Below are 72089 nucleotides of genomic sequence, written 5' to 3'. Positions count from 1 at the left end.
GTTATTTAACGTGTTGGAGAGGAGGTAACGGACAATTTAAGGTTACTTAAAAAGCGGATAAAACTGGACCAGCAGCCGAGCGTACACGTTTTTTTTTTCTCCAGACAATTAGTAGCTTGATACCGAGCTAAATGTGTGAGTAAATAAAACGAGTAGCCTAATTAAAATATGAGTCGCTGTTTTTTCTGATAAAATGACGTGGGGTCACAATGCAGGCACCACAGAGAGACAGGGAGAGAGACAGGCATGCTGAAAGCAGTGGCCAGACAGGGACATGCTCTGGACATTAGGGCTTTGACTTCGAACTTCGTGATTCGAATATAATTCGAATATCAAAAAAATAAATCAAAATTCGAACGAATATTAGGCAGCCCTTAATATTCGAACCTTTTATGGGCAGGCCAAGAGGGAGAGACGTCGGAGAACCCGATGCAGTCTATTCATAATATTGTAACGACCACGGAAGAGGCAGTGAATGAAGTATTGATTAGACAGGGATTTATTAGAAACATAATAAACCGTTGGAACACGCAAGAGGCGTTCTACGCATAGCTGTAGAAGACCGTTCTAGGCGTTCTACGCATAGCTGTAGACCGTCAAGTAGTAGACATAGACACTGAACATAAATAGTATGTACTAAGTATTCGGATTCAGCCCAGGTATTACTGAAGGCATTTAATGGTCAAAATATTATTAATAAATATTCGAATATATTCGAATATTAATATTAATAAACAAACGAAATTCTAATATGATTTTTGGGCAAAATTCAAAGCCCTACTGGACATGCAGGTGATAAGGTGAGAATTTTGAATGTGAGACTAGACAGCCTTACAACATTGTTTATAAACTGGGCCTACATGTCAGCAATACATAAAAGTAGCCTACTTCTAATACAAGCAGAGTATATAGACCAAAATGATCACGAAGGTCAGCCACTGTTCTTCTGATAACATAATGACATGTGGTCACAATGCAGGCAGCACAGACAGACAGGGAGGCAGAGAGGCAGGCTGAAAGCAGTGGCCAGACAGGGGTATGCTCTGGACATGCAGATGATCAGGTGAGGAATGAATGTGAAATATAATGCAATTTAGTATTGCACAAAGACAGTCATTTTAAGTATGAAGCTAAGTAAGGCATTACAGGTACCTGCATCTTGTGTATGATAAGTGAAAATATACAGGTAATTCCAACGCTACACGTTATATTTCAGGAGACTGACAGGGAAAGAGAGACAGAGCCAGGCAGAGGAGGCAGTGGTTTAGATCAGCATAAGGAGGAGCTTGGTACCTGCCCACACCAGCCCAATACCCGCTTTATCGAAACTCAGTCCCTGAAAAATAAAACGCTCAAATTTCAGGACAGTTGGTTTAGGCAGTACAAATGGCTTCACTACAGTCCCTCACTGAAAGGTGTGCTTTGTTTTTATTGTTCCAAATATTTTGGAGAACAGAAATCCGCTTTAGCCAGTAAGGCTGATGGTGCTTTTATCAACACTGGTTTCAGTAATTGGAAAAAAGCTCTCCAAAGGTTCTCTGAACATGAAGACAGCGATTGCCATTCAGCAGCGGTGACAACATATTTGCACCAAAAACAGCCTGTCAGTACTCAACTTTCCTCTCAGTTGCAAAAGCAGCAGCAGGTGGCCAGGAATAGTTTCTTGAAGATTGTGGGGGGGGTGATGTGCTTGGCCAGACAGGGCAATGCTTTAAGGGGGCATGACAACAAAGAGGGCAACTTCCACCAGTTAATTAAGTACAAGGCAGAGGGTGATGAAGAACTTTCAAGCTGGCTTCAGCGGCACAACAATTTCACCAGCCCCAAAATTCAGAATGAGGTCCTTCAAATTGTCAGCAACACAATTGTACGCGAAATAACACAGGAAATCCACTCATTGCCAGTGGTTCAGTTTTCCCTTATAATTGATGGGACACAGGATGCAGCAGGAGTTGAGCAAGAGTCCTTCTGTCTGCGCTTTGTTGACAAAAACTTGCAGCCCAGAGAGGAATTCATAGGCCTGTATCAGGTCACATCCACAACTGGAGAAAACATAGCTAGTGTAGCTAAAGATGTTTTGATTCGCCTAAATCTCCCACTTTCACAGCTACGAGGTCAAACCTACGATGGGGCAGCCAATATGTCTGGCAGGATGCAAGGTGTGCAGGCTCATATCAAGAAAGAGCAGCCTCTTGCAGTATATGTTCATTGTGGGCCACACTGTGTCAATTTGATCACCCAAGCTGCCTGTGTATCCGCCCCCGTTATAAGAGATGCAATGCAGTTAGTGCATGAGTTGGGCGTTTTATTCAATCAGTCTGGGAAGTTCAAGGCTATCTTCACAGCTGTAGCAAAGTCAGATCGAACAGCTACGCATACATCTTTGAAGCCTCTCTGCCCCACCAGATGGACAGTCCGAACGCCAGCCATGCGCTCTGTCCTCTCACAATATGAATCTGTGCTCACAGCCACAGAAGAGATGTCTCAATCCACCACGATGGAAATGTCTGCAAGAGCCAGTGGCCTTCACAAAAGCTTTTTGAGGGGCAATACCATTCTCGGCATCATTCTGGCAGAAGATGTCATGGCTGTCATGGAGGAGCTGAACATTTCTCTGCAGCAGAGAAGCCAAACTACATCAGGGATGCTGGCTGCTGTAGACCATGTGAAAAGAGGCCTCCAGGCCAAAAGATCTGAAGTGCACTTTGACTGGCTGTACTCCAGAGGTTCTCAGATTGTCACATCTCTTAATCTGCAGCCAATCAAGATGCCTCATGTGCGGCAGCCTCCGAAGCGCTTCACTGGTCCAGCCACATCACATTCTCACTCCACTGCCCAAGCGTACTACAGAATGCAGTACTACAATACCTTGGACACTGCTGTGGTGCAATGCAATGAGCGCTTCAGCCAGGACGGGCTTCAAAGACTGCAAAAATTAGAGGATGTACTCATCTCTGGGAACATTGATGCAGTTGTGGATGAATACCCAGAGTTGGATGCCATGGCTTTAGAAGTGCAGCTGAAAATGTTCCAGGCCAACTACACTTGTACAACTTCCTCAGAGGTAGCAGACACTTTCCGGGAAATGGTGCCAGAGGTGCGACATCTTTTCAAGCAAGTCGAGATCCTTTTGAGACTGCTGATGGTTGTTCCTGCCTCCTCAGCAGAGGCAGAGCGAAGTTTCAGCGCCTTGAGACGGCTGAAGACATGGCTGAGAACCATGATGACGCAGACCCGGCTGAACAACGTTGCCATTTGCCATGTTCATCAGGAAAAGTTGGATGCTTTGGACAGGAAACAGATCTGTCAGAGCTTAGTTGAGCTTAATAATGAACGCCTCCAGGTTTTTGGGTCATTTATTTAGTTAATACTTTTCCATCTCAGTCCTATGCTGCCTTTCCTTTGGCTGTAGCACTTTTACACCTACATAGACATCCCATGTTCATTTCTCTTCTGTGTTCCAGTCAATGTAAATAATTTTCAGTGTAAATAATCAGACTTGCTTTTTATAGTAAAAATCAAGATTTTAAGTTTCATGCTTTGTGCAAGTCCCTGGAATTAAAAGTCCTCAGCAAATTTTTTTGTTAAAGTCTGTACATCACAAAAGTACATCAGTAGTTGTCCTAATTAAAATAACATTAAAAAAACATGCTTTGGGTTTGTGGTATTTTTCCATTGGAAGCTATCCTTTTTGCTACAGTACTACTGGAAGAGCATAATTGTAATTGGTAGGTGTGTTTAAGGTCAGTAAGCAAGAAACCAAAACAAAGTGTGTGTGTGTATGTGTGTGTGTGTGTGTGTGGGGGGGGTGGGGGCGGGGCAGACATTACATGATTACACTATTCCTTTAGATGTGAATTCAAATGGTCAATGTAGTCCTCGAAACTATGTTCTAAATGTCCACATTTTCATATATAAATATAGAATTGTAGGCAATGCACTTAACAAATAATAATAAAAAATTGGACCCCCCCAATGTCTAAACCATGGTTACGCCCTTGCTAATAGGTCTGTAGCGTCAGTGGGTCCCACCCCCTAGAGGGGGGTGGGACTAGTGGTTGTAGTCGTACGAGAATCATCCCCTCTTACACTTCCTATTTTCTTGTACGCAAAAATCGTCATATTGCGTCATAAAAAACAGGAAGTGTTGGAGATCGATACGGATCTCTCCAGTCTCTCCAGAAAATAAGGAAATGATGCTAGACCATTCAAAAATATGCGGGGGGTTCTAAAAATACAAAGCTTATGTGAAATGGGTGAAGTTGCCCTTTAAAGAGAAACTATTGTTTACTGTTCTTCCCGGTTTTGAACCCTGCCTGTTTTGGACTAAGCCTTCTGCCTATCGGTTTTGGATCTCTTGCCTGTACCTGGCCGCCAGTATCTGTCTGCCTGCCTGCCTGTTTACGAACCCTGCCTGTACCTGGATTCTGATTTGCCCGCTGGACTGTATGGAAATAAACCCTTTTTTGATCTGCTAATGATTCCCGTTCTGTGTCGTGACAGTACGATCTGACCAAGATGGAATCAGCAGATCTGGATCAGGTGAAAGCTGTGCTGGAGAGGCAAGGAGCGCTTCTCGGTCAACATCAAGCCCAGCTTCAGACAGTTGAAGATTCTCTGGGGGCCATCGCGACCAGCATCACAGACTTGGCGGCCCAGCTGCAGCAGGTCCAATTGGCCCTGGTGCGGCCACCCCAGCCTCAACTGGCGACACCGCCCGACCCCCCCGTTCCACCTGGTAACCTGTTCCGAGAGCCCCGTCTGCCAGCTCCTGCACTTTATGCCGGGGAACCTGGAACCTGCAGATCGTTCCTTTCACAATGTTCGCTGGTGTTCCAGCTGCAGCCCGCCACCTTTCCGTCGGATCAGTCCCGGGTTGCTTATGTCATTACCCTCTTGGCGGGCCGTGCAAGAGAGTGGGGAACTGCGGTTTGGGACTCCAACTCCCCAGTCTGTCTCAGCTATCAGTCATTCATAGATGAGATGAAGAAGGTCTTTGATCGCTCGGTGCACGGGAGAGAGGCCGCCCGAGTGATGTTGCAGATCCGTCAAGGCAAGAGGTCTGCTTCTGACTATGCAATAGACTTCCGCACCCTCGCCGCCACCAGTGGATGGAATTCAGATGCCCAGTATGATGCCTTCCTCTATGGACTCTCTGAGGCCATCAAGGATGAGGTCGCCACCCGTGAGCTGCCTTCCACCTTTGATGACCTCGTTGAGCTTGCCATCCGAGTGGACAAACGCCTGAAGCAGCGCGCCGGGGAGCGAGAGTTCCGCCCTCCTCCGAGGTCACCCGCCTCGGAGGCCCCTCTCCCGTTCCTGCCTGCGCCAGCTTACCCCAGCCTACCAGAGCCCATGCAAGTGGACCGTACCCATCTGTCCCCAGCCGAGAGACAGAGAAGAAGGGACACCAATTCGTGCATATATTGTGGTAAACCGGGTCATTACTCCGCCCAATGCCCGGCAAAAGGCAACGCTCACCCGTAGAAGGGGGATTACTGGTGAGCGTCACCCCTCTTCATTCCTCTGCTACCACCCGTACCCTTGTCCCTGCCATGCTCGTTACAGGAGCTCATTCCCACCTCGTGTCTGCACTTATTGACTCGGGAGCGGATGGCAACTTCATGGACACCTCCCTGGTCTCTGAGCTACACCTCGTCCCAGCCCAGCTGAAGTCCCCTCTGGAGGCAAGAGCACTAACCGGAGCAAGGTTCTCCCAGATAACCCATGTCACGCCCCCGGTGAGTCTACTCATTTCTGGCAATCATCAAGAGGACCTAGTGTTCCATATGTTAGACTCACCAACTGCTCCCATCGTCCTCGGCCGGCCCTGGCTGGTAAAGCACAATCCACACATTGATTGGGCTAATAACACCATCCTTGGCTGGGGCACATTCTGTCTGAATAACTGCCTTAAGAGTGCCCTTACCCCCCCGCCTGCAGTCTCACCAGCCACAGATGATTCCATGGATCTGTCTGAAGTACCACTTGAGTACCTGGATCTCAAGGCTGTGTTCAGTAAAGCCCGTGCAACCTCCCTGCCACCGCACCGACCCTATGACCTGGCCATCGAGCTTCTACCTAGTACGTCACCTCCTAGGGGCCGTCTCTATTCCTTGTCTTCTCCCGAGACCGCAGCTATGAACAAATACATCTGTGAATCACTAGCTGCCGGTATTATCCGCCCCTCTTCCTCACCTGCTGGTGCCGGGTTTTTCTTCGTAGGGAAGAAGGACGGCACCCTGCGTCCTTGTATAGACTATAGGGGCCTAAACAACATCACTGTGAAGAACCGCTACCCTCTGCCTTTGATGTCCTCAGCTTTTGAGTTGTTGCGGGGGGCCAAGATTTTCACCAAGTTGGATCTCCGCAGTGCTTACCATCTGGTCCGAGTAAGGGAGGGGGATGAATGGAAGACTGCATTTAATACTCCTTCAGGTCACTATGAGTATTTAGTCATGCCTTTTGGTCTCACCAACTGCCCAGCTGTGTTCCAGGGTATGATTAATGATGTCCTGAGGGATATGCTTAACAAGTTTGTTTTTGTTTACATAGATGACATTTTGATTTTTTCTCCGTCGGTTTCCCAGCACTCCCAACATGTCCGTAGTGTCCTGCAGCGCCTTTTGGAGAACCAACTGTTCGTTAAAGCGGAGAAATGTGAATTTCACAAAGAGACTGTTTCCTTCCTGGGGTATGTCATCACAGCTGGAGGGGTCCAGATGGATGGCCCGAAGGTAAAAGCAGTCACCGACTGGGAACGTCCAACATCTAGGCGGGAACTACAAAGATTCCTGGGATTTGCTAACTTCTACCGGCGGTTCATCCGCAACTACGGTTCTCTGGCTGCTCCCCTAACCGCTCTAACCTCCTCCAGGGTGAAGTTCACTTGGTCGCCAGCTGCCGAGGCGGCGTTCAACGACCTGAAGAGTCGTTTCACATCGGCCCCGATCTTGAGCCAACCCGACCCTGACCGTCAGTTTATCGTTGAGGTGGATGCCTCAGATGTTGGGGTGGGGGCCATTCTTTCTCAGAAGTCTGGGGCAGATCAGAAGGTCCACCCCTGTGCATTCTACTCCCACAAACTCACTCCCACTGAGCGCAATTATGACATTGGCGACAGAGAGCTGTTGGCAGTAAAATTGGCCCTAGAGGAGTGGCGTCATTGGCTGGAGGGAGCTAAGGAGCCATTTTTAGTTTGGACGGATCATAAGAATCTGGAGTATCTACGTTCGGCTAAACGCTTAAATCCCAGGCAATCTCGTTGGTCTCTGTTTTTCACCCGTTTTGACTTTTGTCTGTCCTTCCGACCAGGATCCAAGAATGGTAAACCGGATGCCCTGTCTCGTCAGTTCCCAGATTCGGATCCTGCTCCTGCACCTAGCACCGTCCTGTCCCAACAGTGCCTCATAGGAGCTGCTAGATGGGATATTGAGACCATTGTCCGCACAGCCCTGTCTGGTGAGTCCGGCCCCAGCACTTGCCCTCCTAACTGTCTTTTCGTACCACAATCCGTCCGCTCCCAGGTCCTGCAATGGGGTCACTCATCCAAGCTGGCCTGTCATCCGGGTGTCAGACGTACCACTGCGTTAATCAAGCAACGCTTCTGGTGGCCTGCTATGGAGCGGTGTGTGCGTGAGTTTGTGGAAGCCTGTTCTGTATGTGCCCAGAATAAACCATCAAACCTTCCACCTGCTGGCTTTCTACAACCCCTACCAGTACCCAGGAGACCCTGGTCCCACATTGCCCTGGACTTTGTCACTGGTTTGCCACCTTCTCACGGTAACACTACAATCCTCACTGTCGTTGATCGCTTTTCCAAATCTGTGCACTTGGTCCCCTTACCCAAGTTACCCTCTGCCAAGGAGACAGCGGACTTACTCGTGCAGCATGTCTTCAGGCTACACGGGCTCCCAGTGGATGTGGTCTCAGACAGAGGTCCCCAGTTCACCTCTAATTTTTGGCGTGCTTTTTGCAACCTTCTCGGTGCGAAGGTCAGTCTGTCCTCAGGCTTTCATCCCCAGTCAAATGGCCAGTCGGAGCGAGCCAACCAGCAGATGGAGACAGCGTTGCGGTGCCTGACGTCACAGGACCCTACAGCCTGGAGTCTTCAGCTGCCATGGGTGGAGTACTCCATGAACTCCTTGCCATCTGCGTCTACTGGTCTGTCTCCGTTCCAGTGCTGCCTCGGCTACCAGCCTCCATTGTTCCCGACCCAGAAGGAGGAGGTTGGGGTTCCCTCAGCACAGACATTCATCCGACGCTGTCGCAGAACGTGGAGGCGGACCCGGGCCGCCATTCTTCGCTCACAGACCAGAATGAAGAGTCAGGCTGACCGTCGCCACATCAAAGCTCCCCACTACACCCAGGGGCAGCGGGTGTGGCTTTCCACGCGTGACCTTCCTCTGAAGGTGACTTCCCCAAAATTGAATCCACGCTTCATCGGCCCCTACGCCATCTCCCAGGTGGTCAACCCCTCTGCGGTTCGCTTGAACCTCCCTCCTGCCCTCCGCCGCATCCACCCCACCTTCCATGTGTCCCGTGTCAAGCCCTTCCGGTGTTGCCGTCCGGGTTCCAACTCCGGCCCCAAACCCCCACCACCCCCCAGACTCGTTGATGGGTCTGAGGTTTACACAGTTCGCCGCCTGCTCGACGTCCACCGTCGGGGTCGGGGCCACCAGTACCTGGTGGACTGGGAGGGCTACGGCCCCGAGGAGAGGAGCTGGGTCCCTGCCCGGAACATTGTTGACCCCTCGCTCATCAAGGACTTTCACCGTCAGCATCCCGCTCCTACCTCGGTCAATGCCAGGAGGCATTGGTAGAGGAGGGGGTACTGTCAGGATCCTCGCATGGACTGTTGTTTTTGTCTCCCCCTACCTGTTGGAGTGTGATAGTTCGGGGCTTTGTTTATGTTTGGAGCCATGTGTTGGTCATGTGTCCGGGGTGACACCCATGTCCTTATTTGGGCGACTTCCTGTCTTCCTGTTCCTGTTTGTGCCCTCCATTTTCTCTGTCCACCTGTCCCTCATCTTGCGTTGATTGGTGGAGTATTTAAACGCTGCCCTTTCTGCTCACTTTGTCAGATCGTCACGTTAGGTACTGTTTGCTACCCGACTGCCACGTGAGTGCGACTAGCGTGAAGCTCTTAAAGAGAAACTATTGTTTACTGTTCTTCCCGGTTTTGAACCCTGCCTGTTTTGGACTAAGCCTTCTGCCTATCGGTTTTGGATCTCTTGCCTGTACCTGGCCGCCAGTATCTGTCTGCCTGCCTGCCTGTTTACGAACCCTGCCTGTACCTGGATTCTGATTTGCCCGCTGGACTGTATGGAAATAAACCCTTTTTTGATCTGCTAATGATTCCCGTTCTGTGTCGTGACAGATTTATAAAGCAAAGATTGCGTACAGGTGTGCGTACGCAGTGTTTTATAAATCTGAATATTTTTTGGCGCACGCAAAACTTGGCTTCTGGGCGTACGCACATTTTTAGTAACGATCCTACGCACAGTTTTATAAATGAGACCCCTGGAACTTTGTGTTTCTCTTGCTGGAATTACAAACTTATGTACAACAGTTAGATGTTCAAACATATTTTCCTTAATTCTATTTCTAATTACTCTAATGGAAGTCCCTTTTGGGACCCTCGAATGTTAAGTGAAGGCATGGGTCGACCCTTAAGCATTTCATGCGGGGTTAGATGTGTCGTTCTGTTAGTTTTCATGCGATAACTCATTAGTGTCAGTCGTAGTGCATTAGTCCTTTAATTTAGTACTCTAATTTAATTTTGTTAATCTTTGTCTTAAGCGTCCCATTCCTCTCTCCACCATACCTTGTGGTTGAGGATTGGGGCGTAATCTAGTCTTTATTTGACATGCAAATGTTGAATCACATGTTTGAGTGTTCTCTGAATAAACGTTTTGTCTGAGCTTATTTCTGACGGAATTCCAAACCTTGTCTTGACTTCTCCAGTCAGAAACTTGATTACTGTAGTTGCACTTTGGTCTTTTGATGCGACTGCTTCTACCCATCTGTTGAACACCGTATTTCACACTCATTTAGCTGGATGTCAATCATTGTTTGCAAGTATGGTAAAGAAAAACCTTGTTTTCTAATTATTAGTATTATTTTTTTAATTCTCCTCAATACCTCCCCCCTTGCGCAATGGTCAAAACCATGCGCATTAAATGATAAGCAAATCTAAGAACGCCGTTGGTGCAACCAACGTCGAAACGTCTAACTTCAACCATCAGCAAATTAAAGCCAATCTTTTGGGAAGGGAAATCGAACCAGTGTCCAAAACCAAAGCCCAATATGGGTGGGTTTACCATCATCCGCCTGAAACCACGCTGTTCCAAAGTCATGCACTAATCCGAAAAACGTACATGTGTTAGTGGGCTTCTATACCACAAAGGTAAAATAAAATAAAACGCGACATGCCCCGTTCCAAGACCACCTCTGCTGCAAGAGCTGACATATCTGACTCCTGTTCCTCCTCCACCCTACACCCCACCCGGCACTTCCCATGATTGTTGCAGCTCGTCACTTCATGATCAAGTGAGCCAGTGCCCACAGCGACTCTGCCAAGTAATCGTGACTGTGCCTGCCTTAGGTCGTCCCGGGTGTCAAGGTGGGATCTTACCCGTCGTTGGCTAACCAGCCTTCCATACTGGCTCGCTGCAGGATGCCGTACCTGGAAGATACAATCAATCCCCACCTATATGGTGGTATAGATCGCAAAGTGGAGGGATGGAGACAGAGTCTTCAGCCCCAACTGCCCTATGCAGACAAGTGTGTGCGTAATGAATACGCCTCAGGGAAACTATAAAACAAAAAGTCATTTATCAGAGTTAAAATTATTAAAGTGTTGCAGCAGCAGTAGTGGCATTTGAAAGGTAAACCCACTACTTCCGAATCCAAATTGACAACATAGCATGTAGGATCCCTTCCCAGCAGATGTAGCGCTAATCCACCTGTCATCCTTGACCAAAGAGATTTACCCCATATTTTAATAGGTGTTGTCCTACTTGTACAGTTTATCAATATTACGTTTTATTTTTTTATTATTATTCTCATCTTTATCATATCCATATTTATTCAATTATTCTTTCCTGTGTGAAAATAATATTAATCACTTAGTTAATAGCAACACCTTCTTTAGTCCAATTGCATTAGATTAGCATCACTGTTGTCCTAAAGTATCAACGTTATTGTCCTTATAACCTCCTCATGAACTTCGATGTTCATCATCATGAATGATAACTGTTGTCCTAGGAAGACAAAAAACAAAACTAAAACTAAAACAAATTAGCCATAATGTGAATATTCACTGTGTGTCTCCCTGTGACTCTCTCCCTCCTTCAGGAGAACACGCTCTCTCTCCCTCCTCAGTACGGGGTGCTGTTTGGTGCAAGACAACAGATAAGGGTGGAATGTGGCTTCTCTCTCTCTCTGCGTGTCTCCCTCCCACGTTGGGTGCGGCCATAACGCCTTGAGAGCGCGCGTGCTCCTGGGGCTGGGTGTGGGAGAAACCAGTGGTAGTTCCTTTTCTCGGCCAGCAGAAGGGTTGTTCAGGTGAAACCTATGGACAGAGACTACAGAGAACTTCAAACATGGCAGACGGGGAACTACAAATTTATCAAAGCCTGAAAACTCAACAGAGCTCTACCTGTATTCCTTGGATATGTGGTATTTTATGGCGTATGGCCACCACACGCTTTCATTTGAACACACTCTCTATTTCCTTTCTCTGTACTGTGTGTTAGTGTGTCTCTCTGTACTGCCTTAATGGTGTAGGTCGACAAATGGGGGTGAAATGTGTTCGCTCTCTTATTCTTCCTCACTCCCCTTAGGGTCAAGCAGCACCTAGGACTGTTAAAAGATAAGCCTGGAATGCAACATCCTGAACTCCCCATCATTGAACAAGGCCTAATAACTATCTCTCACACACAAAAAGATCCTTCTGTCCCTTCATTCACAAATAACTTTTCACTTTATTATAAATAACTTAATACTGCTCCCCCTTTCCAAATTTCTATAGACACAAAACTACGAAGCTGACCACCGAAATTGGTACAGGCCTTGTCAGGCCGAACCAAAACACCCTCACAGGTTCTAACTTCCATACAATTCTAGGGAGGGGAACTACAACATGAGGTGGAGTAGAGGACTTCAAATATGGTGGACGGGGACCTCAAATGGGAGGACTACACATATGGGAAAGGGGATTACACTCTGGGCCTGAAAACTATACAGAGTCCCTTCTCGTGGTCCTGAAACAACCGTTCATTGTTAGAAAAACACGCACTCTATCGCTACCTCCAACTGTCTAGAGGGAAAATGGTCCCTCTCGATCGTCCTCCGACTTTAGCTCTCCTTGCTATCTCTCTCGTTCCCTCTCACACAAACGCACATTCACACTGACTTCACACACGGCTCCTCTCATTCTGTCTCTCTCTCTCACGCGCATACACACACTGTCTCTCTGGTCGTGAAGGTGGGGGTGAGAGGTCTCTGCTATCCCTAGTCTGCGTCAGTTCAGGTGTCTGTCCGTCAGTCCCCGCATATGCAATGAATATATGGCCAAGAAATCGTTGTGCTTCTTCGGGCACCTCAGATTCACTTATCAAGGGCGGCGAGCCTTAGGCCTCGAGGGTGTTCTTTCACCACGCAACGAGCCTAGTTTATGTTATTCTCATTTACCTTTTTCCTCTGGGTGCCACTCATGCCCCAGGCATACCGTTTCCTCTGCAAAGGGACTCTAACCCTGATAAAGGACTCTAACCTTCTTACCACATAGAATTATTTAATACACAAACAAAGAAGGGGACTCTAACCCTCTTAAAGGCATATTGTACGATTTTCAGTGATATGCACTTTTTAATATGTTGTTGAAATTGGTTTTTACATCCTGACAGCAATAAATAACTTATGGGCAATGAAAAAGAAGCGAAAAAAAAACGAATTCTGTATCTGCTATAAACCTGTTAAAATGCTTACCAATCGGAGCCATTGTACCCGAATATAAAGAACCAATCACAAGCCTGCGCGTTCTCTCCTCTCTGTGTACGAGCCTGAGCCGGCCTGAGCGCGTTCACGGAGGGCAAAGAAAGCGTTGTTGTCATAGTAGTTCATGACAGTGGACTAGACCTAGTGAGCCTACAACGTTAACACGATGGAAGAAAAAAAACAGAAGTTACCACTGCCACCGTTACTTGCCCCGGTTCATCCTTTTAAAAAGGCAAGAAAAAGAAAGACAGAAAATGAAAAGGCAGCAACAAAAAAAAAGTAAGAGAATGCTCGAGGAAAAACGAGAATAAATATTGGATTCGCTTTTCAGCGATGGCGACAGCTGAGGGAGTTGAATGGCCTGAAAAGTGACGCAATGGTTGCCGTTGAAGTAAGCCGTAAGCAGCATTAGCGCTCGTGCACGGCTCTGTGTCGAGGGGTTGGGGCAGTCGTGAAGGGTGGGGGAGGAGTTAAACGGAACTCCGAAGAGAAGCTAATTTCAAATCATGCTAGCTCTCTCACATCGTACAGTATAGCTTTAAGACACCGGTGGGGACCCTAACCCTCTTTAAGACGCCGGTGGGGACTCTAACCCTCTTAAGACACCGGTGGGGACCCTAACCCTCTTTAAAACGCCGGTGGGGACCCTAACCCTCTTTAAAACGCCGGTGGGGACCCTAGCCCTCTTTAAAACGCCGGTGCGGACCCTAACCCTCTTTAAGACGCCGGTGGGGACTCTAACCCTCTTAAGACGCCGGTGGGGACCCTAACCCTCTTTTAAAACGCCGGTGGGGACCCTAACCCTCTTTAAAACGCCTTTGGGGACCCTAACCCTCTTTAAGACGTCGGTGGGGACCCTAACCCTCATTAAAACGCCGGTGGGGACCCTAACCCTCTTTAAAACGCCGGTGGGGACCCTAACCCTCTTTAAGACGCCGGTGGGGACTCTAACCTTCTTAAGACGCCGTTGGGGACCCTAACCCTCTTTTAAAACGCCGGTGGGGACCCTAACCCTCTTTAAAACGCCTGTGGGGACCCTAACCCTCTTTAAGACGCCGGTGGGGACCCTAACCCTCTTTAAAACGCCGGTGGGGACCCTAACCCTCTTTAAGACGCCGGTGGGGACTCTAACCCTCTTAAGACGCCGGTGGGGACCCTAACCCTCTTTAAGACACCGGTGGGGACCCTAACCCTCTTTAAAACGGCGGTGGGGACCCTAACCCTCTTTAAGACGCCGGTGGGGACTCTAACCCTCTTAAGACGCCGGTGGGGACCCTAACCCTCCTTTAAAACGCCGGTGGGGACCCTAACCCTCTTTAAAACGCCGGTGGGGACCCTAACCCTCTTTAAGACGCCGGTGGGGACTCTAACCCTCTTAAGACGCCGGTGGGGACCCTAACCCTCTTTAAAACGCCGGTGGGGACCCTAACCCTCTTTAAGATGCCGGTGGGGACTCTAACCCTCTTAAGACGCCGGTGGGGACCCTAACCCTCTTTAAAACGACGGTGGGGACCCTAGCCCTCTTTAAAACGCCTGTGGGGACCCCAACCCTCTTTAAAACGCCGGTGGGGACCCTAACCCTCTTTAAAACGCCGGTGGGGACCCTAACCCTCTTTAAAACACAGGTGTATTTATTACACATCCATTACTTGGCCATCGGTAGTCTTGTATCACTATGCCCGATTCTTATAGGCCCTATGGTCTCGTGGGTATTCCTTCACCATGCAACGAGCCGATATTCGATGTGTCACGCGTTCAGGGTCAATCGGGTTTATGGGGAAATGCTGGGATACAGTCCTATTCGTCCCCACGAGATATCCCGTAGCGAACCGCTCTCACAGTCTCACCTCCTAATGTGGTTCCTATATAACTATGCAGAGTTTGGATTTTATCAACAGGTTCTGCCTACCTTTTGTTGGGCGCGCGCGAGGTGAGACTGCAGGAATCGGTCCGGTGCTCCGGGGTCCCGAGGTCGTGCCGCTCTCCGTCTCTCGTTTCCCTGTTGCGGTTCAATTCAACGAAAGATCACGTCGGTGTCACCAAATTGAGGGGAAAAACGGTCTGTCTAGTTACTGGACCAGATGAAATGAGACGGAGAGGTAATAAAGTCTGTCGGCACGAGGACCTTGGATTTATTAAGTATAGTGGCAACGGTTATACAGAGTCATAAAGCGTGAGAGATCGAATATGTCTAAGTCCCTAATCAGCGCTGATGGTTCGTCCAGAGCTTCGCCTCTGTGGAAGGTCTGCTTCAGAAGAAGATGAAGAGCCCCTGGGCCCTATTTTAACGGTCTGAAACGCAAGTGGGAAGCGCAAAGCGCAAGTAGCTTTGTGGGCGGTTCTACGGCGCTATCGCTATTTTGCAGGCGGATAAATGACGCTTGCGCCGCGGCGCAAGTGTCAAAAGGGTTGGTCTGAAGCAGCCTAATTACCCGTAGGTGTGGTTTGGGCGTAACGTGCAACAAACCAATGAGAGTGCCAGCTCCCATCCCCTATAAGAGCCATGAGCGCATTTGAATCGGACGAGTTGTTTTTTTGACAGCGCGTCTGCAGTCTCCGATGAGACAGATGCACATGAATTTGCAAATGGCTTAGTTTATTGCCAAATAATATGGCCTAATTCACACATGGAATAAGGGGTTTTCTTCCACAACTTCAGAAATACTGAGTCCTCAAATAAATTTCGGCAAAGAAAACGTATGATAGGCTATAACATAGGCCTATGATATGCGGTAACTGTGGTTCTATTTAATGATATACGCAATACATTATAAACATTGTTTCTTATCAGTATTGTATGCTATCCTAATATGCATGTGTCCCCGCGGTAATAGACATTGCCATTGATTGTATTATGCGTTACGTGTTTAGTTTGCCCAAGTGAAGGAGTTCAAGTACCTCGGGGTCTTGTTCGCGAGTGAGGGAACTATGGAGCGTGAGATTGGCCGGAGAATCGGAGTAGCGGGGGCGGTATTGCGTTCGCTTTACCGCACCGTTGTTACGAAAAGAGAGCTGAGCCGCAAGGCAAAGCTCTCGATCTACCGGTCGATCTTCGTTCCTATCCTCACGACCTCACCTATGGTCATGAGGGTTGGGTGATGACCGAAAGGACGAGATCGCGGGTAAAAGCGGCCGAGATGAGTTTTCTCAGAAGGGTGGCTGGCGTCTCCCTTAGGGATAGGGTGAGAAGCTCAGCCATCCGTGAGGAACTCGGATTAGAGCCGCTGCTCCTTTACTTAGAAAGGAGTCAGCTGAGGTGGTTCGGGCATCTGGTAACGATGCCCACTGGGCGCCTTCCTTGGGAGGTGTTTCAGGCACGTACAGTGGGGAGGAGAACTCGGGGAAGACCCAGGACTAGGTGGAGAGATTATATCTCAACACTGGCTTGGGAACGCCTCGGGATCCCCCCGTCAGAGCTGGTCAATGTGGCCCGGGAAAGGGAAGTCTGGGGCCCCCTGCTTGAGCTGCTCCCCCCGCGACCCGACCCCGGATAAGCGGGCGAAGATGAGATGATGATGAGAGTGTTTAGTTTGCGTGTGTTTAAACAGAGCACACACGCGCGCCCGCATTCATTCATTCTTTTTAACACTCACTCGCGGTAAAACAATGTTTTTCACGATCAAATAGGCCTACTCATCAATCCTAAAAGTTATGGGCATGTTGGCCTACACGATGTCTGTGTCAAGAAAATATGTGTTTGCTGTACGGTGTTTGCAGATGCATTGATTTAAAAGTAGGCTACAACTTATTACCACTGCATCAGCTGTTCTTTCCCAAATAATTTACCAAGAATGTGCGGTTAGGTAGATGAGAGAAGCAAAGTGTATGCGCGAGGTGCACAAGCAATCCGTATGCATCGCATGCGCATGTAGGCATGCGCCCTTAAAATAGCGTCTGAACAACACGCCACTGACTTTAAACCAGGTATTTCCTGGTCAGTAGCGCAATGGTTTTCAGAAACGTCAAAATACCGTTTGCGCCAGAACACGCCTCCTCCTTCCGCCGAACCGTCCCTTGGGGCGCAAGATCATTCCCTAATTTACCGGCGAGTGGCGCAGGTGGCAAAAGAGCGCTCTGCGCCAGTTGTAAACTAGCAACGACACATGCGCCAGTGACTAAGTCACTTGCGCCGGATGCAAGATAGGGCCCCCTGTGTGATACAGTCTTATGCTGTATCCTCCTCTTGATGAGGTGTGTGCGTTTGAGATGTGTGTGGTTCTGTGTGTTTTTGCTTGACCTTGGCTCTCAGGCCCTGGTATGTGCATGTGTATCTTCTTGTGTTCCTCCTAACGGGAGAGATCTCAAAATGTCTCCTGTGTGATAAATTAAAACGGGGGAGCGCCCCCCCGAAGTGTCCCCTGTGTGATAATTTAATGTGGCTCTCAGGCCCTGGTATGGGCAGGTGTATCTCTTGGTTCCTCCTAACGGGGGAGAGCTCTCAAAATGTCTCCTGTGTGATAAATTAATGTGGCTCTCCCGTTCTTGAGGATGACGGGTGCATTGTCTGAGTGTCTACCATTTGCCTGGATGGGGAAATGGGGCCTTCGGCTCCGGCCTTGACCTGACTATATTATCATGTTTGTGTTATGTGTTCGTTGGGTTAGAGCAAGAGTTGACTATATTGTAATGTGTCTGCCATGTGATGTGCTCATCAGGCTAGGGTAGGAGTTAGCTATATTTGTAATGTACATGTGATGTACTCAGCAGGTTATTTTTCCCAACAACACCGACTCTTGTATAAAAGCAGTGAGACGTTTCATAGCCAGAAGAAGACAAGTGGAGGTTATGAGATCCGATAACGGAACGAACCTGGTAGCTACAGAACACGAGATCCGCCGGGCGATGAAAGAATGGAACCAGTCCCAGATCTCTGAGGCTCACTTGAATCTTCAACCCGCCTGCCGGGTCGCACCACGGTGGTATCTGGGAGCGACAGATAAGAACAGTCTGGAAGATACATACCAACCTTCTGAAGCTCCAGTCACTGGATGATCTGAAAGTCTGAAAACTGTGATGTGTGAAGTAGAAGCAGTGATGAACAGCAGACCCCTTTACCAAGTCATCTGATGATGTGGACGACCTCGAGCCACTGACGCCGAATCATCTTCTCCTGCTCAAGGGAAAACCAGCACTCCCTCCAGGTGTGTTTCTGAAGGAGGATCTATATTCAAAACGAAGATGGAGGCAGGTGCAGTATATCTCTGACATCTGGAAGCGCTGGTCCAGAGAATACTTGCCCCTACTACAAGAAAGGCAGAAATGGCTGGAGAAGAGTTGAAATGCGAAAGAGGGAGACATAGTACTAATCGTGGATGAGAGGGATCAAAGAGGGTCCTGGTTAAAGGGAAAAGTGGAGAAGACAATCCCCGATGCCAAAGGGTTTGTCCGTCGGGTTTCTTGTCAAAACCAAGACCAGCACCAGAGAGACCCATAGATAAGTTGTGTCTCCTGCTCGAGATGGAAGAATCTCATGGACAATAAAGGACATTATTATTTATTATTTATCTATAGTTGCCTATCTTGTGGGCCTCACCTAGATTGGTCAAGGTTGTTTATGTTGTTTTAGACCTATGAAAGAGGACAGAAGGGAATTAGAATATACAAATTGATTCTTTAGCTTTAGTTAGGTAGCCTAATTGTCATCCCCATGATGGGGCAATTAGGGGCCGGAAATGTTAGGGCCATTTTGCCATATTGTAATTTAGTTTTTGCATAGTTTTGCATTTTAGTTTAATAACTGTTTAGTAAACTTGCTGTCATTGCTTAGAATTTTTAGAGATCCATAGGATATATTAGTTGCTTTAGAGCGCGCTGTTATGCCATAGGGATTCGCGCATTTAGGGAGAATAAAACTGTGTGCATTTGTATAATTTGTTTCATTCAGTAAAGACGGAGCGAACACACTGTTTTTCTACCGTCGTTTCAACACAGTAAACACGCGTAGACCTCGTTTTTTCTGTCATAGAGTGGTTAAGTGACTGAATATGTTTAGAGATATTTACTAGGGCTGTCAGTTAAACGCGTTATTAACGGTGTTAACGCAATCCAATTTAAAAAAAAAATTTTTTTTTTTTCTTTGGCTCAAAACAAAGAAGCAGCAGCCTGACTGCTAAGTTCAAGGCAGTATGTTTGTATGTTCATCGTTTAATTGCACTATAGGCTTTTTTTGTATCTTCCTGTATTGATCAGTATATGCCAATGTTGTTATCAATAAAAAAACATTTGCACAAGGCAAGCCGATGCACTTCTCCATGTTGATAAGAGCATTCAAATTAGAACAATTAATGGGACAAAGAAATCAAGGGATATTTAGCATAGAAAAAATATTTAATAATAAAAATAATCGCGATTAAATATTTTAATCGCTTGACAGCCCTAATATTTACTGATCACAACAATGGAGCTTTAGCCACTACATGCCCATATGGGGGGCACGCGCCTGGCCCAGGCCTATACAGAATGCAATTCGGCAAAACAAACAAAACAAATTAATATAGCTTATGAGAAGTCATCAAGCAAGCTATCAGGCCTTCATTTATAGAGGAACTTGGCCTAACCATCTTTCATGTGTGCAAAAAATTCAACGACTCTGTTAAAATCAGGTTTTTGAAAAAAATTCTCAACAACAACTCTGTTGAAATCAGGTATTCCCCCCCCCCCCCCCCCCCTCAACAATGGCTCCGACCACCCCCCCCCCCCCCCGTCCCCCCCCCCCGTCAACAATCGCTCCGAACCCCCCCCCTTGAATTGCGCACAAATAGAAGGCACTGAATCACTAACTTTTGAAATTAAGCTGACAACGTGTTCTACGATCCTTTGAGTATGCACCACATCAATGTTACTCCTCTAAAGCTGTGCAAAGAGCGTATATACACAGGACAGTATGGTATGGAACAGCTCATGGTAAAAAATGAATTCTTGGTCCCCCATCATTCGGCAGTAGCCCTTTGCGTCTCTGAATGAGATTGCATTAAATTCTGGAGATACTCAAATAGTATTAAAGCATTCCAGCAAGAGATCCTAATTCTCATACACTGTACTGACTGCACGACTATGAAAGTTCCAGCGTGTCTGCGGTGCCCGTGGCTACCTCCTTGCTACAATGCAGTCCAAAGTGGCAGTTCTCTTTGGGGAACGTGAAAAAAAGAAGAAAAGCCGCTGATGTCGGAGAAAAAGCCACGCACTGGCGTAATTGAGGAAACGGCCTGTTGCATAACCAAATTCAGTTGGTGTGTGTAACCTATAAATTGGGCATTGGGATAAATGTCTTGAAACTTCCTCCTCACTCCACCTGTTTCTCCTCGCATCACACTTGCTTCATCATATGTGCCATCAGTCTGTCTCTGTCCACCTCATTCTCCGCTGAACAAACGACACCCAACTGTTGCGGAAGTACATTAGAGATGGCCTCTGCGGTCGTGCCTCCATCAATTTGTTTGAAAACTAAAGAATCTCTCCTGCAATGTGTTGGCTTCGTCTATATAACTAGACGCATAAACGATTTGGCAATGGGTTCAAACATCAGTCATTTCATCGGCCTGCACTGCCAGGAATTCTGTGTTTTTCAGATCCTGTATAATGCGTCCAAGGGTGTAGCCATGGTATCAACATTGGGGGGGGGACAAATGTTTTGAACATACATTCATCTGGGGCACTCTGAGAGCAAAATCTCAATACCTAGCACCTCATTTTGAAGTCTTTTTTAGCGATGGATGTTTAAAACACTTTAATATGTGATGTGACCAAGCAGTCTGGGAGTGTGGAAGACTTGAAATTAGGAAAAAGTTGACACACATATAATTCAGAGCTCTGTTTTCCTTTACTTTTTAAATTAAATAAAACATTTTGTGCTACTCAATATTTCAACCAATCCAGTCATTTTTTTCACAATATATTCAATGACGTTTTGGCTTTTTTACAACACACACACACAAAGAAACACCTGCATCATCACAACAAGGACACAAAATCCAGCAAGTTCTTATTTCCATAATATTTTTTATTGCATACCCATCACATTTGCCAATGTTGAGTAAAACCCACCCAAGTGCATCAATCTCATGGACCTACTCAGAAAACATAGAATTTCTGATATTTATGTATCAGAAATTATATATCTGTAATAGACTGAATTAGTGTTGCACTCATTTATATCCTGCACCCCGGAACCTTTGTGCTTATACCTGTGTACCCCGCTGTGTTGTTGTAGTGATTGCTCTGCACCTGAATGTCTCTCGTATACTTTGGCTGTTCTGCTGTGAGCATGGTTTCAGTAAAGACGTTAATCTGAGTTACAAGTGTGCGTGCATTATTGCCCTCGGGTTACCACATTTTCAACCACTTGTTTAATAAGTACATAGAGGAGTTTCATGAGAGAGCGCACTGAGCTAATTTAAGTGACTGAATATGTTTAGAGATATATACTGATCACAACAATGGAGCTTTAGCCAATACATGCCCGTATGGACGGCACGCGCCTGGCCCAGGCCTATACAGAACGCAATTCGGCAAAATCAAACAAATGAATATAGCTTATGAGAAGTCATCAAGCAAGCTATCAGAGCTTCATTTATAGAGGAACTTTGCCTAACGATCTTTCATGTGTGAAAATTTCTCAATAACAACTCTATTAAAATCAGGTATTTAAAAAAAATTCTCAAAAACAACTCTGTTGAAATCAGGTATTTCTAATTACATTTCTCAACAGCAACTCTGTTGAAATCAGGTATGAAATCAGGTATACAATTTAAATACCTGCTGAAAAAAAAAAGGCTTCAATGCCTTAACAATTCTATAGAATATCCAAATAATTTTTTTTGCAGGGTTTGCAGAAGTGGTTTGCTCAACATTGGATAGGCATCAACTGCCTTTCAGAGAGCTGCTGTGGGGAACTCTTCTGTGTATACAGCAAAACGCTCACGGTCAAACAGTACAGCGGCAGCCAATTGTCCAGCAAATGTAAATATATCCTTTGCATTGGCAATTACAGTGTCAAACACTTCATACCCAATTTACTGCAAGTTTGGAGCGCCACCACGTCGAGGCGCGTCAGGACTGAATTGCGCACAAATAGAAGGCCCTGAACCAATAACTTTTGAAATTAAGCTGACAACGTGTTCTACGATCCTTTGAGTATGCACCACATCAATGTTACTCCTCTTAAGCTGTGCAAATAGCGTATATACACGGGACAGTATGGTATGGAACAGCTCATGGTAAAAAAGGAATTCTTTGTCCCCCATCATTCGGCAGTAGCCCTTTGCGTCTCTGAATGAGATTGCATCAAATTCTGGAGATACTCAAATAGTATTAAAGCATTCCAGCAAGAGATCCTAATTCTCATACACTGTACTTACTGCACGACTATGAAAGTTCCAGCGTGTCTGCGGTGCCCGTGGCTACCTCCTTGCTACAATGCAGTCCAAAGTGGCAGTTCTCTTTGGGGAACGTGAAAAAAAGAAGAAAAGCCGCTGATGTCGGAGAAAAAGCCACGCACTGGCCTAATTGAGGAAACGGCCTGTTGCATAACCAAATTCAGTTGGTGTGTGTAACCTATAAATTGGGCATTGGGATAAATGTCTTGAAACTTCCTCCTCACTCCACCTGTTGCTCCTCGCACCACACTTGCTTCATCATATGTGCCATCAGTCTGTCTCTGTCCACCTCATTCTCCGCTGAACAAACGACACCCAACTGTTGCAGAAGTACATTAGAGATGGCCTCTGCGGTCGTGCCTCCATCAATTAGTTTGAAAACTAAAGAATCCCTCCTGCAATGTGTTGGCTTCGTCTATATAACTAGACGCATAAACGATTTGGCAATGGGTTCAAACATCTTTTTTACAACACACACAAAGAAACACCTGCACCATCACAACAAGGACACAAAATCCAGCCAGTTCTTATTTCCATAATTATTTTTATTGCATACCCATCACATTTGCCAATGTTGAATAAAACCCACCCAAGTGCATCAATCTCATGGACCTACTAAGTACATAGAGGAGTTTCATGAGAGAGCGCACTGAGCTGATCTCATGGTGAAACCATTAGCCGTATTCGGTGATGCACTGCTAAAGAATTAGACATGTCAAGGACATAACCTAAATGTTTTCTGATTAGTAATAGATGAATAAATGAATACATACATTATAAAATGTTTTGTAACTTTGAATGAGACTTGACTTGATAATTCTAAACGTTGAATAAATAACAATTACTATAATGCTTAGTCGACAGGTTATTTAGGCTCCATGCAAACTTTTATATGTATTTATTTCATTTGAAAGGTAATGAATCATCTTTTTTTCACCAGAAATAACTATGGAACCATAAGCCGACTATGTTCCATTAAAGCCCACCTCATGTTTTTCAATAGGAAGTCCATGTTGTCAGACCAATTCTCACTGTGATGAAATGCCAGGCTGTTCATTTTAAGACATTGGTTACATGGGGTTACATACAGATTATACACAAAAAAAGGTGATTAGGGATGAAGCATGGGTCGGAGGTGATTGCAGGTGCTTCAGGCTGGAGAGTGAAGCAGGCAGGCTGGAAGTGGAGATCCACAGAGCACTACAGGCAGAACGAAACAAGGATAGAGAAATACAACTGGTGAAAAAACTACTATCAGGTGTTAAATATATGAGAGCCAGATACACATATCTACCACTGAAGTTGAAGTATGATCCAACAGCTTCATAACTTACCTGTGTTTACGACCGTAACACTGCTGCTGTTGTTGATGTCATTGATGTCGTGGTCATACCTAAAAGACGGTTGATGACCAATGCAATCAAGTGACAACTGAGAAGTAGCCATCACTGAGCCGTGCATGCGGGGACGAATCGTGGATCTATCCCATTGGCTAGCTAGCCCGAACAGCCATATTCCCATTGGCTGTAAGGGCTGTAAATGGAATCAGATTGAGTCATTCAGGGTGTGCACTTTGCAGAGATGCATTCAGAGAACGGAGTGTACTTCAGGGAAACCGTAAGTGTTCTATAATATTGAAATGCTATATTCCTATTCCCAGCGATTTATTGGGGGGGGGGGACATTTTGATCCTTGGATGACAGCTTTGTTTCTACAATCCCGTTGAATCGTGGCGGGACGGAGGTGAACTGCAGGGTGTGACCCTTGCTGGTCAGCCTGTCCATCCATTTGGCCACGGTGCACGCGTTCAGCGTTTTCGAGTACGCAAACAAGCGTGAACATCGCTTGACGCCATGTTTACCGTTTAATGGGAAAGAAGGCTCGTCGCCTTTATTATGTCCATGGTCGTCGCATGGACTATACGTCATCCAGCTCAGGTTGCGTAGCCGTGCGTGTGCGCGTGTGGACTCATTAGCATCTGTACCGTAGCGGCCCGTACCGTAGCAGCACACCTCTCCCAAGTGGCCAAAAATGGCCTGGCCTGGCCAGACTGGTCACACTTACACTGGCAGATTTGAGCACGGTTAGGTGTGAAAACGGCCACGGCCACGGCCAGATTGCCTAGTGTGAGTGCACCCTGAGCAAGTCAAACCGTCCAATCTGAAGGCTCTACTTAACCACTCCCCCTACTCACTTCCACCAATGTAAAGCGAACAGAACTGAGTAGGGGAGGGCGTAGACCAACTAGTTTGTGAACGACCCCGAGAAACGCAACGCAAATTCAATGTGAACATGTATGAGGCTTTAATAAAATCCCGGACGATTTTGAAATTCCGCCACACATGTCTCAAAAAGTGGCATGTCCGGGCAAAATAGGATGTCTGGTTACCCGACGTATGGGAAACTCATTTGATTCCACCCTGTTACTGTTAAATAGCAGCCCGAATTGGTGGGCGCTATCCTGGTAATTTCTCTGCGTGAGAAATACGAAGTGTGGTGTGTGAGCGTGTGCATGGGTTGAATTGCGTGGGACTTGAGAGCCCTGTTACCGGTATATTATCCCGGATGTTGACAGTCGCAGTTCAGCAAAAGAGGCATAGAAGAAGAAGGGGGCCGGATGTTGACAGTAATGGTTGTGGAACTGAGCAGCACCGTATGACGAATGTATTAAATATGCAAATTTGATCGGACCTGACTGGAAAGTATTACCCGCCACCATACAAATCCACCCGCAAATGGCGTGTGGGGGGTGTTAATTTCCATCCCTGATATGTAGTGGGAGATGTGTGTGAAACGGTTATGGCCGAGCCGATAGGCTCCGGCATTAACTGGGGTGTGGGGAGAAAACAGCCGTCTTTAGTAAAGAGGTGTTTTTCTCGCTGTCACACGCTTCTCCCTCGCCCTGTAATTGCCTTCGCCGGCGCTTGTGGGGCGGGACATTGCCCCACGAGCCCGCTGACCGGGGCGGGCGGGGCTGGTAAGCCGGGGGGCCAGGAGGAGGAGCTGCCGGCGGCGCCGTGACAGTGGCTGCCGGGGGGCCTTAGGGCGGCGACGGGAGCCTGGAGCGGAGCGCTGCTGCCGGGGCGGAGGCGGAGGGCGGTAGACGTGTCTCCGGAATTTCTCTGCCTCCTCGGAAGCGGCCTGCATGTCATCCACCATAGATGACAGACGGGGCCCGAACAGAACGTCCGGGCTGACGGGGCACTCCAGTAACTGTTGCTTCATCGGCTCAGGGATGCCCGGGGTCTGCTGCAGCCACAGGTTCCTCTGTATGAGGTGCTGCCATGCCGCCGTCCGGGCCGCTGCCACCGCGCCGGTGGAGGAGAGGCAGAGGATGACACCGCCGGTTTTCGCCACGTCGACTGCCTGTTCGGCCAGACGATGAGGGTCAGCCGCCATGGTGGAGATGTCATGCCAGCAGGGCGATTTTATTCATAACAGCCTCTTGCTGCATCATACACTGATGCGCTCTGTCTGTGAGCTTGGCCGTCAGCTGGTCTTTGGGAGTGGGGCAGCGGTCGCTGAGCCCCGGCTTCACTCCAAAGACAGCACACAGAGCGGGATCCAGCGGCGGTACCGCCCTGTAACCCCGGTCGAGACGGGCGGGGCGTGTCGCGGTCTCGAGCCCCCAGATGCCATGCAGCTGGTCCGGGCATTGGGGGGCCTGAGGCACGGGCACCGCAAGGCATGCTTATCTGCCGAAAAAGATACTGGCAGAATAATTAGAGTAAAAACAACAACAGTCCTAGAATATGACCAAGGGGCAGACTACTTCACAACCATATAGACGTATTTTACCGCGGATTGCAATTCTTATTACAGCCTGCAGGGTTATGCGATAAACATACGGAGGGAACCCGGTCGCGGAGCTGCCCTGCCCCAACATTGCATTACACGTTAAACTACTTGAATCGCCACCATCATCCAACATTTTATGTCAACACACCAAAAATAGACGGAAAGCCTACCGAAACTATAGATAGTTAATGTGACAATCACATTATTATAAATACACTTGGAGCAATGATTTACAGCGGAACTATTTTTTTGGGAGCATGCTTTTGCAAGTAGTTTGCTGCCCCACCTGCCCATATGGACAGCACGCGCCTGGCACAGGCCTATACAGAACGCAATTCGGCAACATCAAACAAACTAACATAGCTTACTATCAAGCAAGCTATCAGACCTTCATGTATAGAGGAACTTGGCCCAACGAGGAACTTGGCCCAACAATCTTTCATGGCTGCAAATTTCTCAATAACAACTCTGTTGAAATCAGGTATGAAATCTGGTATACAATTTAAATACCTGAATATTAGAATATGTTAACAATTTACTATGCAATTTCATAGTAAATTGCAATTAGTTAACTAAACCAAATTAGTTTAGAGTAATATTACAATATGTTAACAAGACCATATCAGTTGTAGTAATGTTATAATATGTGAACTAGACCATAATATAATTGCAAATGATCTTGTTCAATCTTAGGACACGCCCTGTCTTCTATCAATTTAAAAGAGGAATCAAAGGGGTAGACCAACGCACTTGTGGTTCACACCGCCGACGACTGTTGGACCATTTCATTCAGAGAGCCCACACCAAATATCAGCTGGTATCCCGTAAGTCTTTAATGCGCTCTTCACTCTTCAATTCAGCTAGAATTTAAACGTTCACACCTATCCAGTAGGTGATTAATATATACAGAATGGTAAAGAATTGGATTTCTTCACATCTGATATATAAATGGTCAATTATATGACTGCATCAGAGTCATATTTGTAAATTAACGATTGGTTAATTTCTATAAAACATGTTTGAATCTTGATCTGTGCATTTATAATTGATATTATTCTGATTCAAATAATTGCTTGAGTTAGTTGGACATCCACTCATCAGGTTCACTGTTTTCCTGCTCTGCAGTTCTACAGCCTGTGATGATGTCATCACATCACTCACACGGTGGCTGTCCATTGGCTCTTGTCATTCTGCTTCTCTTGTCCATGGATCCTACAGCCACTGAGGTGGTGACCGAAGTCAGCAACTGTACTGAATTCTTCCTAGATGGAACCCCACCAGAAATACCAGGAGTCCTGCAGCACGGAATCATTCAGGACCAGAATCGTTACAAGCCCATTTGCCAAACATTCTATAATACCACGAGGTTCATGACGCTCTATGACACAGACAAGAAGATCCCAGTGTTTTCTGCATATAGATACACAGGGCACACAGTGGACAGACCCAGTGCCATATGGAAGGGGGAGCCACAGGTAATTTAATATGCAATTTGTAACTAAGATAATGACCTTAGTTAACTGATAATAAAGCATGTAAGTAAAATAGCAGCTGTTGTTGTTAATGACGTGATGTTACGTTGGGTATTGAACTATAACAAATTTGGAGGGGGCAACTTAAATTAACATTGATTTCTCTCTTCTTTGCAGCTTGAAACTCCAACGAGTACAGAAGTGAACAAGAGAAAAATGAAGAAACCAACACACCAGGCTTCCCTAAAAGACTACAGGGGTGAAACTTATAATAAAGGGCATTTGTTTCCAAGTTCTCATGCAAGCGACGACATTGTTCAGAAATCCACATTCACCATGACCAATGCGGTGCCACAAGATAAAACATTCAATTCCAGGAGCTGGGGCATAATGGAGGAAAACGTAAAAGATCGGATGGATGAATTATGCTACAACCAAAACGACCAAAGTGAAGCATTTGTTGTGACAGGAGCGATTCCCAGTGCTAACACATCACCACTCAATAACAAGGTCAATATACCAACAATTCTCTGGACAGCATTTTGTTGCTATAACAAAGTTAGTGGAAAATGGTTAGCATATGCACACTGGGGTGACAACAATGCAAATACTCCTAGGCTACAGACCAAAACTTTAGCAGAACTGAATACTGCTCATAAAGTTGAGCCGTTTCCAAATGACAATTGCCGTGGAGCTAGTCAGTCTTAAACACAACCTTACAATGGAAATTGCGCTCTCCATGTTAATGATTAAGCCTTTACTTTTCATTTGTTTTTTCAATATTGCTTATAATATCAGTCAATCCATATAACTTGATCACAGAATAAAGATAGTACCTAATAGTCCCAGATGAGAACTTTGAAAATCTACTATGTGCTAGCAAAGTCTTTCCTGCTACCTGAACCTCAACATGCTAACTCTGGTGCCAAAGTAATGTGTACCAACACCCCATGGGCTCTTTCTTTAAAGACATATTTCCTGGTTGTTATACTGGATAGTACCTCTTGCTATTTGATGGCACTAACAGGTCATCTTCTTGCTCTCGCTGAATGAATAATCTAATCTCTTCTGCATCTCCTTTATAATATAAATAAAGCAACCAATACTGAGTGTGTTTTAGTGATTTTATCTTGTGAGAGTACTGTGGTCCTCTTAGTTACCAGGTTAGGTTAATTATATCATGAATGAAAGGCACAGTCACACAGATGTTAGGAGATAAACCTCTCCCTAACTAGTCCTGCTGCAGGGTCAGGGGTTCTATTCCCTGTGTAACTCAGTAGGTAGAGTAACCTCCCACCTCTGCAAAGCAGTTTGGATGAATGTTGGTACATATGAGTGGACTGGGGGGTGAGCATCTAGTCATGTGACCACATGAATGGATAATATTAATAATAGTAATATTTTCACCGTGTTGTCCCCGTTTATATAGCCTGCATGAAGCAACATGGTAAGAACACCCCCCCACCACACACTAGTACTACCCCGGAGAAGGACCCTCACACAGGGACTCTCTCTGATGACAGCAGCACCCCCTACCGCCACACACAAGTACTACCACAGCAACACAGCCTCACACAGGGACTCTCTCTGAAGACAGCAGCACCCCCTACCGCCACACACTAGTACTACCACAGCAACACAGCCTCACAGAGGGACTCTCTCTGATGACAGCAGCACCCCCTACCGCCACACACTAGTACTACCACAGCAACACAGCCTCACAGAGGGACTCTCTCTGATGACAGCAGCACCCCCTACCGCCACACACTAGTACTACCACAGCAACACAGCCTCACAGAGGGACTCACTCTGATGACAGCAGCACCCCCTACCGCCACACACTAGTACTACCACAGCAACACAGCCTCACACAGGGACTCTCTGTTGCAGATTTTGGACTCCATTTTCGGAACATTGTAGTTATGTAGCCTAGTGGGCCATCGGGTTCTTCAAAGCACCACGGTTGTCTTTTCCTAAATCCTTGTGAATTCTCCACATCTTTCCTTGATTTCACGACAATTTTCATAGAGATCAAGGATCAAGGTTTTAGGAAAGGTCATAGGCTTATACGACCAGAGCTTAGTCTTCCAAATTCACCGGCGTTGTACTACTACCACTACTTCGCCGTTTCCTGTTTCCATCTCGCAGAACATGATTCATGCTTGGTATTGCACCGTGCCTATATGATCCACTAAAGGCCAGGGAGACGTGCACAAAGGACACACCAAACGCACGCAGGGTACGGCCTCCATCATGCACATGGGTACAAGGACTAGGCGTGAGGTATAATACGGCCTTTACAAGGACGCAGGCGTAGCTTATCGTCACGGTGGCGTGGCAAACCGTCACGTTGTAGGAGCACCTCCGATCAGCAACTTATTTGGTTCCCTTGTCACAAATGGGTAATGTTTGCCTTCAGGTATGTTTAACGATCTGGTACATTATATATGGTGTCATTTCTGGAAAAATTATGCAAAATAAAGTAAACCAAAATAAATAGTCAAGAAACAGATTCCTACACCCACACAAAGAAAGGGAAATAATCGTTGACACATTTTATTTCATATTTGACAGTTTGAATTATTTTTGTTTAAGTTTGTTTAAGTCTCTTTTCTCCACCACTATCTTCTGTCTGAGACTGAGAAGGAGGACGAGGGGAAGAGGAGGGGTACTGGAGGAGAGAAGGAGGAGAAAGGAGTTCTGGAGAAGGGGAGACGGGGTACTGGAGGAGGAGAGGAGAGGAGGAGGAGAAAGGAGTCCTGGAGGGGAGGAGACAGGGTACTGGAGGAGAGGAGGAGGAGTGGAGGAGACAGGGTACTGGAGGAGGAGGAGACAGGGTACTGGAGGAGGAGGAGGAGGAGGAGGAGGAGGAGGAGGAGTGGAGGAGACAGGGTATAGGAGGAGGAGGAGAGGAGAGAGGAGGGGAGGAGACAGGGTACTGGAGGAGGAGGAGGAGGAGGAGGAGGAGACAGGGTATAGGAGGAGGAGGAGAGGAGAGAGGAGGGGAGGAGACAGGGTATAGGAGGAGGAGGAGAGGAGAGAGGAGGGGAGGAGACAGGGTATAGGAGGAGGAGGAGAGGAGAGAGGAGGGGGGGGAGGAGACAGGGTACTGGAGAAATGGAGGGGAGGGGAGGAGGAGAAGAGATAATGTTAATAAGAACCAACAAATACGCTACAAATAAAAAGACAGAATAGGGTAATTACAGTTTTCATACAGGATACATATACAGTTGTAATACAGGGTACATGCACAGTATTTATACAGGGTATACAGTTCAATACTAGGATACACAGTAATAGGGTACATACAATGTACAGTACTAGGGTACATATACAGCATGCATACAGGGTAGATACACAGTGCATTATTAGGATGCATACACAGTATTCATACAGGGTACATAGACAGTATAATACTAGGGTACATACACAGTACTAGGTAAATGACTGTAAGTGTGACACAGGAATGTAAAGGTCCTTTGACATTGAACGCATTTGTTCATCGGGATTCTGTCGGTCAATCAAATATTTACAAAAAAATTGCTTTACATGTAATGCGCTTTTTTCGCCATGGTTTATTCGCTAGGCGTCCGACCTTTAAGGACCTTTGGTGTGATAAGGGACTGTAAATGTCACAAAGGACAATCAATGTGATACAGGACTCTTCAGTGTGGCAAAGGATCATAAGTGTGATAAAGGACTGTAAATGTGATAGACGACTGCATGTTGGGATGAAACACGAAGCCACCAATGGACCAACCTGCATGAGGCCGTGGCATGTTGAGTCGTGTGCTCCGTATCCCGTGGGTGTATTTTATTTTGGCCGCATGTCCTAATCTCTGCGGCCTGGTGGCTAATTGTAAACTGACGGGGTCTAGTTAACATTCTTTGATATAACTAAAAAAGGATAAGGTCTAGTAGTTGGTTAATTGAATATAAACTGAGATGGTCTAGTAAACATATTGTAATACCACTATAAACTGATATTTATAGTTAACATATTTGTATAAATTCTTATCAGCTTCTGCTTTGAGCAAAAGACTTACCATCCTATGATCTTTGTCTCACTTTCCTGGTTACTCCATTGCAACAACAGTGTCCCAAGTTGTTCAAATATACAGTAAGCCCAAACAAAGGCACATAACTTACAACAGTTAAAACGCAAATATCAAAAAATATCAAAAAATATGGTCTACATCCATCCACAAAATAAAGATGATCAAGAACTGTTGAAATAAGGACACTAAAAATAGGCAAAAAGGGTAAACTCAAATTAATTGTATACAAAAATACTATGAATGATGCTCAAGAATATTTGACAAATTATAGAGTTTAGACCTCTTCATTTTGAGAATCAATGCAGCCTTAATCAATACAGTCCTCTACCTGACAGACAGACCTCTGACTGAGAGACAGACAGACCTCTGACTGAGAGACAGACAGACCTCTACCTGAGAGACAGACAGACCTCTAGCTGAGAGACAGACAGACCTCTACCTGAGAGACAGACCTGTACCTGAGAGACAGACAGACCTCTAGCTGAGAGACAGACAGACCTCTACCTGAGAGACAGACAGACCTCTACCTGAGAGACAGACAGACCTCTACCTGAGAGACAGACAGACCTCTACCTGAGAGACAGACAGACCTCTGACTGAGAGACAGACAGACCTCTAGCTCACAGACAGACAGACCTCTAGCTGACAGACAGACAGACCTCTAGCTGACAGACAGACCTCTACCTGAGAGACAGACAGACCTCTACCTGAGAGAAAGACAGACCTCTAGCTGACAGACAGACCTCTACCTGAGAGACAGACAGACCTCTACCTGAGAGACAGACAGACCTCTTTGCTGCACCGAAGTCACATCGCTTATCCCCCACCTGCGGGGCCAATATTCATTTTCCCATTGGCTCTTGTCCCAGCAAAGCATTAGTCTCGCAAGAGCAACGTCATTCAAACCAGTTAGAACTAGTCATAAGGAAGTTTGAGATAACTGCAACTTTTATTTGGACTATCAAAACTGAATGAGGGATATCTGCGATGGTCTCCTGTGATGATGTCATCGGTGACTGGGGGCTGTCCATTGGCTCTTGTCATTCTGCTTCTCGTGTCCATGGAGCCTACAGCCACTTATGTGGTGACCTTAGTCAGCGAATGTGATGAATTCTTCCTGGATGAAACCCCACCAGAAATACCAGGAAAGTTGGAGCAGAAGAAATTTATGGACGTTCGCTACAAGCTCATTTGCCAAAAATACAACATCATTAAGAAGTTCATGACGCTCTATGACACAGATAAGAAGATCCCAGTGTTTTCTGCATATAAATACACAGGACTCACAAAACTCCAAACGCCAGTCTATTCCCCATGGGTGCTGGGGACAGGGGTAGTTAAATATTTTATTTGTAACCAAGATGATGACATTAGTTAACTGTTAGTATGTGTAACTAATTAAGTATGTAACTAGTAGTAGTTTTGTTGTAAATTACAATGTTTAGTTAGATATTAAAATAATAGAAGGAAACATAAATAAACCTTGAATTCTCTCGTCTTTCTAGATTGAAACCAGGCTGCAGAAGGGGACTACAATGAACAAGATACTTATCACAAAGGCCATTTGTTTCCAGTTTCTCATGCAAACAGCGAAGAGGATCTGAAATCCACATACCAACTGACCAATAGTGATCCACAAGTTGGTACTTTCAATCAGGGAAGATGGAGTGCAATGGAAAAATACTTCAAAAAGTTTATGGATGAAAACTGTACAAATGACAAGAAAACGGTTGAAGCATTTATTATTACTGGAGCAATTGAAGGTACTGAGTAGGGCTGGCCCGAATACCATTTTTCAGGCTTTGAATACATGTTGGTTTTTCCGAGCGAATATTCGAATACTCTTTCCAGAAAAACACCATCAAAAACAACATTAATAATCCCTATATACTCAATGGAACCGATTTTGACAGTATCTGTATATTTTGTTGAAGATTTAATAGCTTTTGAACGTTAATTCTATTCTTCCTCCACCTCTCTCGCTTCTCTGCTTGGTGTCGCTTATAGTTTGCCTCCCTCGCTCTGGTAACGTCAGGCACGTGAAAAAAATAACGAAGCTCCGAGTATTCGAATATTCAAATAATTCGGGCCAGCCCTAGTACTGAGTATCTAAAACAGGCCATTAATATTCCCAAAATTCTCTGGACAGCATTTTGCTGCAAACGTAGCAAAGGAACGTTTGAAGGCACAGCCTGGGATACAAACATAGAAAATAATGGACACAAAATACTGACCATGACTTTAAAAGATCTGAACCAGATCCTTAAGGTTGAGCCATTTTCAAAGAATATAGTTTTTATATATTATGAAAATGCTGTCGGTCTAATGACTCATTTTGAATTTCGAATGACCTGTCCTTTTATCAAACTTTCTTTTTTTTAGATTGTGCTGGTCCATCCAATGGGGCGGGTTGAGGACGCTTGGCGCCGGTAACACTAGGGTTAGGGTTAAATATTCTTTCAGATCACTGATTAGTTGTTAAAGGAGAGAGTTCCCGCCCATACCAAGTTCGGATCACTGATTGGTTGTTAACAGAGATTGTCCCGTCCACTGTACGTTCAGCCTTCGGACGATGAAGACGGCGTCAGATTCAAAGGGATATTCCATAAACATTACAGTAATTGTTGCTGTTTTGTTTGCAGCCAGCACAATGAGCGCATCAAGTATATTTCTCTTTTATTCTTAAATGAATACATGACCCACGACTTGTGTTGGCCAAATGTCCGCTGAATCTAGACCTATACTTCTGGATTGAGTGACCATCTCCGAATTTGTTTTTCAACTTGTGGTACACGTTCCAATCTTGGTAACCATGGCCATGGGTATTACCACATGGTCGTATTTGGGAATAATTGAAAAGAATGATACACGTATATAATGGAAAATAACTACATAATAAACATTGTTAAAATAGTAAATACAGTATTTTACTTATTAAAATAATCGTGTCGCTTTGTGCATTCCATCGTGTTTCCCATTGATGTTTTGTGTTTAGGTTGGCTAAATATTTTGCACATAATGCAGCTCATGAGAATATACATCCTGTTTTCTTAAAAATGGTGAGTTTGAACATTATTTAAAAACCTGTGCTTGCCAAGTTTTAATTTTGCCAACCTGTTGCCTGGCCTGACCCTACAGTCTATTGGTTGTCAGCTTATACTAATAGTACAATATGTTAAGTATGTCAATGTGTTAAGTATGTTATCAGTTTACAGTAATATTATAGCGCAAGTCGCTAACAACACTGGGGTTAGGGTTTTTATTAGGCAGAGGCAGAGGAAGGCACTAAATACCATATATATATATATATATATATATATATATATATATATATATATGGTGCTTTGTCTTTTATTTTTGTACGTGTGTCATGCTGACCAGTTCTCTCTTGTAATAGAGGTGGTTAGCTTTCTTATTCCTCATCCAGAAGGCCCTATTCTGAGGAAGAATCAAGAAAAACACTGTGAGGGACCGGCGTGGTCGCCCCACGTATCTGTGATACGGCCAACCAGATTCTGAGAGTGTGGGCAAAAATGAGGGCAATTTGTGTCTGAGTTAATTAGACCATATCAGTTTGTACACTAGTCCATAACAGTTTATAGTAATATTGTGATATGTTAACTAGATCATATCAGTTTATAGTCATATTATAATTTGTTAACAAAACCTAATTAGTTGATAGTAATATTACAATCAGTTAATTAGATATCATTTCATAGTAAATTACAATTTGTTAACTAAACCACATTAGTTTAGAGTGATATTACAATATGTTAACTAGACAACACACATAGAGACTCAGACAATGATAGACAGAATGACAGACTAATAAAAACAGACAATATATAAAGACTAAACATTCAAAGTGCATAATGCATACTTTGGGTGGCTCTCTACCTGAATTCAATCTGTTCATCAACTGAATAGATGTCTGTGCTCTGTTTGTCTTCAACTATGTCTATGTCTCTCCGAGTGCAACGGCCAGGAGCAAATCGGGGAGAGTTTGAAGATTCATCACCGTCAGAAAGTCGCAGTGAACCGCCGGACGCTGTGGGGCATATGGCCGTAACAGTGACGACACAGATATTGTGTGTTTCAGTGTGGCACCAAAGACCACCGAGCGAGAGCATGTCAGCTGAAGACATGGTGTAGTCAATGCAAAAGTGACACACAAAGACGCCACGTGCAAGCGTAAAGACAAACAGGATGGCGTGAGAAAAGTCTCAGAGAAGATGGCGGTGGCGTTGAAGCAGATTACTCCTTCAGGATCTATAGATATATACACTGACTAGATATTGCATTCGGCTTCTAAGCATGCGTGAATAATTGCGCCATCTTGCCGCGGGGTAACCACCCACCTGAATGAATTAACGTTGATGGGCTAAAGTTCCTTTCCCAGTCAAAACCACTCAAAATCGCCATCTTTTTAATCTTCAAGCGGGTTGGTTTCTGACATACGTCAGACGTGTAATAATAGAAAAAATATATATTTTTAATATCATTACCACAAACACACGTTTGACCCAACTGGCTTGAATATTCCCTTAAAAGAAGCTCCACTGGCAGCGACCGCCAGTGGAGCCATGGTCATTTTCAAACAGGGAAAAGATGCCTTGATACACAAAGAAGGTACCAGGTTTAACATTCATGTGTACAACAGGTTGTATTATTTGCACCCTGAAGGTGAAATTAGTGCAAGTGCAGCGCTTGTCATGACGTACAGACGTGGCATGAGATACTAGGTCACTGTAATTATGATGATTACAGCGGTGATTAAAATTGCAAAGTGGTTGAAGGTATGCAGATCAAGGGCAAGACAAATAGACATAACCAAGAATGTGCTATGTAATATAATGGAGGAAATTTTGCACAAACCAGAAATAGAAACCCTGATAGAAGAGCAAAGGCTCCCTTACAAATGGTACACACGGACCTAGCCGGTCCGGTAAGTACAGAATCAATAGATGGTTACAAGTATGTACAGTCCTTCACGGATGACTACTCAGGTGCAGTGTTTGTATATTTTCTAAAAAACTACAATTGACACATTACAGGCAATGGAAAATTTGAAGCAGATAGGTCAATTAGATCCTTCATGGTGATCCGCTTATCATCATTTTCTTCAATATACTTTGCTACCTCCAAGAATCTTGGTAACCATGGCCATGGGTACTACCACATGGTCGTATTTGGGAATAATTGAAAAAAATGATACACGTATAAAATGGAAAATAACTATATAATAAACATTGTTAAAATAGTAAATACAGTATTTTACTTATTATTAAAAGAATTGTGTCGCTTTGTGCATTCCATCGTGTTTCCCATTGATGTTTTGTGTTTAGGTTTGCTAAATATTTTGCACATAATGCAGCTCATGAGAATATACATCCTGTTTTCTTAAAAATGGTGAGTTTGAACATTATTTAAAAACCTGTGCTTGCCAAGTTTTAATTTTGCCAACCTGTTGCCTGGCCTGACCCTACAGTCTATTGGTTGTCAGCTTATACTAATAGTGCAATATGTTAAGTATGTCAATATGTTAAGTATGTTATCAGTTTACAGTAATATTATAGCGCAAGTCGCTAACAACACTAGGGTTAGGGTTTTTATTCCCTGTGTAGGTCAGTAGGCAGAGGAAGGCACTAAATACCATATACAGGTGCTGGTCAAATTATTAGAATATCATGAAAAAGTTGATTTATTTCAGTAATTATATTCAGAACGTGAAACTTACATATTATATCAATTCATTACACACAGAGTGATATATTTGAAATGTTTATTTCTTTTAATTTGGATGATTAGTACTGACAATTACTGAAAATCCCAAATTCAGTATCTCAGAAAATTAGAATATTAGTTACGACTAGTACAAAAAATGATTTTTTAGAAATGTGGGCCAACTGAAAAGTATGAACATGGAAAGTTTCAGCATGTATGGCAATCAATACTTAGTTGCAGCTCCTTTTGCCTGAATTGCTGCAGCAATACGGCGTGGCATGGAGTCGACCAGTCTGTTGCACTCCTCAGGTGTTATGAGAGCCCAGGTTGCTTTAATAGTGGCCTTCAGCTCTTCAGCATTGTTGGGTCTGGCATCTCGCATCTTCCGCTTCACAATACCCCATAGGTTTTCTATGGGGTTAAGGTCAGGTGAGTTTGCAGGCCAATCAAGAAGAGGGATACCATGGTCCTTAAACCAGGTACTGGTAGATTTGGCACTGTGTGCAGGTGCCAAGTCATGTTGGAAAATGAAATCGTCACCTCCATAAAGTTGGTCCGCGGCAGGCAGCATAAAGTGTTCTAAAACTTCCTGGTAGACTGCTGCATTGACCCTGGACCTCAGGAAACACAGTGGACCAACAGCAGCAGATGACATGGCACCCCAGACCATTACTGACTGTGGAAATTTTACACTGGACTTCAGGCAACGTGGATTCTGTGCCTCTCCTGTCTTCCTCCAGACTCTGGGACCTTGATTTCCAAAGGAGATACAAAATTTACTTTCATCTGAAAACATAACTTTGGACCACTCAGCAGCAGTCCAGTCCTTTTTGTCTTGAGCCCAGGCGAGACGCTTTTGACGTTGTCTCTTATTCAAAAGTGGCTTTACACGAGGAATGCGACAGCTGAAGCCCATATCTTGCATACGTCGGTGTGTGGTGCTTCTTGAAGCACTGACTCCAGCTACAGTCCACTCTTTGTGGATCTCCCCCACATTTTTGAATCGGTTTTGTTTGACAATCCTCTCCAGGGCGCGTTTATCCCTCTTGCTTGTACACTCTTTTCTACCACATCTTTTTCTTCCCTTCGCCTCTCTATTAATGTGCTTGGACACAGAGCTCTGGGAACATCCAACCTCTTTGGCAATGACCTTTTGTGTCTTGCCCTCCTTCTTTAAAGTATCAATGGTCATCTTTTGGACAGTTGTCAAGTCAGCAGTCTTCCCCATGATTGTGTGTCAGACAGAATCAAAACGAGAGACCATTTAAAGGCTTTTCCAGGTGTTTTGAGTTAGTTAGCTAATTAGAGTGTGGCACCAGGTGTCTTCAATATCTGACCTTTTCACCATATTCTAATTTTCTGAGATGTTGAATTTAGGGTTTTCATTGGTTGTCAGCTATAATCATCTTCTTTTTGGCAAAAAACACTTATAATGTATCAGTCTGTTTGGAATGAATGTATACATTCTACAGGTTTGACTTTCTAAATGGAATTAATGAAATAAATCAACTTTTTCATGATATTCTAATAATATGACCAGCACCTGTATATATATATATATATGGTGCTTTGTCTTTTATTTTTGTACGTGTGTGTGTGTCATGCTGACCAGTTCTCTCTTGTAATAGAGGTGGTTAGCTTTCTTATTCCTCAACCAGAAGGCCCTATTCTGAGGAAGAATCAAGAAAAACACTGTGAGGGACCGGCGTGGTCGCCCCACGTATCTGTGATACGGCCAACCAGATTCTGAGAGTGTGGGCAAAAATGAGGGCAATTTGTGTCTGAGTTAATTAGACCCTATCACTTTGTACACTAGTCCATATCGGTTTATAGTAATATTGTGATATGTTAACTAGATCATATCAGTTTATAGTCATATTATAATTTGTTAACAAAACCTAATTAGTTGATAGTAATATTACAATCAGTTAATTAGATATCATTTCATAGTAAATTACAATTTGTTAACTAAACCACATTAGTTTAGAGTGATATTACAATATGTTAACTAGACAACACACATAGAGACTCAGACAATGATAGACAGAATGACAGACTAATAAAAACAGACAATATATAAAGACTAAACATTCAAAGTGCATAATGCATACTTTGGGTGGCTCTCTACCTGAATTCAACCTGTTCATCAACTGAATAGATGTCTGTGCTCTGTTTGTCTTCAACTATGTCTATGTCTCTCCGAGTGCAACGGCCAGGAGCAAATCGGGGAGAAGTTTGAAGATTCATCACCGTCAGAAAGTCGTAGTGAACCGCCGGACGCTGTGGGGCATATGGCCGTAACAGTGACGACACAGATATTGTGTGTTTCAGGAGTGGCACCAAAGGCCACCGAGCGAGAGCATGTCAGCTGAAGACATGGTGTAGTCAATGCAAAAGTGACACACAAAGACGCCACGTGCAAGCGTAAAGACAAACAGGATGGCGTGAGAAAAGTCTCAGAGAAGATGGCGGTGGCGTTGAAGCAGATTACTCCTTCAGGATCTATAGATATATACACTGACTAGATATTGCATTCGGCTTCTAAGCATGCGTGAATAATTGCGCCATCTTGCCGCGGGGTAACCACCCACCTGAATGAATTAACGTTGATGGGCTAAAGTTCCTTTCCCAGTCAAAACCACTCAAAATCGCCATCTTTTTAATCTTCAAGCGGGTTGGTTTCTGACATACGTCAGACGTGTAATAATAGAAAAAATATATATTTTTAATATCATTACCACAAACACACGTTTGACCCAACTGGCTTGAATATTCCCTTAAAAGAAGCTCCACTGGCAGCGACCGCCAGTGGAGCCATGGTCATTTTCAAACAGGGAAAAGATGCCTTGATACACAAAGAAGGTACCAGGTTTAACATTCATGTGTACAACAGGTTGTATTATTTGCACCCTGAAGGTGAAATTAGTGCAAGTGCAGCGCTTGTCATGACGTACAGACGTGGCATGAGATACTAGGTCACTGTAATTATGATGATTACAGCGGTGATTAAAATTGCAAAGTGGTTGAAGGTATGCAGATCAAGGGCAAGACAAATAGACATAACCAAGAATGTGCTATGTAATATAATGGAGGAAATTTTGCACAAACCAGAAATAGAAACCCTGATAGAAGAGCAAAGGCTCCCTTACAAATGGTACACACGGACCTAGCCGGTGCGGTAGCTACAGAATCAATAGATGGTTACGAGTATGTACAGTCCTTCACGGATGACTACTCAGGTGCAGTGTTTGTATATTTTCTAAAAACTAAAATTGACACATTTACAGGCCATGGAAAATTCGAAGCAAATAGGTCAATTCGATCCTTCATGGTGATCCGCTTATCATCATTTTCTTCAATATACTTTTCTACCTCCAAGAATGCTGCTGTCCTCTCGTGTTAAGGGCGGCCAACCTTCACCTTCTTTGACTCTTCTTCAGTGTCTGTTTTATATGCTGCTGGTATTTGCTTCCTTGTACGGAAATTCACACTGCAAGTGGTTATATACTGCATCTGCTCCATGTAGATAATTTGCATGCAGACTTTGTGCTTTCACAGTGTCTGACCATTCATCACCTCGTTCCTCACATGTTTCCAAAAGTGTCTCCTTGATATAACTCGTCCTGATTTGGTAAACTTCCGATTCCCATGGCTTCTTTCTCGTTTTCCCAACCTCAGCTGGTGTGCCACAAAAGAGGCAGTCAGTATTGAAAGAGAATGTCCCAGTAGTTGATCTTAGTGTTTTTCTCTCACTTGGTTCTTGTGGTGTCTCTGGTCGTCTAGTATAAGAACGTTAACAGTCTCTGTGTACTTTATCACCAAGTACAGTGTGAATGTTGTTTCTTCCTCGTTTTACTGGCCTGGATGATAGACAAACTTCTCTTCTCTCCAAGGGTTGATAATGACCCTACTCCATCAACATCCTGCTTGCAAGTGATACACTTTTCATAATCCTCCATTCCTGAAAATGGACAAAAAATCAACACAATTTAAACCTTTACGTAGACAGATAAATCGAACCCCCTGTGTTAGGTAGCTATTTTATTCGCTCGTCCTAAACTTGACATTGTTTCACCAATATAAGTCGTACAACAGCTCAACACACATCCAGATGTTCCCAATAAATTGTAAGTGATCACGAGGTTTGTTTTATTAATGTAGGTTGAATAATCCATGTAGGAGAAAAAAAAGGAAATCTTTCTTACCTGAGTGACAGCTTAGTGACAGTTGTTTGAGTTGAGGGGACCTTGAATGAATGACTGAATCTCTATAATAATAATAAATAATAATACATTTAATTTAGAGGCGCCTTTCAAGACACCCAAGGTCACCTTACAGAGCATATAGTCATCATAAATCGTTTTTAAAAAAACAAGACATTGTGGAAAAAATAAATAAATAAACATAAGAAATAAGAGGTAACCCTTCCTTTTACAGTCCCCTAATTACTAGGTATTTACCCGGTACATGCATGGTAAATCATAGTGTATTACTGGGTAATTACCACTGGTAATAAGAAGGTAAATACAGAGGTAGGTACCCAGAAAATACATGATAAATCATAGTGTATTACTGGGTAATTACCACTGGTAATAAGAAGGTAAATACAGAGGAATTATCCGGTAAATTATAGTGTATTACTGTGTAATTACCACTGGTAATAAGAAGGTAAATACAGAGGAATTACAGCTGAAGTACTAAGTAAAACCTCCACTATTACCCATCAACCCAACTAAGTAGCGTGTAGTTGTAACCGTTTTAGGTTGGTAATAACTCCGATATTGTGTACTTCCTAGGAAATTAGGCAACCAATTCTTATAAACACCTATTATCCAAGGTTTATGTTGTTAACAGCCCAAGTTTAATGATGTACTAACTAGATATAGTGCTTTCCAATAAAATACTTTTTCTTAGTTATTATAGCTGCACCCATTTAGAAAGGGTTTATTCGATTTACCACTATGGAATTACTTACCTGGTAACAACCTCTGCAGGAACAGTTTTCCTCTAGTGTTATGGTACACTGTAAAAAAAAGTTGTAATATAACAGAATTTTACTGTTTATTTGACAGATTTTGTCTGTATTTTTAAAATACCATTTAATTTACAAAAAGAGACTGTTATTTTACATTTCAAATGTAAAATAACATGAAATCACTGTAACTGTGAAAACACACAATATTCCTGTTCTTTTACAAAAAAAAACTATTAGAAATCCATATATTTATTGTTAAAATACGTTCACAAATATATCGTAATTTCACAAATATTTGTCTTTTATTTAAGGGAATAAACCGTCAAATTCAGCTTTAATACTCTAAAAAAAGTAAAAACTCATTTAAAGTTACTAAGAAATTAAAAGTAAAATAACTATTTCATTATTAATGTTACTATAATTTCTTTGTTAATTGAAAATGTGTTAATTGATATAACCACATAAACTAAATGCTTTTCATCTGTTTCCTTAACCTACCACTTCAAAGCATTACATTCTGCCAATGTTTTGGATGTATGGTTACTTGACCCATGTTATGGAAACCTTTGATAGAGTATGGATTAATTTCAGTGAGGTTGAATGTAAGTTTTTAATCCATGTATGGTGACTTGACCAAGTTACGGATGCCTTGAATAGAAATGTTACTGTTATCAAACAAACTGTATACAAAACGTTTGATTTATGTTTCTCATCAAAACATATATAAATCATGTAGAACTCTTACAGCTTTGAGGGATGTTACATCTATAAGTTTCAGTCATTTTAAGAAGTAAGAAATAAGTTATGTTTTGTCTGGAACACTATGAACGCGTCATCAACCACGTGGTGAAGAAGAACGTTGCCATTTTGTGTTGAATGCGTGTGGACCTGGGGAGATATCTTTCAAGGTAATTAAATCTTACCAAATATGTCACTGTTAGTCAGTCACTCTAAAATACTAGTTTTAATTAATTAAGGTTAATAATTTGCTCGTAAGGTTGAGCAACATGTTTATGTCAAGGTATTTTTTGATAGTTTATACTAATGTGTTAAAGTTCGCTGTGGTTACTATTCGCTGGCGTTAGCTAGCTAGGCCTAAACAACTTTAATTTAGCTCATGACTCATTCACGAATTTAGGGAATAAAGCATGTTTTTCTATCGTGTGAAAGCGTAGTTGACTTTCCTTAGAACTATGCAGTTAATTGGTGTAATTCGCTGGGGGGAGGGGGAGTTACTAACTGCATGCTTAAGCAACTCAAAATGTTGGCGCATTTTTTGGGATATATTCACTATACCACGGTGGGGAAAGTCGTTGGTAATGTCTTTATTTGTTATGCTGCTATGCCCGGTAAAACGTAAAAACGTGTGAGTATATTAATTGGGCCAGTGAGAATTTTGATGGTCCTGTCTGTAGCCGAGGGCTCTGTAGGCGTCACGTACACGCGGCAATGGCAGCTAGCGTTTAGCATTAGGCTAATATTAGCATCGCTGGGTAGCAAAGGCATTCATAGTTTAAGCGGTTTGGTCTTTACCAGCTATACCTAGCCTTCCCCAGTCATTGTAACGGACTGGGTATTATGTAATGTTGTGTTATGTGTTTTCCTCTGTTAAAATAGTTTGTTTATTTCCATTTCACGGGGTTGAGTTGTTGGGATTCCAGAGAGTTGGTGGATATGTCATAGGCTGTAGGGTCGTGATTGGCTGAGAACCAGGAAACGTTATCGTTGTTCTGGGGAGAGAGCTAGGCTAAAGTGCGATGCTAATATTGGCCTAATGCTAAACGCTAGCTCCTATTGCCGAGTTTTCGTGACGCCTACGGAGCCCTCGGCTATAGACAGACCGTCGCCGTTCTCACTGACCCAACAGTTTATTCGATGTAGTTGCTTTTGCGTTGGCTACAGCCCACAGTAGCCTGTGTATTAATTGGGAAATAAATCGCCAGAAAACCCCAGTTCCGTCTCGTGGCATTTTTACAGAGGGACGCTACAATGTAATGTTTTCATTTCATTTTGTTGTGTTAAGAATGTATTATTTTTTAAGGTCTTGATGTCTAATTACCTTAATAGAGCCATATTAAAATGAGAAATGAGGGAGATTTTTATTTAACTGTTGTATGGAAATGTTTATTTAAGGGTAAACTTGTTCTGTAGAAACTGTTTGAATCACAAAATATTTGTTTTAGTTTTTTCTGTAGGTATAGGTAATTGGTGTTGAGACAGTTGGGTTGAGACGGGCTTCTGCTTCAAGCATTGTTCCTAAGGCTCTGTAGAAATTGTGAGTATTTAAATGCTTTATTTGATTCACTTGACTTATTTAAACTTAATAGTATTAAAATGTTGCTGTCAATTTATGACAATTAATCTTAATATTTTGGTACTGTGTGATAACATTAGCCTGCAGTAATATACTGTCCTGTGTGATTTATTAGGTCCCCATTCAACAGTTTAAAAGCACCATGAACAATGAATTGCATAAACTACAATAAAGAGTAACTGTGAAGCATGTTGACCTATTCTTTTAGGAAAGCTATATGGATGTATTTGGTTGGCTGGCCTAACATTTTTCCCTCTTTCTCTCTTTCCAGTGATATGGCAGTGTAAGGGGTGTTCCGTTGCAGTAGCTAGTAGGTCTTTACTTCTTAATCATTATAAGCTCAAGCATCCACATTTTGGGCGCACCATCCACTATCCATGTACATTTAAGACTTGGAATGCCTTAATTGTACACCAAAGTAGAGTTCATTCAACACAAGTTAGTCGGACTCCAAAAGAGTTGGTTACTTTCAGCTGTCACTTATGTAGATGCAAATGTCTATCTAATGAAAGGGAATACTTTATTAATATCAACATACATCTGAGGAGAAATGAAATTGTCTCTGACATGTTTGTTGGCTGTACTTTTCAAACCAATATTTATGGAACGTTTATGTCTCATAAGAGAAGCCGACACACACCTCATAACCTAACTGATTTTATTCCTGGTATTGTGTTAACGACTACATTAGCATCACCATCATTACATGATTCTTCAGCTGATTGCCAGGATGAGGAGTTTGTGGAAGAGGAAGTTTCTGTTGCACCCCTAGGTTTGGAAGACCAATACAGACCAATTTATATATTTTAAGATCATTAGAAAATGAAGTAATCAAATGATTGTCTTATTTTTATTTTCAGATAAATGCAGAATTTAAGCGCATTACCACCATGCCCCTGCAATCCAGATTTCTGACACAGCTGGATGTAAGATCTGACAAACTTCTAAAGCTGTTCGAAAAACGAGGAGGACAGATAGGCAAGCGTCTTGAGAGAACTTTGGCCCCCATGACTCAAGTAAGAATGAATTTTTGGGAAATAAAATACTGAATTTACAGAGAAATTTGATAGAGGAAAAAGGATTCCAAACAAATGTCTTTCTCTTCTAATCTACATGACCTAGGAAGATTACGTTGATGCAGGGCGGGAATGTGTTCTCAAGTGGCTGTGTGTGTACCTCAACGAAGACCCAGCAAATCTTGTCAGGGAGTTCGTGGTGAGTGAAGTTATTTTACCGATTTTGATATTTTTTTGAACACCAAAATGCGTAGTTAAAGGGGACCTATTATGCTTTTTCGACTTTTATGACCTATAAACGTTGTTATGATTGATAGTCATGTTTAACCATACTTCTCCGCCCCCCTCCTGCCAACCCAACTCCGTTGTGATTGGTTACCTTCCTTGAGGCGTGTGCGTGGGCAGATTTGACCAGGCATATGGGGGCGTGGCAGGAGTGCCTCTACGTAGATGATTTCCCGGAAATGTGAACAAGTGAATCGCAAACGTTGTCCCGAGTGTTTAGCGCTCTGCACAGCCACCCCAGACTGTCAGCAGGGAATACGTCGAAATGCATGTACGTCATTATTTGACACTTGAGTATGGTTAAACATGACTATCAATCATTATCACAACGTTTATAGGTCATAAAAGTCAAAAAAGCATAATTGGTCCCCTTTAATGAAATAGATCTAGGCTACTGTACTGATGCAAATTACGCAACACACTTCCGTTGTGTTTAGTAACATTTATATTGGTTGCTCGACCTTAAGGTCTGGTTAGTTTAATTTTTGCTTCCATTACATGACACACAGGTGAGTGATTTATCCAAGTTAAAACTTGACTATAAAATGAACCCTCTCGTGTTTTATCGGCACAACACTATATAGACATTTTAATTTGAAACATGTACAGTCTGCATTTAAGTTTAACAAAGAGAAAAGGAGAGGCTCACAGACTACCTTAAATTATTTAAAATGAAAAAATCTTTTAAATAGCACTTTCATTATAATTCCATTGTAAATATGATTTTTGTTTTTTCTGACTCCGATTTATTTGTGATTTCACTGTTCAGGCAGAAGACGAAGCCGCCATCAAAGAATCGATTGAGGACACCACGGTGGGAATATTTGTCGTGAAAAATGATGCAACCAGTGGTCCAGAGGACGTGGGGATTGTCCTGGAAGGCCTGCAGATAATGCAAGGACTGGACAACACTGCATTAGCTGCTGCCATATTGTTTGGCCTAATGTATGTATTGAACCTCAACTACCCTCCTGAGCTAAAGAACATGTTTGAAGTGCGCCAAAAAGTTGTGATGGAGCTGGACGGCACCACGCTCTCAAAGAAAGCCCAAGTTCTCAAAAACAGACTGAGTGAGCTGTTGTCCTAACCCTGCTCATTGACTTGATTCTGGACTGTACACATGCAACTTTGCGGTTCTTTGTTCTTGTTCTTGCAGTATTTACATACAGCATGTCTACTGTATTATCAAATGAATGTTTTCTCTGGAGCTCATGCGTTCCCAAAATGTGACTCGGATTTGCTGTTTTCTCTTAAAGTAATAGAGCTGCTGAATGAGCAGTTGCCATGGACTATGTTTGCTCTGTGAATGCACTTGTCTTTTGACATGCACTCATGCCGCTTTAGTTTTTCCTTCATTCTTTTGGCAGTACTTAGATTCTTGGAAGAATTACATTTTTCGTAGTATTAATGATGTTTGTCTAGGTCTACTCATTGTTTGTTGTGCGGTGATTCATTCAAAACACTGGCAGTACTTTTTTATTTTATTATTTTATTAGAAATTTATGCAAAGTAAAAAAAAACATAATGCAACCTAACATGTTTTGGGATTTCAGTGTTAAAAATGTCTAGTGTTTTCCAAAAATGTCCAAACTATTGCTATTTGAAGGTGGAGTCAGCGATTAAGGGGAATTCTTGTTGTCAAAATCAGTGAATATCTCATGATGCACTACCTGTCCGTACTTATGTGCTATAAATCCTTTGTTAGTGCTCAGCCTCTGTAAACCAAGGACCTATGGACATGCAATTTGTAGGCAGGACAAGCATTCTCCAGAGTCAGCTCTAAGTTTTACATGCCTAACACTGGCTGTGCTATTTTATTTTATTTCATTTTAATCGACCAAAGTAATGGGATTTCAGTGTTAAATGTTGTATTGGGATTTCAAGCTTTGGGATTTCAGTGTTAAATGTAGTATTTGAAAGAAATACAATAGAAAGTTGGTTATTTGTGCCTTATTTAGTCTCATACTTACTTGAGCAGTAAGTATGAGACTAAACATTTAGTCTCATACTTTTTCAACTTTTTTTTTACATGTTTTGAAAGATGAATCACATTATTTTCTGTCCATATACTGTTATATTACATCAAATATAAATTATTTTACAACCTTTTTCCATTAAAAACCAGCTAAGAACCGCAAATTTCTGTCCATTTAATCAGTATTATTCGTAATACAACATTTATTTACCATATTTCTAGGTAATTTCATCGTTTTAAAATGTGAATGTTTCTAATTAAACATTAAAAACAAAATGAAAATAAGGCAAAATCTTGTTAAAATTACAACTTTAAACTGTTTTAATATGTGAATGTTTCTAATTAAACATTAAAAACAACATGAAAATAAGGCAAAATCTTGTTAAAATTACAACTTTAAACTGTTTTAAAATGTGAATGTTTCTAATTAAACATTAAAAACAACATGAAAATAAGGCAAAATCTTGTTAAAATACAACTTTAAACTGTATTTTAATTATGGAAATTAACCGTATTTTTACGAGAAAGAAATTATCTGTTATTTCACAGTATTTTTCTGGCACCCCAGCTGCCAGAATATTACCGTTTTTTTACGTTTTTTTTTTTTACAGTGTACATCTTCTTAAATACTGGGTACAAAGCCGTTTGTTTCCATGGTATTACCAGGTTCTTACCATATAATTTATAATAGATACATTCCATTATCCATGCGGTCAATACAAACTTACCATCTACGTTCTGCGACATTACCAAGTAAAACACACCAATTTACCCAGTAATTAAGCTGAAACTGTACTGTAAAAGGAAGCCTCGTTTATTTCCATGGTATTACCAGGTTCTTACCATATAATTTGTAATACATTATTCCCTTTTCCATGCAGTCAACACAAACTTGTACCATGTACGTTCTGCGACGTTACCAAGTAAAACACGACAATTTACCCAGTAATTAAGCGGAAACTGTACTGTAAAAGGAAGCCTCGTTTGTTTCCACGGTATTACCAGGTTCTTACCATATCATTTGTAATACATTATTCCCTTTTCCATGCAGTCAACACAAACTTGTACCATGTACGTTCTGCGACATTACCAAGTAAAACACGTCAATTTACCCAGTAATTAAGCTGAAACTGTACTGTAAAAGGAAGCCTCGTTTGTTTCCATGGTATTACCAGGTTCTTACCATATAATTTGTAATACATTATTCCCTTTTCCATGCAGTCAACACAAACTTGCACCATGTACGTTCTGCGACGTTACTAAGTAAAACACGACAATTTACCCAGTAATTAAGCTGAAACTGTACTGTAAAAGGAAGCATCGTTTATTTCCATGGTATTACCAGGTTCTTACCATATAATTTGTATTACATTATTCCCTTTTCCATGCAGTCAACACAAACTTGTACCATGTACATTCTGCGACGTTACCAAGTAAAACACGACAATTTACCCAGTAATTAAGCGGAAACTGTACTGTAAAAGGAAGCCTCGTTTGTTTCCATGGTATTACCAGGTTCTTACCATATCATTTGTAATACATTATTCCCTTTTCCATGCAGTCAACACAAACTTGTACCATGTACGTTCTGCGACATTACCAAGTAAAACACGTCAATTTACCCAGTAATTAAGCTGAAACTGTACTGTAAAAGGAAGCCTCGTTTGTTTCCATGGTATTACCAGGTTCTTACCATATAATTTGTAATACATTATTCCCTTTTCCATGCAGTCAACACAAACTTGTACCATGTACGTTCTGCGACGTTACTAAGTAAAACACGACAATTTACCCAGTAATTAAGCTGAAACTGTACTGTAAAAGGAAGCCTCGTTTATTTCCATGGTATTACCAGGTTCTTACCATATCATTTGTAATACATTATTCCCTTTTCCATGCAGTCAACACAAACTTGTACCATGTACGTTCTGCGATGTTACCAAGTAAAACACAACAATTTACCCAGTAAGTAAGCTGAAATTGTACTGTAAAAGGAAGCCTAGTTTGTTTCCATGGTATTACCAGGCTCTTACCATATAAGTTGTAACTGATTATTCTCTTTTCCATGCAATCAACACAAACCATATATGTTCTGCAACATCGTTCACCAGTAGTTAAGCACTTTAATTGTTGTTATAAAACCCCAAACCACTGTTGATGAAAGGCATATTAAAATTAAACAAAATCAAAGGCTTATCTTTCAAACAATGCATATCTCACAAACAGGCACTGAACACTGAAGAAATCGGACAAAAAAATGAGCCGTCCACATCAACTCAATTTAAATGTTACTGATGGTGTTTTCATAAAACACATGACATTGTTATGGCAAGTGACCCCAAGGAAGAATGCTTCAACCTCTTCAATTTGAATAAGTGGTGAATGCCATGCAGCAATCTGCCTAATGGAGCATCTTTGTGGTCATTCGCAAACCCATGAGTCCACTCGATGAATGAGAGATGACTCTTTAGTGTCTTCTCTGTGAGGTATCCCTGCAGTCTCCACATCTGGGATTTGAAGGCTGACCAAGACCTGACCAGGTACCTCCAAATCTCCCCTTCCATACTGTAATAAAGAATCAGAAGACAAGAAAATAAACATTAGGACTGTCAATTAATTAACATTTCTAGAACATGTAGTACTCAAAGATTATTTTGTTTATTAGTTATAAAAGGATGCTGGTCCTCTGGCCATTGTGTTTGGTCATATTGAAAAGAGAAAAAGGCATAGCCATAAATACAGTTAAAGGTTGGGTAGGTGATTTGCGAAACGCCAGCAGATTTTGAAAATACACAACTCAAATGGTCCTACCCCCTCTCCTTCAACGCTGACTCTGACTCCACCCATTCCAAGTACCTGGACGCGCAATCATGCACGAGCGCGAACAGAGATGCGCGAGAGCGAGCCAGGCTAGCGTAGGTTTTCGTTTAACAACATGGCACTACATTCAGCTGTAAGTTGCACCCAGTACCGCGGGAAGTAGGGGTGCTGGGGGTGCTGCAACACCCCCTGTCAGAGGCCCTGTCTTATCACAGAAAACGATCATTTCTAAAAACTCCGGCCAAAGTGGAGATTTCTGAAAACGCCGGTTATGTGTTGTCGTGTCAACGGGGAGAAACGGGATTTTAGGTTCTGAAGCGTCACATTATACACCAGGAAATGCTTAACGTCATGTGAGCGCCCGCTGTACCGTATTGGTCTGAATATAAACACAAACCCCATTGTAAGACGACCTATATTTGGAAAAAAGATTTGAAGACCAGATCCGGTTTTTATGAATAAAAAAATTGTATTCATTGAAATAATATACGAAAATAAAAAGGCATCGAATAAAACACTGCAAAGCCACTAAACAGTAGTGCAAATAGGCCGTACTGATGTGTACACCAAAGACTATTCCTGACACTCCTCTGCCCCGCTGTGTTCGCTCTGGCTGTGGTCGCTCCGCACTGTTTCGGCCCGTGGCAAAGCGAGTCATCCTCGCTGCTGTCCAAGGCATTTTGAGACGCAGCATTTATTTAATGCTCATATGACCTAGTGCTGAAAAAAGGTTATGTGAAAAAGTGTGAGGGTAGCGGTGGTGCGCTAAACTTGTTCTGTGAGCAGCTGGATGTGAACGATCGATTTTCAACTGTGCGCGCATGCACTGGTGTAATTGAGCTGCGCTGCTATACATTTTTTTTATCAATGTAACGAGTTGCGAGTCTAGTGCAGGCTGAGTTATTTTTTTCCCAGCACCCCCTGCTGAGAATACGTTCTCGCTGCTATGGTTGCACCAGATGAAATAAACATTAAACGGTCACATAAATCTATTTTTAGAAAATGTATGTTTGTTTCATATAATTGTATTGGAAGTCCTGGTTTTCACTAGGGTTGCCGCGGTGTGGACATTTTCACACCGAGTAATGCACTCGTCTCCACACCGGTATTACCGAGTATAAACGGTATAAACTTTGAAACAACTTTGAAAATCAACTGCCACACAAGCATCGGTTTTTAGACCCTTCTCGTCCTTCAGTTGCCGCCAACGTTCGAAAGCAGCGCCTAGGATTATTCTTGATTTCAGTTTTTCTCTTTCAGCGTTTTTATTATCAATTACTCTCTGAAAAAGAGTTTTCCTTCTCTTTGCTGGTGGTGGTGGGGATGGTGGCGTCTTGTCTGCCATGGAAATTGTCTTCTACTGCTAGGTCCAATTGTGGATTAACTAGTTCCAGTAGCTACCGCAGGATAACAACAAACAGGAGCTTGCTCTGGGTCACGAGTACTGCACGAAGGGGTCGCGCGCGGGGCGCGGGGGAGGGGGAGTGCAGTACGACCGTTTGATTGACGTACTTACTGTCCAATGCAACTCGGTGGCAATGGAAATGATTGGCTGGAGTTTTTTGAGCCGTGCCCGTTCCACAGATGATTGACTTGTTTAATTTTCATGTCAGTACTTCTAACTCAGTGGCTGCAGGCGGGTTAAGATAAGGATTTCAAGTAATTTTGCAAAAATGGCCAAAAAAGCGAATCACCTACCCAACCTTTAATAGGACGGGAGGGGACAGGCTGTTACCTCCGGTTAGCACTTTAGCATCGAGCTAGCGGAGCTTCTGTCATTCAACTAACTCTGACATGTTGTTTAAAAGCTAAAACACCCAATTTATTAAAATATCCGGATTTAATCGGGCTCTCTCCCATAAGTACAGTTAATAGGACGGGAAGAGACAGGCTCTGTTAGCCCCGGTTAGCGCGATGCTAAAGAGCAGCTCTACCGGAGAATGCCCCCTTCAACAGGTTCAAGTTAGCCTCCGGTTTGATATTCGCCGGATATTCGGTTTACCACCCAATCGGATTCATCAACATAAGTGCGATACATTACGGGCTTAGTATGTTGAGGACGGTGCATCGCGAAAATCACAAACACATGTTGTCGCCATTGATGTCTGTGCAACAACGTCATTTACGTTCTGGCTGCTACCTGTTTTAGGGACCGTCAACAAGTTACACTCACCGACTGGTGGGAGAGACGTTACCATGGAATTGTTTCTGGAAATAAATCATATAAAATAATATAGAAATCCCTAAAAAAATACATTTTGTCACCTGATTGTAGTAGTAGTTGCCAATGGTGGGCTGCTACTTACTGCAGGTAACTTTGCTAATATATTATATTATTTTTAAACGGGATGCAATTAATAATTTCAAATATAGTTTAGTCGATTTTTGTCGAATATAAAACTATTAACTTCATTATGATTAACTATATTGCAATATATTTGTGTGATTAATTTCCTGAAACAATTCCATGGTAACGTCTCTGTAATTTGTTGACGGTCCCTAAAACAGGTAGCAGCCAGAACGTAAATGACGTTGTTGCACAGACATTGATGGCGCCAACATGTGTTTGTGATTTTCGCGATGGTGTCCTAAACCGTCCTCAACATACTAAGCCCGTAATGTATTGCACTTATGTTCATAAATCCGATTGGGTGGTAAACCGAATATCAAACCGGAGGCTAACTTGCACCTGTTGAGGTGGCATGCTCCTGTAGAGCTGCTCTTTAGCATCGCGCTAACCGGGGCTAACAGAGCCTGTCTCTTCCCGTCCTATTAACTGTACTTATGGGAGAGAGCCCGATTAAATCCGGATATTTTAATAAATTCGGTGTTATAGGTTTTAAACAACATGTCCGAGTTATTTGAATGACAGAAGCTCCGCTAGCTCGATGCTAAAGGGCTAACCGGAGGTAACAGCCTGTCCCCTCCCGTCCTATTAACTGTATTTATGGCTATGCCTTTTTCTCTTTTCAATATGACCAAACACAATGGCCAGAGGACCAGCATCCTTTCTTAACTGATAAACAAAATAATCTTTGAGTTCTACATGTTCTAAATGTTCATTAATTGACTGTCCTAATGTTTATTTTCTTGTCTTCTGATTCTTTATTACAGTATGGAAGGGGAGATTTGGAGGTACCTGTTCAGGTCTTGGTCAGCCTTCAAATCCCAGATGTGGAGACTGCAGGGATACCTCACAGAGAATACACTAAAGAGTCATCTCTCATTCATCGAGTGGACTCATTGGTTTGCGAATGACCACAAAGATGCTCCCATAGGCAGATTGCTGCATGGCATTCACCACTTATTCAAATTGTAGAGTTTGAAGCAGTCTTCCTTGTGGTCACTTGCCATAACACTGTCATGTGTATTATGAAAACACCATCAGTAACATTTAAATTAAGTTGATGTGGACGGCTCTTTTTTTGTCCGATTTCTTCAGTGTTCAGTGCCTGTTTGTGAGATATGCATTGTTTGAAAGATAAGCCTTTGATTTGTTTAATTTTAATATGCCTTTCATCAACAGTGGTTTGGGATTTTATAACAACAATTAAAGTGCTTAACTACTGGTTAACGATGTTGCAGAACATATATGGTTTGTGTTGATTGCATGGAGAAGGGAATAACCAGTTACAACTTGTATGGTAAGAGCCTGGTAATACCATGGAAACAAACAAGGCTTCCTTTTACAGTACAGTTTCAGCTAACTTACTGGGTAAATTGTCGTGTTTCACTTGGTAACGTCGCAGAACGTACATTGTACAAGTTTGTGTTGACTGCATGGAAAAGGGAATAATGTATTACAAATTATATGGTAAGAACCTGGTAATACCATGGAAACAAACGAGGCTTCCTTTTACAGTACAGTTTCAGCTTAATTACTGGGTAAATTGTCGTGTTTTACTTGGTAACGTCGCAGAACGTACATGGTACAAGTTTGTTTCAACTGCATGGAAAAGGGAATAACGTATTACAAATGATATGGTAAGAACCTGGTAATACCATGGAAACAAACAAGGCTTCCTTTTACAGTACAGTTTCAGGTTACTTACCGGGTAAATTGTCGGGTTTTACTTGGTAACGTCGCCGAACCTACATGGTACAAGTTTGTGTTGACTGCATGGAAAAGGGAATAACGTATTACGAATTATATGGTAAGAACCTGGTAATACCATGGAAACAAACGAGGCTTCCTTTTACAGTACAGTTTCAGCTTACTTACCGGGTAAATTGTCGCGTTTTACTTGGTAACTTTACAGAACGTACATGGTACAAGTTTGTGTTGACTGCATGGAAAAGGGAATAACGTATTACGAATTATATGGTAAGAACCTGGTAATACCATGGAAACAAACGAGGCTTCCTTTTACAGTACAGTTTCAGGTTACTTACCGGGTAAATTGTCAGGTTTTACTTGGTAACGTCGCAGAACGTACATGGTACAAGTTTGTGTTGACTGCATGGAAAAGGGAATAACGTATTACAAATGATATGGTAAGAACCTGGTAATACCATGGAAACGAACGAGGCTTCCTTTTACAGTACAGTTTCAGCTTACCTACCGGGTAAATTGTCGCGTTTTACTTGGTAACGTCGCAGAGCGTACATGGTACAAGTTTGTGTTGACTGCATGGACAATGGAATGTATCCATTATAAATTATATGGTAACAACGTGGTAACACCATGGAAACAAACGGTTTGTGCCCAGTATTTAAGAAGATGTACCATGAAACTAGAGGAAAACTGTTCCTGCGGAGCTTGTTACCAGGTAAGTAATTCCATAGTTTCTAAGGTAAATCGAATAAACCCTTTCTAAATGGTTGTAGCTATGAATAATAACTAAGAAAAAGTAATTTACACAGTACTTAGTTGAGTTGATGGGTAATAGTGGAGGTTTAACTTAGTACTTCAGCTGTAATTCTTCTGTATATACCTTCTTATTACCAGTGGTAATTACACAGTAACACTATAATTTACCGGATAATTCCTCTGTATTTACCTTCTTATAACCAGTGGTAAATACCCAGTAATACACTATGATTTACCATGTATTTACTGGGTAACTACCTCTGTATTTACCTTCTTATTACCAGTGGTAATTACCCAGTAATACACTATGATTTACCATGTATTTACTGGGTAACTACCTCTGTATTTACCTTCTTATTACCAGTGGTAATTACCCAGTAATACACTATGATTTACCATGTATTTACTGGGTAACTACCTCTGTATTTACCTTCTTATTACCAGTGGTAATTACCCAGTAATACACTATTATTTACCATGTATTTACTGGGTAACTACCTCTGTATTTACCTTCTTATTACCAGTGGTAATTACCCAGTAATACACTATGATTTACCAGGTTTTTACCGGGTAAATACCTAGTAATTAGGGGACTGTAAAAGGAAGGGTTACCAAATAAGAAATAAATAAAACAAAAACAAGACAAAACAAAACAAACAAACAATCAAAACAGTGATCAGTTAGACGTTGTGTGCGAGTTTGAACAGGGGAGTTTTGGGTTGTGACTTGAAGGTTGTAATGGTGTCTGACTGTTTTATGTGTGGGGGGAGGGAGTTCCAGAGCCTGGGTGCTGAACAGCTGAATGACCGGGCACCCATTGTAGTGAGTCGTGATGTGGGGATACATAGTAGTCCAGCAGAGGTTGAGCGGAGGGAGCGGGAGGGAGTGTATTCTTGGAGGAGGTCGCAGAGATAACTGGGGGCTAGGTTGTGGAGAGCTTTGTAGGTGAGGAGTAGGGTTTTGTATTGGAGTATACATTACTATACATCAGTCATACTCAAGTAGCGGCCCGCGGGCCTTTTTTGGCCCGCGGGGTGTCTATTAATGGCCCTCGAGCTGTTTTGAAAAGTTTTTTTAATTATTAAAAAATACAAATAAAAAAATTAAAAAAAAAATCGTGCTGGGCGCTCTTATTTTGAAACTGCGCGCCGCGATCTCAATACGAGGCTGGGGGTTGCAACGATAAACAGATAGCACTCCAGCCCACAGACCGCTACAGCCCTCCCAAACTCGAGGCAGACAGTCCATCTCAGCAGCAGTCAAGGCCGATTTAGGGTCGTTTTAGACGCAGAGACGTAAGCACGTAATTTACACAAGGGACTTGTTTTAGACAAGTTTTGATTTACGGTTCCTTTAAGGTTCCTTAAGGATTGCGCGTGTTGCAAGGGGATTCTCCGCCAGAACAGTAGGGGGAGCAACGAACGAATCTGTGGGCGTGGAAGTGGAAATCGCTGGCTTGTTTATATTTATAATTATCATAATTCGTTCTTGTGTTTTCTTCTTCTCCTTCTTCAAAATTCTTCATTCGCTTCTGTCACAGCCTTTTAAAAATGGCGCTATTATGCTGTAAAACCGGAAATGTGAGACTCCTGAAAGGATGTGGTTAGCTGGCCAATCACAGTCTTTGCGAGCTGCGTAGGGCCGTAGTGTTTTAGTCGCATAGTCAGGAATTTTGGCCGATGCACTTAAGCACGTAAGGGGGGATATTTTACCGCGCAAGGGGGGGTTATGTATCTTACGTGCTTACGCGTTACGTCTAAAACAGAGCATATATCGGCCTCAGTCACACGTATACCGACCGGCCCCTTGAGTCACTGAAAAAAAAATTTGTGGCCCCTCATCCTTTCTACTTGAGTACCCCTGCTATACATACTATACATTTGTTTGCCTCCATAGTCTTTTACTGTAAAACGTCAACAATCTTAAAAAATATATTTTCACTTGGCTATACCCAATGTTTAGATCTGTTGTGGTGTTTATGCAAATTAGCACATGCGTAATTAGATTAATTCACTGTTTGACCATGTCAACATGCAATTTTATTTTCATTTTTTTCTCAATGTAAGTAATCAACTCAGTCATTTTCATGGTGATATCCAATCCAAAGGTTAACTATTTACACTATTCACATGAGTAAAAGAATCAATGGGCGTATGAATAGGCTATTTTGGTATATTTTGAAACTTTCCCCTATTTGGATTCTTTGGGGCTTTTTTCCCCTTAATAAGGACATATTGAGGATACAAAATCAGTTGAAATTGCTTCTATTGCAATTGTCCTAGGTTGACCCCAAGTTTGGCTTAAAATTACTGGACTACAATGAATTAAACATTTCATCGTCTCCGTCCCAACTATTTCTTTCTGAGTTCAACGTATGAGGAAGCTGACATCCTTAACGTCAACACGCTGTATTCAAACAGGTGTTGGGTGTCAGTCTATGAGGAAGCTGCCATCCTTAACGTCAACACCCTGTATTCAAGCAGGTGTAGTGTGTCAGTGTATGAGGAAGCTGCCATCCTTAACGTCAACATGCTGTATTCGAACAGGTGTTGCGTGGCAGCGTGTAGTTTCTCTCTGAAGGCCATTTTCCACCGGAATCGGCAAGGAAGCGGCACAGCAGCGAACCGGTCGCCGAAAATAATAGAAACCATTAAAGTCAACGCAGGCTATTCCACTGGATACGGCACCGGCACGGCACGGAACCGTCCCCAAACCGGCACCCCAAACAAAATGACATCTAGAAATCATAGGTCTACCGTATTTAATGGGTTATGTGTATGGTTGATTATAAGGTAGGCCTATATATATATGTATATATATATATATATATATATATATATATATATTATAAGGTATATGATAATATATATATATATATATATTATAATGTATATTATAATACATATGGTTTGAATATAACTCGTGAATAATATTGTATGAATAATTATTATAATTATGCACGTCTTGAGCCATCAGTCTGAACGTGTCCATGCCGCTTCCAGTGGGGATTGCAGTACGGAACACAGCCGCTTCGCTGCCGTGGCGCTTCCATGGCGCTTCCATGCCAGTTCTGGTGGAAATTGGCCTTGAGTGCAACGTATGAGGAAGCTGCCATCCTTAACGTTAACACCCTGTATTTAAACAGGTGTTGTATCACACAACACATGTTTGAATACAGGGTGTTAACGTTAAGGATGGCAGCTTCCTCATAGACTGACACACAACACCTGTTTGAATACAGGGTGTTAACGTTAAGGATGGCAGCTTCCTCATACGTGGCACTCAGAGAGAAACTACACACTGCCACACAACTGCGTGTAGTTTGTCGATTTTGTTCCTCAGTGCCCTCACATTAGACAGGATGATGGTTGGGAGTGGAGGTTTAGATCCCCTTGCCCTTGCCTCTGAGTGAATCTCCATGCTGTAAACCTAAGGCGTTCCAGAGGGATATCTGATGCCGGTATCCAATGCCGTTGCGGTGTAAAGTGCTTATGGTTCTACGTCGACGCAACGCAAGGGGGTAATGGACCCATTACATCCTTGCGGACACTCCTTGCGTCCACCACAACGGCCTAAAGGCCGATTTATGCTCAGTTACGTAAGCGTAAGCGCAAGCGCAAGAGGCCCTTGCGCGCCCTTGCGCACCCCTTGCGCGACTTCTCACGTCTTGCGTGCGTCGGGCGATTTTTCTAGACTTGCGTCATTTTTTATGTAAGCTTTTACGCGAGCCGCGCAGCCTGCAAGGCTGTGATTGGTCTGCTGGTCTGGTTACTACTTCCTGTCTGGAGTATCACATTTCCTGTTTTCATGCCGCCACCTACCACACGATCTGGCACATAAACAAACCAACGACTCCCACAGACAAAGACGTCATTCTCGAGGTCGTCTTCAACGAAAAACTTTACTCCACATATTACTCCACCTACTGTTCTGGCGGTAAATTGCTTGGCAACACGCGCAACACGCGCAACCTAAAAGGGAGCATGAATTGCTTTGAGTAAATTTTGCGCAACAACGTAACACCAACGCTGAAGCAAGCAGCCGCCTTAACGTGCGCTTCCGAAAAATGTACCTTGTGTCGAGGCGACGCAGCAGCAAGGGCTGTGATTGGACGGCTCACTAAAACCCAACGCAGAACCAAAACAGGTTAAAGAGTGAGTTGAAGCGTCTGCGTAGTCATTGTATTGCATCGACGTTGAACTATTATCAGCCCTCGGCCCAACTGGAGTAGCTCCACCCTCCCGTAGGTGATCATGGAGGATTCAGGGCTTATCAGTAGAAGCCATAGCAGAGTGATCATCAATAAAAGTCAGAAACGAGCCATAATTTGACCGCTGTCCGCATCAGAATATAGTGTTCTTATTTATAAAGCGCAAGCACGTGCACATTTAGCTCATTAACACTAAGATCACGTCATACAAACAGAAAAACAAACATGGCCAAACAGAGCTCCGGCATGCGTGTCATCCGCAGTGTGTGATATGTTAACTAGACCATAATATAATTGCACATGATGTTGTTCAGTCAGAGACACGCCCTGTCTTCTATCAATTTAAAAGAGGAATCAAAGGGGTGGACCAACGCACTTGTGGTTCATACCGCTGACGACTATTGGACCATTTCATTCAGAGAACCCACACCAATTATCAGCTGGAATCCCGTGAGTTTTTTAATGAACTCTTCATTCTTCCACAACTCTGCCAACCTGGTTTTACTTATTTCAACTAGAATTTAAATTTTCACACGTATGATTAGTAAATACAGAATGGTAAAGAATTGGATTTCTTCACATCTGATATAAAAATGGGAAATTGCGTCTGCATCAGAATTCATATTTGTAAATTCCCGATTGGTTTACTTAGAAAGCATGTTCAAAACTTGTACTGTACATTCGTAATTGCGATTAATCTGATTCAAATAATTGCCTGCGGTTAGTTCGACATCGACTCATCTGGTTCACTGTATTCCTGCTCTGCAGATCTACAGCCTGTAATGACGTCATCAGTGACTGGTGGCTGGCCATTGGCTCTTGTCATTCTGCTTCTGGTGGCCATGGATTCTACAGCCACTGGGCGCACGGGGATGATACATGTCGAGGAATGGGATGAATTTTTCCTGGAAAAAATCCCACCAGAAATACCAAAAGTGTTGGTGAAAGGGAAAATTTTGGACCAGAATCGCTACAAGCCCATAAGGCAGACTTATAAAAACGAAGCAAGGTTCATGACACTCTATGACGAACGGAATAAAATCCCAGTGTTTTCTGCATATAAATACACAGGACACATAGAAGGGAGATCCAATACCAATTGGAAGCCTGAGCCACAGGTAATTTAATATTTTATTTGTAACTAAGATGATGACATTAGTTGACGGTTAGTATGTGCAATTAAGTATGTAACTAGTATATTTGGTTGTAAATTACAATATGTTAAGTGAGGTATTGAAATAATAGAAGAAAACCTAAATAAACCTTGAACTCTCTCTCCTTTCTAGCTTGATGCCAAACAACAGGCTACAATAAAGGACTGGCCTAAGGGTATTTCACATGATAAGGGCCATTTATATCCATGTTTTCATGCAGACAGCAAAGATGATCAGAAATCCACATTCATGCTGACCAATTGTGTTCCACAAGTTGCATCATTCAATAGGGGAAGATGGTGCCAAATGGAGAATTATGTCAAAGTTTTGATGGATAAATACTGTTCAAACCAAAACAATCACCTTGAGGCATTTGTTATTGTTGGAGCAGTTCCCAGTGATAAATATATGGGAACTGTCAATATTCCAAAAACTCTCTGGGCGGCATTTTGCTGCTATAGCAAAGAGCGGGGTAGGTGGCTGGCCAGCGCACACTATGGTGCCAATGAGGAAGTACCTAAAGATGACAGGAAAAAGATGAAGCCCATAACTTTAGCAGAACTGAAAACTGATCTTAATATTAGGCCGTTTCCAAATGAGAATTGCCTTGCACACTCAGTTATGCCGGATGATCCTATACCTGAAGAGGGAGAAAATTGTGATTTCCCTAACAACAGAAAGAAGCAACGCATCCGCTTCCCTGACAGCGGATAACCCTAACCCTAAAAAAATATATACATACATAAAAACCTAACCCACACCCTAACCCGAACAATAAGCCTTCACTTTTCATTCGTATTTTCAATATTGCTTTTAACATCAGTCAATCCAAATAGCTGGATCATAGAATATAGATAGTACTTAATAGTCCAAGATGAGAACTTTGAGATCTACTATGTGCTAGCAAAGTCTTTCCTGCTACCTGAACCTCAACATGCTAATTCTGGTGCTAAAATAATCTGTGTATCAACACCCTGTATGGATGCCTGCTTTAAAGACATATTTACTGGGTGTTATAATGGATAGTACATCTTTATATTTGATGACAGTACTAAAAAGTCTTCTTGCTCTCGCTGAATGAATGTTTTAATCTCTTCTGTATCTTTGTGATTTAAATAAAGCATCAGATACTGAGTGTTTTAGTGTTTTATTATCTTGTGACAGTACTGTTTTCCTCTTAGTTACAAGGTAAGGTTTATTTCCAACACAGATAACATACTGGCACGATCCGACAGAGACTGATGTGTGATGTGATGGGCACACTGAACCACCAACCAATCAACACACATTAGCAACAGGTGTGTTCACAAAAAGGCAGCAATTCAAACTAGAAAATGCATTTCCTGCAGAAAATGCGGTGAGTGCTGTAGTACAAAGTAAGGTTGAAAATATTTTTTAATAAAGCCACATAGATTAAGACATAAAGAAAAGTTAAATGGCTTATATCAAGTGAAGGGATTTGAACAAAAGTTCAAAAGTCTAAATGGAGTAAACAATGTAAACATTGTCACAAACGCCTTGGCTCAAAGGCGTTGAACATAGGGAGACAGACACCGTCGGGTAACGTTCATTACAATAAACTATATTTATTGACAGGCAGTTCCATAAATCAACATGGGCGCAGAGAAGACAATGCGATCCGCTGCATCCAGCCATCAAACCGCGTCTATCAGAGAGAGAGAGAGAGAATGGGGCCACAGGACACCACCTATATCAGCCAGAACACGGCTGCCTCCAATTCCCTCATTACGCCAGGAACACTCTAGCTCATCCTGCAGGCCACAGGGAACAGTACCATACATAAACATGCAACCATATTCCTATACCCTACAGGCAGAGGGAGGAATAGGCCTAGCGCTCAAGGCACAGAGCGGGGCGTCACAACATGCAAACCATTTAAGAAAAAGTAAATGGTTGGAAACAAATAAAGTGACAGCTGAATGAAAAGCACAAAGCATTGCTAAAAATGCAAAAGCTCAAATGTATTTCTCTCTCTCTCTCTCTCTCTCTCTCTCTCTCTCTCTCTCTCTCTCTCTCTCTCTCTCTCTCTCTCTCTCTCTCTCTCTCTCTCTCTCTCTCTCTCTCTCTCTCTCAGAGAATAGCGAGCCGGTGTGTGATGAAAGTACCCCATAGAGCGGGAAAAACAGCCCAATCTGGCAACACTGCCTGAACGACCTCCAAAAGTAGCCCAATCTAGCGGGAAAAAACGCCCAATCTGGCAACACTGCTGAACGTCCTCACGCTCCCGCGTCAATTTAAATCAATGAGACCAACTGAAAACACAGCCGGAATGAAACTAAAACTGTTATTCTGGAAAATGTTTAAATGATATCGAAATTCTGATATTATTGAAGATACAAGTGTGTAGATTTGTTTAATGGTTTGAACGATGGTAAACGGTTGAAATTTGACCGAGTTACGATGTCTTAAAGGTTGGGTAGGTGATTCGCTTTTTTGGCCATTTTTGCAAAATTACTTGAAATCCTTATCATAACCCGCTTACAGCCACTGAGTTAGAAGTATTGACATGAAAATTAAACAAGTCAATCATCTGTGGAACGGGCAGGGCTCGAAAAACTCCAGCCAATCATTTCCATTGCCACCGAGTTGCATTGGACAGTAAGTACGTCAATCAAACGGTCGTACTGCACTCCCCCTTCCCCGCGCCCCGCGCGCGACCCCTTCGTGCAGTACTCGTGACCCAGAGCTCGTGACCCAGAGCAAGCTCCTGTTTGTTGTTATCCTGCGGTAGCTACTGGAACTAGTTAATCCACATTTGGACCTAGCAGTAGAAGACAATTTCCATTGCAGACAAGACGCCAGCATCCCCACCACCAACACCACCACCAGCAAAGAGAAGGAAAACTCTTTTTCAGAGAGTAATTGATAATAAAAACGCTGAAAGAGAAAAACTGAAATCAAGAATAATCCTTGGCGCTGCTTTCGAACGTTGGCGGCAACTGAAGGACGAGAAGGGTCTAAAAACCGATGCTTGTGTGGCGGTTGACCTAGTTTCAAAGTTTATACCGTTTATACTCGGTAATACCGGTGTGGAGACGAGTGTATTACTCGGTGTGAAAATGTCCACACCGCGGCAACCCTAGGGAAAACCAGGACTTCCAATACAATTATATGAAACAAACATACATTTTCTAAAAATAGTAATGATTTATGTGACCGTTTAATGTTTATAACATCTGGTGCAACCATAGCAGCGAGAACGTATTCTCAGCAGGGGGTGCTGGGAAAAAAAAAACTCAGCCTGCACTAGACTCGCAACTCGTTACATTGATAAAAAAAGATGTATAGCAGCGCAGCTCAATTACACCAGTGCATGCGCGCACAGTTGAAAATCGATCGTTCACATCCAGCTGCTCACAGAACAAGTTTAGCGCACCACCGCTACCCTCACACTTTTTCATATAACCTTTTTTCAGCACTAGGTCATATGAGCATTAAATAAATGCTGCGTCTCAAAATGCCTTGGACAGCAGCGAGGATGACTCGCTTTGCCACGGGCCGAAACAGTTCGGAGCGACCACAGCCAGAGCGAACACAGCGGGGCAGAGGAGTGTCAGGAATAGTCTTTGGTGTACACATCAGTACGGCCTATTTGCACTACTGTTTAGTGGCAATGCAGTGTTTTATTCGATGCCTTTTTATTTTCGTATATTATTTCAATGAATACAATTTATTTATTCATAAAAACCGGATCTGGTCTTCAAATCTTTTTTCCAAATATAGGTCGTCTTACAATGGGGTTTGTGTTTATATTCGGACCAATACGGTACAGCGGGCGCTCACATGACGTTAAGCATTTCCTGGTGTATAATGTGACGCTTCAGAACCTAAAATCCCGTTTCTCTCCGTTGACACGACAACACATAACCGGCGTTTTCAGAAATCTCCACTTTGGCCGGAGTTTTTAGAAATGATCGTTTTCTGTGATAAGACAGGGCCTCGGACAGGGGGTGTTGCAGCACCCCCAGCACCCCTACTTCCCGCGGTACTGGGTGCAACTTACAGCTGAATGAAGTGCCATGTTGTTAAACGAAAACCTACGCTAGCCTGGCTCGCTCTCGCGCATCTCTGTTCGCGCTCGTGCATGATTGCGCGTCCAGGTACTTGGAATGGGTGGAGTCAGAGTCAGCGTTGAAGGAGAGGGGGTAGGACCATTTGAGTTGTGTATTTTCAAAATCTGCTGGCGTTTCGCAAATCACCTACCCAACCTTTAAGTAATTTCAGTGTCAGAATGGGCAGACGGCTTCAATGGGACAAACTGTAGAATATGACGGTTTGAAACTAAGGCCCCGTCCACACGAAGCCGAAACGGGCGAAACCGTTACGGTTTCGATCTATCCGGTTTCGGAGTATCTCCGTAAAGACGGAGTCAAGTGAAACCGGGTAGATCTGTAGAAACGCTGTAGTACACATTCCAGGCCCATAAGAGGCGCTGCTTCTGCTACAGAAATCCAGAAGAAAAATAAATAAGAAGAGGAGGTGAGCATGCGCATAAAGGGTGAGACTCCGCGGGCTCAACAGTCATTGGCTAGAGGGTCGAGGGGTGGGGCGATGACGTCATGGTTTACGGTTTCAGTCGGTTTCAGGCGTCCACACGAATCCAAAACGAAACCGGGTAGATTTGAAACCACCTTCGAGGGTGGTTTCAGAAGTTTACGGTTTCGGTCAGCGGATTCCCCGGCTTTGTGTGGACGGAAGGCCAAACCGTACAAGACCTTTGCGGTTTCGCCATGAAATCGGCTTCGTGTGGACGGGGCCTAAAACTGTGATAGGCCCCATGCCATTCAAATCTAATTTTTCCTATTGTTTATTAAATAACATATGTCTGATTAAGTTTGTGACCTGTGGTAAGTTTGAAATCTATGCAGTTTATCTGCTGTATGTGTGTTAGAAATTAATGATTATATTCTATGGTAAACCATGATTATTATTAGGCCTGTATATCTAATGGTAGAAAACATTTAAAGCGTCTCTGGATTCTGATCCAGGGCTTGACACTGTGCCAGGGAGTCTGGGGTCAGAGCATATGTTGGAACCCCACACAGGAGCAGGAAGCTACGGGGTCAAAGCGTGCTGACCCCTGCCTGGTGTTCTAGATTATCTCGTTGACCATTTGGTTAGAGGAATTTGTGATTGATTGTGGACTGACACCTCAAACAAGAAACTGCCATGTGTGTGTGGATAAAGAGGACAGCGGAATCTGTTAACAGTCAGTGCTTTGCAAACCATTCGGCCTGGTCGTTGGGCTTTTTAAACGATAAAGTATTTTTTGTCAATACTTGCTCCGGACCCCTCGATTTCTTTTCCTCTCTCTTAAATTAGTCGAAGTGTTTATATCTCGGTTAAATTCCACCACATATTGGCGTCACGAACAGGATCGAGCAGAGACTCGCCAGCTGCCGGGCCAGAGGACGGGACGCGAACGGATCATACGACCAGAGCTCAAGGGTAAGTTGTCTTGCCATATATAGGATAGAGTCGTTTGATCTGTTCTTGCCCCGTCTGAACGCTGAGCAGCAGGTAAAGTGTCTCTTCGATCCAACGAATCAAAATTATCGAGAGAGAGAGAAATAGGGGAGTTCCTTGAGAGATTGACTTGTGCGCGCACATAAGCCATGAGCGCTGTTACGGCTGCGGATTGACGCCCCGCCCTCATGAGTAAAATCAATCCTCAGTTACAATCCTCAGTTATGCTAATGATCATGTGTTTGCCCCGCGTGTGATTGGCTGTCAATTATGTTAATTTGAATGTCGCCTTTCCCCGGACGTGATTGGCTGCCGCACCGGAGGGCCGAGGATCCTGGAGGATAAAGAACAGCCGAGCTCAACATTCAAGGCGGCTGGCCTCGGAGATGCAGCTTGCCACGTTGGGTCTTGGAACGAGCGTTGTTATATTGAGGCTCTAGTTTGATGCACGGGAACTGGGCCAGAGTTTTGTTTAGGCCGTTATCGTACACCGACTTGCAGTTATACTTTGTTATACACACTAGACGTAGGGGTGCTGTTCCACCCTTGTATTTTGGGAGCTTCTTCTTGGTTGTATTCGTTTCTTTGATTTGGACAGCACCCAACGGTCCTTTTCCTTTTGTAGTTCTGCCTCCTATGTTTGTTAAATTGATTATCACTGGCACTGGGCTAAATAAACGCTTTCAGTTAAACCAACCACATCTGGTTTATGTTGCCACCCCTTCCCCTAGCAGGGGGACGTAACATAAATGGGGGCTCGTCCGGGATACCTTTAAAACGGATCCCTTAACTGAACTGAAAGTTGCACATAGCTTGGTGGTAGGACGTAAGTCAATTGGAATGGCGCTGTTCGATTTGGAGTCCTTCTTGGCCGGTCCCTCGATTGGGCAAGTAGACCGCTGTCGGAAGGATGATTTGGCCCAGAGAGCGGATTATTTCGGTGTGTCCTATTCTAGACAGATACTTAAAAGGGACCTAAAAGCTATCGTGGTTAGCAAATTGGTGGAGTCGGCGTTGGTAGTATTGCCAGCGCAAGCGGACTCTGCTGTGCCTGAGGATGGCACCCTGGCTAAGGAGGTTGGTCGCCCAAAGCTAGAGGTTGAACCTCACGGCGGTGCCCGAGCAGACTTTGGAGTGGACATTGAGGTAGACGAGCTGACCAAAACTCCGTATACTCTGCCTCGCTATGATCCCCTCTCTTCTGCTGGTACTGGATCCAGGGATGTTGCTCGGCTAAAAGTCCGCCTTGCCCGCCTCCAACTAGAAGCTCAGGGAAAGGCCGAGAATAGGCAAGCACAGTTCCAGCTGGAAATTAAGAAGCTGGAAATTGAAGCCGACAAAGCGGTCCAGTTGAGACGACTTGAGCTCGAGTCCCAAAGGGAGGTGCATGCGCTGAGGGCATCTGCCGAGGCTACCTCCTCGTCACCAACTCCGGCGCTCGGTAAAGCGTTTGATATCGGCAAGCAGATTGTTTTAGTACCCACGTTTCGTGAAACTGAGGTCGATTCATATTTTAGTGCATTCGAACGCATTGCTTCCGCTCTGCAGTGGCCGACTGAGGTCTGGCCCCTCCTGTTACAATGCAAAATTCATGGGAAAGCACAGGAAGCTGTCGCTGCACTCTCCTTGGAGGACAGCCTAAAATATGACTCTGTTAAAGCTGCCATCTTGCGAGCATATGAATTAGTACCTGAGGCGTACAGGCAAAAATTCCGGAATCACAAAATAGCCCCGACCCAGAACTACGTTGAGTTTGCCAGGGAGAAGGGGGTCTTGTTCGACAAGTGGAGCACCACGTGTAGGGCCAATGATTTTAATTCCTTGAGGGAGTTAATATTACTGGAGGAATTCAAGAAATGTTTGCCTGACAGGATCGTGGTGTACCTGAGTGAACAAAAGGTTAGTTCACTTTCCTCTGCTGCGGTGTTAGCCGATGAGTATGTTTTAACGCACAAGGTTGTGTTTTCATCGGAGAGTGTTGAGGAGCCGCGTTATAGACCGGCTTCACAAAATAGTTTGCGGGAGCCGCAAAGCCCAAGGAGGGAGGACAGGGAATGTTTTTACTGTCACCAACCTGGGCACGTCATAGCCAACTGTATTACGAGAAAACGTAGGGAACAACAATCGTCTTCTAGCGGGGCACAGCCTAAGGGCATTGGGTTAATTAAAACAGATCCGTGCACCAACCATGGGCTTGGTAATAGAAAACCGGTTGACGATTGTTTTAAACCCTTCATATTCGACGGGCTAGTGTCGTTAACAGGCGAGCCTGCTGATCAACACCTGGTAAGGATCTTAAGAGACACTGCGTGTTCTCAATCGGTCATTCTCGCCTCTGCGCTGCCGTTTTCCGGTCGTTCTGCTTGTGGACATGGTTCTGTGTTGCGTGGCATTGAGATGGGGTACTGAAGGGAAAAACGGTCTGTCTAGTTACTGGACCAGATGAAATGAGACGGAGAGGTAATAAAGTCTGTCGGCACGAGGACCTTGGATTTATTAAGTAAAGTGGCAACGGTTATACAGAGTCATAAGCGTGAGAAATCGAATATGTCTAAGTCCCTAATCAGCGCTGATGGTTCGTCCGGAGCTTCGCCTCCGTGGAAGGTCTGCTTCAGAAGAAGGTGAAGAGTCTCTGTGTGATACAGTCTTATACTGTATCTTCCTCCTGATGAGGTGTGTGCGTTTGAGATGTGTGTGGTTCTGTGTGTTTTACTTGACCTTGGCTCCCAGGCCCTGCTGTGTATGCCTCCTAACGGGGGAGAGCTCCTCGTGTCTCTCAGGCCCTTGGTATGGGCAGATAACGGGGGAGAGCTTCAAAGTGTCTCCTGTGTGCGGCTCTCCCGTTCTTGAGGATGACTGGTGCATTGTCTGAGTGTCTACCATCTGCCAGCCTGGGAAATGGGGCCTTCGGCTCCGGCCTTGACCTGACTATATTCTCATGTATGTGTTATGTGTTAAAAGTTGACTATATTGTAAGGTGACTGCCATGTGATGTGCTCATTAAGCTAGGGTAGGAGTTAGCTATATTTATAATGTACATGTGATGTACTCAGCAGGTTATTTTGCCCAACATATCCCCCTCAAGTCGTCGCAAGACGACTTTTACTCATTAGGGGTACGAGGGATAGGACTCCAGCGCGGGACTACCATTATAACAATATTAGAAATAACAGAAAGAAGGCAAATGACCATAAAAACAAATAACCATGAGCCTGGGATGAAAACAGCTCGCTGGACCGGGTGTATGGGGAACCACTTGGGAGAAACGCCACCCATGCTTCAGGCATGGGCATGCCATACACACCCCACCTAGGGGGTGGCATCCACCCCGGCCCTACATTGCGAGCAAACAATACCAACAATAATAGTAGCAGATAATACACAAAACATACCATAAACATACAATAATACAAAAAACAAACACCAAAAAACAACAACCAACAACAAAGCTGGCCACATAACAAAACCAACACCAAACCATAACAATAACAACAAAATGCAACAATAAAACAAACTCCAAACATAACAACAAAATGCAACAATAAAACAAACTCCAAACATAACAACAAAATGCAACAATAAAACAAACCCCAAACATAACAACAAAATGCAACAATAAAACGAACAGTAAACAAGAACAATATAAAATGCAACAATCACACAAATACTACACTAACGATCACAGGAAAGAAATGTAACCACGAAACGTGTCCCTAAATAATAGCGAAGATATGAGGTAGATAACGAATGGCAATCCCCCTCAACCCATCCCTAGAGGACCACACACTAAGGATGTGAGGAGGAGTTGACTGGTCGTGTTACAACAAGCAATCACACGCATGGGGCATCCAGGGTAGGCTCGGGGCACGGGAACAACTGAAACCATGGAATAGTCCTGAGTGTCATCATGGGCAGGTGGTCGCAAGGCGCCACCTGAGCATTAGACCCTTTTATTCAACTGCGCTCAGGACCTCATCTGATAAACGGGCAATCAAGGCCCCTGGAATCTCGCCCGTGTGTATCCCCGAGCTCCATCTAGTGGGACAGCGATATAAACAACAACATTTACGTTCCCGGCGTCGGTTGCGTAGACGCGGGCATAGATATGGGAGCGGCTAAAAACAGTGAAGCGTACAGAAGCGAATACAGCCAGGGGTGCCCTCAAGCCTTAAGGGAGCGGGCCGCAGCCCCTGGTACCGGAACGCAGATCCCTGGTCCGGGCGTCGTGGGTGCCTCAGGTGGGAGGGGGGTGATGCCGTTGGCGGGGACGGGAATGGGGCAGCCCACCTGGAGAGGTTACTAGCACGTCACAGGCGGGGGGGGGGGGGAGAGGGAAGGGGTGTTGCGGTGGGGTGTCAGCCGACGGTGATGGAGACAGGACGCCGTGGAGAAGCCACTCGCACTCACGGGTAGATGTCCGGCTCGGCGGGGACACAGTCGATGGCGGGGGTTGGGAGTGTGTAGGGGAGCTCGTACTCAAAGTCAGGGGTTGCAGGGCGAGGGAGGCCATACTCACAGTCAAAGTTTGCACAGGAAATACAGACCACTGTCAACAATTAATGATTGGGAAATGAATAATGAAATAGTAAAGCAATAATAAATCAAATAGTAAATCAATAATCAGTAATAAGGCAAGAAGAAATCATTAACCAAATAGTAAATAGCAAAGCAATAAGAAATCAACAACAAAATAGTTCAATAAGTAAATCCAAAAGGGCATACATATAGGTGTAACCATAAACAAAATAAGAATCAAAATCACAACAAATAACTCAAAATATATGTGACGCAAAGTCCGACACTTTCAGCATGCATTGAAAGTCAACACCACAAAAATTATCAAATAACCACAACATGCTAGTGTTCACCATCTATCCTGTCCGACCATGGTTTTCCTGCACAGATATCTACACCACCGTTCGCTTTTATGGAAGGTAGCACAAAATCACTTAACATTGCCTGGAAAAAATGAAAAGTTCTACCACACTATCAATCCCAGCATAAACCACAATCCAGGGCTGGTATCCATACTGAATGATGTCGATTCAGGCTTCATCTTTCCCCAGGCCAGAGACAGTCTTTTGGGCCTGGTTCAGACGTGATTGTGTGTGTGTAAGGGCTAGTCAGTGTCAGGGTGACGGCCAAGGGGTTTGGGTCGGAAATTACCTCCGTAGTTGGTGGTGGGGTCCGTTTGCAGTGGCTGGGATGGGAAAAGGGGGGGGGGGGGGGGGTCAGGGGATCTTCATGTATTGGTGCGCTGCATGGCGTGGGGGCTCTTGGACAATGGTGCAGGAGGTCTATTCTGTGTTCTCCAGCCAGATCAGGTCGGGCCCCTCTGGTGGTCCCTCGTCCAAACTCTCTGGTGTATACTCGATCCCCAGGTAAGCTTGGATGGCACCTGCTGCACCTGTAGCGCCCATCACTCATTGGGCTCTCCATCCATCCTGTGAAGGGGTCATTAATGCCGGAGCTCTCTGCCAACTCTAATCTGAGGGACTGTAACCCTGCCAGCACCCTGGCCACCGACCCATCCGGTGCTGTGTTATTGGGGATAAAAGTACAACATGTCGTCCTTATCATCCCACACACCCCTCCTTGCTCTGCCAATAGCATAT

At 43.6% G+C, this 72089-nt stretch overlaps 3 protein-coding genes and 1 long non-coding RNA gene across 4 annotated transcripts in view; 3 read left to right on the top strand and 1 right to left on the bottom strand.

Moving 5' to 3' along the window:
* Nucleotides 1-3772, top strand: part of LOC115529895 (zinc finger MYM-type protein 1-like) — a 4033-nt gene extending 261 nt beyond the window's left edge. Inside the window, exon 3 of the mRNA XM_030339044.1 lies at nucleotides 980-3772. Within this exon, the coding sequence (XP_030194904.1) occupies nucleotides 1166-3364 (2199 nt within the window). The 5' untranslated portion in view covers nucleotides 980-1165 and the 3' untranslated portion in view covers nucleotides 3365-3772. The remainder of the gene's footprint in view (nucleotides 1-979) is intronic.
* Nucleotides 3773-17684: 13912 nt separating this feature from the next.
* On the bottom strand, nucleotides 17685-22600 carry LOC115530024 (uncharacterized). The gene is made up of 3 exons (XR_003973685.1): nucleotides 20047-22600; nucleotides 18058-18163; nucleotides 17685-17925 (listed from the first exon to the last, which is right to left on the bottom strand). It is a non-coding gene; the product is annotated as an uncharacterized LOC115530024 (long non-coding RNA).
* Nucleotides 22601-23820: 1220 nt separating this feature from the next.
* Nucleotides 23821-27658, top strand: LOC115529972 (uncharacterized). The gene is made up of 3 exons (XM_030339128.1): nucleotides 23821-23993; nucleotides 26868-26998; nucleotides 27300-27658. Exons 1-3 carry the CDS (start codon nucleotides 23836-23838, stop codon nucleotides 27656-27658), a joined length of 648 nt encoding a protein of 215 aa, XP_030194988.1. The 5' UTR covers nucleotides 23821-23835.
* A 32556-nt stretch (nucleotides 27659-60214) lies between these two features.
* Nucleotides 60215-62048, top strand: LOC115529670 (endonuclease domain-containing 1 protein-like). Its single transcript, XM_030338598.1, has 3 exons — nucleotides 60215-60283; nucleotides 60602-60951; nucleotides 61120-62048. The coding sequence occupies exons 2-3, from the start codon at nucleotides 60616-60618 to the stop codon at nucleotides 61699-61701; spliced, it is 918 nt and encodes a 305-aa protein (XP_030194458.1). The 5' UTR covers nucleotides 60215-60283; nucleotides 60602-60615; the 3' UTR covers nucleotides 61702-62048.
* The last annotated feature ends 10041 nt before the right edge of the window (nucleotides 62049-72089 follow it).

This window comes from Gadus morhua, chromosome 17 (assembly GCF_902167405.1).
Source record: "Gadus morhua chromosome 17, gadMor3.0, whole genome shotgun sequence".
In the NCBI taxonomy this organism is placed as follows: Eukaryota; Metazoa; Chordata; class Actinopteri; order Gadiformes; family Gadidae; genus Gadus; species Gadus morhua.
Note: the sequence above shows the minus strand (reverse complement) of the source record. Positions and strands in the feature narration are given on the sequence as shown.

Bases quoted from the DNA above. Each gene is read 5' to 3' on its own strand.
- LOC115529972 (XM_030339128.1), top strand. From the start codon at position 23,836: ATGCGGGGACGAATCGTGGATCTATCCCATTGGCTAGCTAGCCCGAAC. The intron at 23,994-26,867 runs GTAAGTGTTCTA...GTTCAATCTTAG, and splicing joins GAGTGTACTTCAGGGAAACC to GACACGCCCTGTCTTCTATC. The intron at 26,999-27,299 runs GTAAGTCTTTAA...CCTGCTCTGCAG, and splicing joins CAAATATCAGCTGGTATCCC to TTCTACAGCCTGTGATGATG.
- LOC115529670 (XM_030338598.1), top strand. From the start codon at position 60,616: ATGACGTCATCAGTGACTGGTGGCTGGCCATTGGCTCTTGTCATTCTG. The intron at 60,952-61,119 runs GTAATTTAATAT...TCTCCTTTCTAG, and splicing joins ATTGGAAGCCTGAGCCACAG to CTTGATGCCAAACAACAGGC.